General features: G+C 38.9%; 5 protein-coding genes and 1 pseudogene across 5 annotated transcripts; 2 read left to right on the forward strand and 4 right to left on the reverse strand.

The window, feature by feature from the left end:
* Positions 1–10786: 10786 nt before the first annotated feature.
* Positions 10787–11790, forward strand: LOC102521990 (olfactory receptor 1013-like). Its single transcript, XM_032490448.1, is given in 3 exon segments — positions 10787–10942; positions 10944–11417; positions 11419–11790. Coding segments are annotated over 3 exon segments (918 nt in total). The 3' UTR covers positions 11707–11790.
* Positions 11791–21874: 10084 nt separating this feature from the next.
* On the forward strand, positions 21875–22803 carry LOC102523012 (annotated as a pseudogene).
* A 1768-nt stretch (positions 22804–24571) lies between these two features.
* On the reverse strand, positions 24572–25525 carry LOC102522758 (olfactory receptor 9G4). The gene has a single exon (XM_006188362.2). It carries the CDS (start codon positions 25508–25510, stop codon positions 24572–24574), a length of 939 nt encoding a protein of 312 aa, XP_006188424.2. The 5' UTR covers positions 25511–25525.
* Positions 25526–34065: 8540 nt separating this feature from the next.
* On the reverse strand, positions 34066–35225 carry LOC102522494 (olfactory receptor 1013-like). The gene has a single exon (XM_014562317.2). It carries the CDS (start codon positions 35223–35225, stop codon positions 34275–34277), a length of 951 nt encoding a protein of 316 aa, XP_014417803.2. The 3' UTR covers positions 34066–34274.
* Positions 35226–59137: 23912 nt separating this feature from the next.
* LOC102522242 (olfactory receptor 1009) lies at positions 59138–60160 on the reverse strand. The gene has a single exon (XM_006188361.1). The coding sequence runs from the start codon at positions 60158–60160 to the stop codon at positions 59138–59140; it is 1023 nt and encodes a 340-aa protein (XP_006188423.1).
* Positions 60161–70902: 10742 nt separating this feature from the next.
* On the reverse strand, positions 70903–71954 carry LOC102519908 (olfactory receptor 1009-like). Its single transcript, XM_014564124.2, is given in 2 exon segments — positions 70903–71480; positions 71482–71954. Coding segments are annotated over 2 exon segments (942 nt in total). The 5' UTR covers positions 71913–71954; the 3' UTR covers positions 70903–70969.
* Between the last annotated feature and the right edge of the window lie 135 nt (positions 71955–72089).

A 72089-nucleotide genomic window follows, 5' to 3' on the forward strand; every position in this document is an offset into this window, starting at 1 on the left:
CTGAGTTTTCTCATTTTAGGATGTTAGGCTGAATTTTAGATTCTTGAGGGACAATGTCCCAGACCAGTAATTAAAATGTAATCATTTGTTCTGAGGGATTCCTGGCTGATGTGGTTGTTACTTGCTCCCTCTCTTCTCCCTCCCCTGAGTGTGGACCTTCACCATGATTAAACCATGCCTTCCAAGTGTCCTCAGTGTTCTCATCCTTCCATATTGCCTAATACTGACAATCATGAAAATGGATGCGTTCATCACAAAAACAGCAAAACCTAAAATGCAGGCTTCACAGACCATATACAGAGCCATTTCCTGAAATCAACTGGAATTTAGAGATGGTTATGATCCTTGTATACTGTCAATTGTCCACATAGCAAATTTGAACCCTAAGGTCTCTTCTCTCTAATCATAGCAAACTCTGGAACCATCTTCAACGGCATAGCTAGCAAATGCAAACTTTTTATAAGGAAGCAGGAAGGCCAGAAGGGGCATTTACTGATTTGGTGAGCTCAAACATATCATTTCACTTTCATAAGCCTTGGTTTATTCATTTTTCAAATGGGTGTTAAAATATCTAGACCACTGCATTGCTCCCCTGCCGTGGAGCTCAAGGGAAGAAAAGGAGGAAGAAAGGAAGGGAGTAAAAAGCAAATGGTTAATATTAATTAAGTCTTTTCCATGTACAAAGAGGCAGCTGAGTCAAATAATGTCTCCAAATAACAATATAAATTAATCTCAATTATTTTCAAGTACTGGATGCAGTAGAGTTGGCTGCTGTCATTTGTTTATTTGTTTGGTTTTAATACCAAGCCCAGGCCTTAAGAATCTCTGCTGGTCGGACTCAGATATGGGTATTTTTCCAAAGCTCCCCAGAGGAGCCCTTGAAAACTTATTTTCCCAATATTTCTACTGGAAAAGGATACAATTGTGGATTTGTGGATTTAGACAAACCTAAGCCCCCAATATGCATTCTCTTAAGGAGTTCCATGTTACTTCCACTTTTTTCCCTACTGTATTCCAACTTTTAAGAACTGTTGCATGAAAACAATCTAAAATGTACAACATCTGCCTAAGCCTTTTTGGAACGTCCAATTCCACTTTGCCTTCTTCATGAAGCTGGGGACTCCAAGACTGGATCCCCACTGGGTGTCATCCCCCTGAGATTTCACTGTGGTAGAAGCTGCTCAGCGGGCAAAGGAGAAACAGCACACGGCAGACGTGGTGTCCTTTAGCAGATGCTTCCTCGTGTGAGTCTCACGACTCTGGGAAACAGAGAGGGCTCTGCTAGGATGAGATCTGAAAGGGTCAGATCACTTGGCCTGTTCTGTGTCATTCATAAGAGATCTGAAAAGCACATAAACACTGGTGAGATTGCCTTAAACTAAGAAAACGTCTGCACGTCTCAGACTACCCTTCTTCTGTGCCAAACGGAGACGACCCATTGCACTCCATGACGTGCTGCGAGTGCAGACTTGGGTCCTTAATCTGTATCCCTAACACTCCCCACCTACAAGCATAAAACATTCTTGGAGGACAGCTCAGTCTGTGTTTTAGAGTGAGAGAATAAATCGTATGTGCCTAAATATTCTGTTGTGTTTAGGAAACGTGGATGCTTCTATAAATGATAAGAGTCAGGAACAAAAGAAACTAACTTCAAGAGTCCGGTGCTGATGACGTTGTGACGTCCTGGATATATACATATTTTTTAAATCATGATAATAACTAAAATAATATTTTTAGTTGTAATATATTGACCCAAAAAAAGCCAAGGATGTCTAGGATTCTCAAAAGATGAAAAATGTACATAGAGAATATAAGAAGAATAAATATAATAGATTATTCCATTTTGATTGAATTTTAAAAGTGTGATTTGACTAAATATATAGTGCATAGAAACAGAAATTCAGATAAATATAGATATGTTCATTTTTATTGGTATAAGCAGCAAATCATACATTTAAAGACCCATTTTCCAAGAAGTTCCAGTAAAATTGGAAGCTCTACAAAAACCAAGAATAGTCAGCATTGATGAATGCTACTACTAATAATAATCAGTGACAGCTGTCACACAGAAGAGCCAAGTTGAGACAAAGTTATTAGATAACAGTTCCTAAATGAAAGCTAATTATGCGGACTCAATTTCTGATATAATAGATGAATATTGAGTGCATTTATTAATTAGAATAATTAATAAATTATTAGAATAAAGTTCTACAATTAGAATAAAGTTATTACAAGATTAAATTATTCATGAGTAATTCTCATGTATTAAATTAACACAAAATAGTAACATAAAACAGGTTTTTTAATGTTGGCTGAGAATTAAAAAATAATTTTAATGGGAGAAATCATTTTACAAAAAAAAAAGCAAAATTTTGTTTAAAATGGTGGATATAAAAGTCAGATTGACTTTAAAATTTTATTTAAAAAAATTAACCATTTGATACATTGCTCCTGCTTTATTTACTTTAGGAAAACTGTTTGATTTTCCAAATAAGAAATCACTGCTAGCCTGTGAAAATTTTTACTCATTTTTATCTTGTAAGTTTACCTCAACTACAGGGAAGGTCCAAATAATATTACTAAAACACAAAAAGATTACAAATAAGCATATAAATAAACTTAGTAAGCTACAACACTAAATAGAGACATAATGAAGAAATTAATTAAGCCTATGGTACTGATGTTATCCACATGCTTTGACGTCATTGCATCGGGGATATTTTTCTCTTCAGTAAGTATTAAAGAGTTCAAAAGAATCAGTCAGACTGAATGCTTAATTATAGTATAAATTCCTGTGTTCTTGAGGACACACTGTGAATTCCTGAATCTCATATGGGTGCACCTATGTTGATAACTTTGGTTTGAATAATCCCTATATTTCATTCTCCTTGGTTAACCACTTTTAGAAGCCAATCGCATGCTTTCTAGATTCTTACTAATGGAGATCAGTGAAGTCTCATAACCTTTTTTAGTGTGTATTTGCTCTAAGAGCAAGTATTTGATTTCATCATCTGGGCTAAGCAATATTCACTACAGAGGCAATGTGGAGGGGTGAGGGTGGCTGTTGAGGAGAATCACATGAGTTCATAAGGCAACTCCCTGAGTACAGTCATTAGAAGAGTTTTGTACAGGGAAAAGCTGACTCTCTGAAGTGGGGGAAGTTAGGAACTGCCTCTTCAGGCAAAGATTTTTGTTTTTAGCTCCATTCTTGTCTGCCCCATGTCCGTATCACCATCATTTTATGATCTCAATTCCCCCCTCCATCAGGTCCTTTCCCTTACCATAAAACATCTGGTGATGTTTGAAATTTAATTGGTATTGCTTGTCTGCAGTCCTTATAATCAAGCCGTGGCTTGGACCTCAACCATATCTTTCCTAAGGGACTAAAGGAGATGAGAAGCTCCTTCAAACCTACTGCTGAGGCTCTCCAAGTGCCCTTGCATGTTCACGGAAGGATAGTCGCAGTTTTCAATTTAGAAGACCCCATGATTTCTACAGCCAATATCATGGACACCATCAGTGCTACGACGAACTCATCTTTCAGTGCTTTGCTCTCCAATAGCAGACATGCTATGACGTTACTAATGATCATTTAAATTATCACGATGCCACCACATGCCAGGGCTCACCAGTGTCCCACTTCTCTGGCAAGTGATATATTTGCTCATGCTTTAAATACATGAGCAAACTAATCCCAGAGACCCGGCTTAAAGGTTTGATTCCAGGGCTACAGCTAATGTTAATTATGTGACCAGTCAGAGACCAAATGGCCCACTCAGATTGGGCAACTTGGGAATTTAATAAAGGGAATATCTATAAATATGTGAACAGAATATGAGAAAATGACAAAGGATAGACTAGTCCTTTGACACATCGTACTACATCTAGGCCTGAAGGGAGAAGGGGAAACAGCAGTTACCAGAGCCCAGAGACAGAAGGAGAGTCTGCAGTGAGAGAAACCAGATAAAAGCCGGGACGTCGGTCTAGGGATTAATGAGGCCATCACCACCTGTGCGGGGATAGAGTCTGGAAATAAGTGTTCCAAACCCAGCGTTTTCTCTCATTTTGGTTCCTCCCTCCATTGGCCATCTTAAGTAATACAGTTCATTCAGGTTGGTTTCCTGGAGACCAGAGAACAGGATGGCAAAGGATGGCAGCTTATCTAGAAGGACAAATGGAAGATATCTAAGCACCTCACAGATATATTGATACCTATGTGTTTATTAATATTCAGTTGTACATAGTGAATACATGCCTTCTATATACATATTTGGATTCGGCAAAACTCAATACAGAACGTGAAGGAAAATTATGGTTGAATATATCTATCACTGGGGAAATCTCAGTCTCCAAACAAAACCTGTCTAAGTCGTATTAAGTAAAATTGACCTGACTTTGTCAATGCATAGTTTTGCTTTAATTGCCTTGTTTGCCATTCCCTCAAGCTACAAAACCATGAGGAATGCCATAGATGTAAAACCCTTGGGATCGACTGTTATCAAAGATTCTGGAACTTGCTGATTTGAATATTAGAATGTCGGGATGAGGTCTTGCTACAGAGGTCGGTAAGTTGTGTGATTCAGACTTACTGTTGGCACAGAAATCTTATTTTATTCCCATAACAACTCAACAGTCATTTCCATTCTTTTATGACAGAAGCCTCAACGCTTCGTTTTTATACCTCACTATAATCTATGGCAGTTTCTGAAACTGAGTAAAAAGGGAGACTGGGCTTTCCCAACTATTTGTGGTGAGAAATGACAATTTACGTTAAGGGGAGGAATGAAAAAATAAAACTATAATTGACACAAACATGCAAAAACAAAATTGCCATTGAGAACTATTTACCACAGGAATAAGCTTTGTGGCAAGAGCCCTAGGGGACAGCAAACTAAAAAGGGCCATCTATACTCAGGCTCAAAATAATGAAAAGTCCAATTAAAAAAAAAATTTATCCCGGGGATAGGAAGACAAAAGATGCATTTAAAATGAATGTTGGACAGCAGCTTAGCATTACTGCCAAGTGGTCATAGCCTTCCGGTTGAGACCAACTGGGAGAGAACTCCTTTCTTAAGGTAAAACTTTTAACCTGTGACTTAGCATCCATGTTTAAGCCTAAAGGGAAACACGGTGAAAATGTGTGCACTGTTTCGTTTGTGTGTGTTTGTGTTGTGGACTCAATTGAGCATTTTCAGCTGAGAAGGTCCACAGAATTCAGGCTTAGGGCCTGATGCTTAAGAAATCAAAGGTTATTTGCCCCTTTCTCTTCAAGAGGTGACTAACAGCAAAAATACCTAAAGAGAAGGAGGATTTATGTCATGGCAGGAGAAGGCTTTGGAGGAATTTGCTGTGGGAGAAAAAGCATAGAATGTGGAGTCAGAGGCACCAAGTCTCAGACTCAGCCATGCCACTGATTTGGTTTATAATCACTGGTGGTCACTTGGAGTCTCTTGGAGGGTGTCTCCTCATCCCCCTAATCCTGAGATTGGTAGGAATGGAGTAGAGTGTTTAGCATTCATTAATCAGCCTGGCTCTGCACATACTGATTCCGGCAGTGGTAGCTGCCTCCCTAACACCACCAAGCCTTTAGCCACAGCCCCTGACACTTCAAGCATCTTAATGTTGGTTCAAGTGAAGGCATTGTCTTTGAGAATTTTGTGAATGTGGCATGAAAATACCTCTGAACTCTCATCTAACGTCATGCCAACAAATACACTGTGTGCTCCCGATGGATCTGACGGACTTTGACAGTTCCTCCACCATCCATTCCATTTCCAGTTTCAGTGCCTTGGTGGCTGTGCCTTTTGCCAGAAATGTCTTCCTCAGGCATGGTAACTGTCCACACATCTTCAAACTCACAAGCATGTTTCTCCCTCCTGTGAAAAACCTCTGATCACACACACAGTGCTTCCTTCTTTGCTTCCTGGCAAGCTCTCCATTCTGGCCTGCCTCTCACTATCAGGTACAACAGGTAATTCCATCATAACTTGTTGTATTTGTCTGTTTGCAAAGATTTGGTGCCTCCCAGTAAAGTGCACCTTCTTGAGGCCACGCCCCATGCTTCAGGTTCTATCACCTTCCACAGTGCCTGGCAGAGTACTGGAACACAGTAAATGCTGGATAATTAGGGAGATTTGTGGACAATTGATTAGCACAGAGAGAAACAGCTTTAATCTTCCTTGTACAAGTCTTACGTTTTGTGACTTTGAACAATGCACATAGAATCATTTCTGTGCCTCATATAGCCCACCTCTAAAATGGGGATAATAATCATATTTATTTCACAAGATTACTGTGAAAGTTAAAATGCAATGACTTTAAAGCATTCAGTGTGGTGTCTGATGCATACTGAGTACTCAATAAATATTACTAAGATAAATAATGGGGAAACTTGACAAGTTGCTTTTAAGGACATTAGCCAATATGACAGGTTTCTTGTCACTTAAAAGTTGGGTAATGAGTTGATGAAAAGTGAGGCCAAATATGTTTGGTGCAAAACCTATGTTTATAAACACTCAGGATAAGTGCATTTCACTTTTGAAGCACTATTATGTTAGCTGAATAGAGACTCAAGTATTAAGTCTTTGAAGCACAATTGGTCTAAGGGTAAGACTATGAATTTTCTAATCAGATCGCCTTGGGTTCAAATCCTGACTGCACTTCGCCGGGCAAGTTAATTAACTGACATGATCTATTTCCTTGTCTGAAGTAGAAACGGCAATTCATACTCCATAGGTGTTTGCCAATTAAATAAAGACCTCAGGAAGATATTTTATAAAAAATAATTTCTAAAATATAGTAATTAGTGTCATTAATTTTTTAAATAATTCTCTTCTTTGGCACTGAGTTTAACACACTTTTTAGTTAATTGCCTTTCAGAGACTTTCAAAGCTATGAACCCCTGAGGTGCTTAAGGATCAAATACACTGGGGAACTTGAATAAAGATAAGTCATCTGGACCCATGGTGTCATCCTTTGTTGGCTGTGACTATGACAATTGCCAGTAAGTGTCCCGGTCCTGGGAAAGGTGAACAGAATGTTTCTGTACTTATAAACAGAATTGGCTGTAAACGGAAGAGACACAGGACTCTGACGGAAGACCATTTGGAAGCCATGAGTAAGTATTTATCTGATGCTACATGTGTGAGGTACTTACCTGTGACAGCATGAGTCTCTCAGAATTATCCTACTGGTTTTGAGTTAGGGTGTTGAAACCAAAAAGAGAAGGACCCATGAAGCCCACAAACAACTGTTAATCTAATATCAGATATTAAGTGAGGTGACTTACCAGGTCTCTGGAGTAAGACAACACCACTTACTAATTGTGTAATTACTAACTACTTATGAAATCTCAGTTTGGTCTTCTGTAAAATTGTTTCTGTTAATTCTTAAATTAAAATAATAGGAAATAAATAAAATAATGCCTATGAAACATTAAGCACAGTAGTTGACTCAGAGTAAAGTATTCAAAATGCTCAGATATTATTTTAATGTGTGATAAATTCTAGCACAATTATGAGAATCATAAAACAAATAGAAACAGAAGATATTAAGTTTAAGGTTCAGTACAAGAGTTTTCAACTTTTTCTCACAGGAAACCCCTTTTAGTTCTCCTGGATCCGTGTTTTTAAAGACTTTGCTCCGTCGCCAAACTTCTCAGTTTGTATTGACAGTACCCAACTTAGAATAAACAGCCCACAAAACGTCATAGTAAACATACAAATTTAAATGAGATAAATGTTGAACTGATATACATTTTGCATCAAAAGTAGGTGGGAAAGATGATATTCTATTGGAGGGGAAGGAGAATACGTTGAATAATGAGCAATATGTAATACTAGAGAGTGAGCAGCACTAGGGAGAGTAGTAAAGTAGAAAGGGGTATAAGAATGTCAGGGAAGTGGACTGCACCAAGGTGATCAGGGAACACCTGGAAAGGGGTAATGTGAGTGGCAACTGACCCCTGAGAAAAGGGAGAGGATTCTCTATAAATATACCCGAGGAAGGGCATTCTATCCACAGGGAAGAGTAACTGTCAAGGGCTCTGAGTGAAACCAGTTTATTCTAGGAGTTGAAAAGAGGGCAGCATTGCTACTAGGCTGGAGCGGAGTGAACCATGAAGGAGAGAACAGGAGGGGCCGGGAGCAGAAAGCTAAGAAGCTTGTACGTCTCTGTAAGGATTTGGACTTTTACTCTGAATAAACTGTGAAGTCATTGGAGTGTTTGAAGAAGAACAGTGATGTGATCTAACTGGTGTTCTCACAGGATCACTCTGGCTGAGAGACTCAGCAGGGTAAGGACAGAAGTGGGGAGGAAACAGGGAGACCATCAGGAAGCTCTGCAGTGATGCAGATGTGAGATAGCAGTGGTTCAGTGCAGGGCTGAACCACCGGAGGTGGGAAAGTGGGTCAGATTCTGGGTATATTTTGAAGGTAGAATCAAGAAGTCATTGATTAGTCAGCTACAGAGCAAAAGACAAACAAGAGTAAAAAATATCCAATGATTATCCTTAAACTGACACGATGCCATTTACTACAGTGGAGAAGTCTGAGAGCAAAGCAGCCTCGGATGGACTATTGGAAACTCATTTTTTCCTGACCTTCCCAGTGGACATCGTGTAAGAGATGTTAAGCAGGAATTTGGATCTGTGAATCTGGAGTTTAGAGAAGAGGCATGGTCAGGAGGAAACAGAGAGAGAGAGACATACACACACAACGGGGGGGCTCACATATGAACAGCACTTAAAGTCATTAGACTAGATGGTCCACCAGAGTGACTGTGGATGGAAAAGAGGAGAGATTCAAGGGTTGATTCTGGGGCATTCCAAAATTCAAACCTAGAGGCCATAACTCTAAAGCTACTGGAAAACAAGAAGCTTTAGAAGTAGAAGAAAACCCAGGCAAGTCTGATGACCTGGAAACCAAGTGAAAAGAGTGTTTCTAGCAGGAAGAATGGATAAAGTCTGTCAAAAACTACTGGTAGATCAAGTCAGATGAGAAGCAAAGCACCATCACTGAATTTAGCTGTGTGTGGGTTTGAACCAACACAGGGACCTTTAGAAGAGAAATGGTAGCAAAAGCCTCAGAGGGACAGTCAGATAGTGTCCTACATTTTACTCAGAAATAGGTTTTATTAACACTAATAAAACCTTGGACAAACAGTGTTTTTATAAGTTCCAAGATGGCGAGCATACACATAACTGTCATATTCACTGAAACTTTTGTTTATTTAGCTATAAAGCAACTTTAGTTGGTGGGAAGTTAGTGTGACTGGAACTGTTCCTTCAGTGCATGGATGCACAGACACTAGATATATTCCTGTCTATCCAGTTCAAGAGCACAGCTGGAGTCTACGTGCAGGGAATCCTGAAGAAAGTGAGCACATTTCTGTCATTGGATGGAATGCCAAGTCTTGTGGTCGTATTCTAAGATATGTAATTTTTTGCCTAATTGTTATTAAGATAAAAATTCTTGATAAAAACATTATAGTGCATTAAAAGTTCTATATAACTTGTAAGTTTATTCTCCTATACTGCTTACGTACTGTATATGAATTGCTTACATCTAAAACTGACTACATGCAAATAAAAATAGATTTTAAAAAAGTTTATTCTGTATAGCACAGGGAACTATATTCAATATCTTATAATAACTTTTAATGAAAAATATGAAAATGAATATACATATGTATATGCATGACTGGGACATTATGCTGTACACCAGAAATTGACACATTGTAACTGACTGCTTCAATAAATTTTTTTAATAAAATAAAATAAAATTGGCTATTTAGACTATTGCCAATTATATTTTTATTGATAGAATAAGGAAAAAATAGTTAATCCTTTGCCTTTTATAATCCCATCTTTCTATATTATTTTCCTGCATACATTTCCTCCCCAAAATTGTATATATTCACTTTTTATTCTTATAATCTGAGTATATTCTTATCCCTATAAGTATTATTATGATAAGAATTTATAGGGATTCAGGGTGTCACAATATATGGAAGTGCTAAAAGAAAAATGCTTGATTCTTCACAAAATATATTAAAAATAAGTGATGTTCAGAGTTCCAGTTACAAACAAGTAACACTTTAAGCTAAGAAATCACACATTTAGCAGTAAAGCAGACTGGCATGATGAAGAAGGCTAAACTACAAGAAAACAGAAATTATAAGTACATCCTTTATTTGAACAATCATTCCTAAGGTGGAGGGGGGGACAGTACCCAACTTCAGACTTTTGGAACTGCATTTCTAAAGTCATTAAACAAGTGAGCCATTAGACTGCGGTGGCTCTTATTTATACCCTGATAACTATTGTAAGCAAAATAAAACGTTAAGCCAGAGTTAATGCCCTTGAATCCCAGAAAATGAAACTTAAGAAGCACCAATCACAAACAGCCAGGTAGGCTTTCCCAGATTTGTCAACTGCTTAATCTATTGCCAATCAAATGATTGTCTTGCTTTGATCTGTGCCTTTTTCTATAAAAATATCTCTCCTAGCTTTCCTCCTTGGGGTACTCATAATTCATTTGATAGCTGTGTGATTCAAATAGTGTTTGCTCAAATAAACTATTGAAAAGACTAATGTACCCAAATTTATCATTTGATAATATATATAATTGTAAAGTCTAAGTGGTTTATTACAAAATGAAAATACTTTCTAAAATGAAAACTTACATTGTTGGATCATAGATTATTTCACATATTTTCTATGTATTCAGGCCAGTGATTAAAACTGAATTCTCATTTTTTTCTCTTCTTAGGTAAGATTCCAATAACCATGGACAAGAGCAATCACACAGTGACTGAGTTCATCCTGCTGGGCTTCACAGCAGACCCTGTGATGCAGGTGGTCCTCTTTGTCATGTTCTTTGGTGTCTATTCTATGACTGTGTTAGGAAATACCACCCTCATAGTGTTGATCTTTAATGACTCCCAGGCTGCACACACCCATGTATTTTTTCATTTGGAATCTGTCTTTTTTGGATTTCTGGTATCCATCTGTCTACATCCCAAAGATCCTAATGATCTGCATCTCTGAGGATAAGAGCATCTCCTTTGCTGGCTGTGTAGCTCAGTTCTTCTTCTCTGCTGGGCTCGGGTACAGTGAATGTTACCTGTTGGCTGCCATGGCTTATGACCGCTATGTGGCCATCTCAAAGCCACTGCTTTACTCTCAGGCCATGCCCATTAAGCTATGTGCATTTTTGGTAGCAGCCTCATACCTCGGTGGCTTTATTAACTCTTCCATCATTACCAAAAAAACTTTTACCATGAACTTCTGTAATGACAACACTATTGATGACTTTTTTTGTGATCTGCTTCCCCTGGTGAAGCTGGCTTGTGGCAGGAAGGATGGCTACCAGGCTCTGATGTACTTCCTCCTGACCTCCAATGTCATCACACCCTCTGCTGCTCATACTGGCTTCCTACCTCTTCATCATCGCCACCATCTTGAAGATCCGCTCCACCCAGGGTCGCTTCAAAGCCTTCTCCACCTGCTTCTCCCACCTGATCTCTGTCACCTTGTACTATGGCTCCATTCTCTACATCTATGCTCGTCCACGATCGAGCTATTCTTTGGACAGGGACAAAATAGTTTCTACGTTTTACACTGTGGTGTTTCCCATGTTGAATCCCATGATCTATAGCCTGAGGAATAAGGATGTGAAGGAGGCTCTGAGTAAACTCTTCAAATAAATGAAGATTCACTCCTTTTAATGAGATGCAAAGACAATTTTTCATCAGGTAATTATATTTCAAGAAGTGCAGCCATGATGTTCCATCATGATCAAGAATTCTCACCAGTGACTGTTAAAGAATTTGCACTCTTGATACCTGGCCATTCAAGACACCCAAATGAGGAAATTAAGGCAATTTGGAGGATAAAATTTAAATATAATAATAGAAGGATTTTCATTAAATTTCATGTAACTCTAGATTAGACACAAAGAACTTGAAACCAAAACCTCCCTTCTATCTTATTACAGTGAGATAACAGCACACTCCTTTAGCATATGAAGGTTTTTGACTGGCTGATAATCATAGAATAGTATCTAGATAGTTTTTCCTAGGAATAGAAAAAGAATGCTGAATTAATTTTTCAGTTTTTTTCTATGAATATTAAGTAGTGGAAATCATCAGTTTCCATACCCATAACCAAATTTCTTAAGCATTTTATACATATTTTTCCCCCAAAATCATTAAGACAAATATCCAGAGACATCCATGAAATAATCAGTACAACTAGACTTAGCAAGCATGACCTCTTCAATCTACATCTCTTACCTATGTTATGCAATTAGGGAAAAAATTCAGTCAAGTTCCCATAGATATGATTTTTGTGAATCATTGTATAACCCACTGGGCTATTCTTGCATTTTATAGTAGTGAATTTCCATGGACTTCTGCTTCCAAATTGTGACTTTTTGAGCATCAAAACACAATCACTTTAATAAATAATAATAATAACTACAATGAGGTGAAACAACTTGAGAAATAAAACTCTATGGGTGCACATTATTCTAAAGAGAAAAATTTTATAGGGCAATATATAAAGGGAGTGATTAGGCAAGTGAGGAAATATGATGAGATGCATAAAATTTTGATTTTTAAAACTGAAACAATGTTAATGTAATTAATTTCAATAATCCTGAATACGTCCTTATTTCTATAGGTATAAGCAATTTAAAAAATGCAAGAAAGTAAAATGTCAGCAAGTAGTTCCCCAAAATGCAGCAACTCCACTCAGAGCAGGAAAGACTAATCAGCACAGGCAGGGATATATATTAACCTGAAATTTAAATCCAGCATATATCATCACTACTTGTTGTAACACGAAGTAACCCAACAGAAGCTAGGCCCAACTGTATGACCCTAAGATGCTTGATTTAGACAACGTTCTAAGACCAAAAGCTATTTATGCCAATGCAGACTCTCATTTTCTAAAAGATATCTATTACCCATTAATAATAAAATATTTTCTATAAAATATATTCTAACTGTATCATTCTATGGGGAAATGTCAGTAACAAAAAGTTACGCTGGTGTAATAAACCTATTCTTGAAACATCCTAGCATTGTAAATCTTGATATTTAACTACAATAAAGATACTCAAACTGCTTGTCAAGATCTCCTACTTAAATCCTTTCAACAGAAGTGAACAAGTCCCATTCTCCAAATAATTTTCAATATACCCAGATACGGTAAATTTCACTGACCTAAGTGTATAGCCATAATATTTTGTGTATGAAAAAGTAATCTCAACTCCAAAACCAAGTCTAAATAACGTTACCAGACTCCAGTAAGATGGTAAGATACAGATAATGATGATCCTAGGAAGACATTAAAAAAACAGTAATAAAACTTTAATTAAATATATGGCATTAGTATTTTAGAGAATGTTTTAGAATATGTTTAAGTGTAAATTTGGCAGTCAGTGTTTTTACTCACTGTTGGGAATGTTCCGTCTGCAGCTTATGGTTGTAAAGCATTCAGAAGAATCTTCAACATTAATTTGAAATTACAGCATGTATTTCTTAGGGAATTTTATTACTCAAAATACAAATGAAGTTTAAAGTCTTAAAAGAAAGTAGTTTCTAAACTGTGTCTTTTAGATATATGAGCTTTAATACAAATTTTTGTAAGTACAAATGTTTGTGAGTGTACTTCTGCACGCAAAAATTTCCTTGGATTTACACATGCTATTTTAAAAAAATGATACTTACTGGTCTTTCACAGCATGTGATGGACAGTGGACATTTCTGGAGAGCAGGACTTTTGGGATCCCCAAAATCACACTATATGGGGTTTTTTATTCACATTCAGTGTTGTATCTGGTAAAAAAAAAAAAAAATAAAATAAAGGAGGTGGGCAATAGGATCGATATAGCTGAAATTTACTGTAACTTCCCATTGTTATAATCACAAAACAAACCTCTCTCTCTACCTCCCTTCTTGCATGGCTCTGGTCCCTTCACACTTTCTCAGCACTTCAGTTGAATGAAAGTTACCTGGTAAGTTGTCCAAATTATCTTACTGTTAGAACTGGGTCTTTGATTATCTTGTTTTTATTTGTTTGTGGTACCTTTCCTTTGACAGAGAAGGCTAAGAGGATGCTAGGAAATACACTGCTAAATCCCCTGGGTTCCAGCCATGATACTTCTTGATCGCATTTTACAGCCTCCAGTAATTTTTCTCTGGTGATTGGCATCAATCGCCCTGCCCAGCAGAGTGGTCCCTATCAGTTCGATGCAGGAGGAGCCCAGCATGACCAGGGTACTTCCTGGATTCCAACCGGTCAGAGCACCTGAGGGTGTTTCTCTGGGGAAGCATTCTGCCCTGGTTCACTCATGACCTCCCCTTTGAAGACCCTCAGTCCTTTCCCCTCAGACAAAGAGAGGGGTTCAACTTGATGGACTGAGATCCCCAACCTGGCATCTTCAAGTTTTGATGAAAGCACTAATCTCAGCACTTGCCCCCAGGGACGCAACACTGCATTTTGTACACTGTCTTAGCTGAGGGGGTGTAGGGGAAGCAGTTACAGAAATTTCTACCTGAACTCCCAACAACAGTAAGCCTCATTCCATGGGTCAGGGACAGGGAGCTAAAATGAGGGGTTTGTTTTATTGAATGTAGCTATACCCAATACGATGTCTGGGTCTGGGTTTAAAAATAATCATCTACATATCTATTCTGACTGGGCTCAATGAGAGATGCATGCAAGCCAAAACTATCTTTAAATTATTTTTACGAGACCCACTGTCAAGTGTGTACCCCTGATGTTTTTCCATCACTGGAGATTAGTGTTAATTCAGAGTCAGTATCCAATAACCCACAGAAGATCTAGATATTTACCTTTTCCCAATATAAGATTACTCTCATAAATGGTTGCTAGCCATTCATAAGAAGCCTTGGAAGAAGATGTACAGTGTACACATTGGCTAAGTTTCAAGATTCTTCCTCAAAGGGTCCATGTTTCCCCATCGGTCCAAGTTTTCAGTGGCTGTAAAGTAGCTCACGTTGGAGAATTACCCAGGAGTGTCATTTCCCTACTAGATCATCTTGAGGTAGTTTTTATCCAAGTAAAGACAGATGTTTTTTCCTTACAAGGAAAATATCACCTTGGTTGTTTTCTTACCTACTTCATTCCATAAGAATCACCTAATCCATGAGACATTGCCACAAATATCTGAACAACAAAATATTTGGTTATGATCTAGGGTTTGTGGCACATTGGGAAATTGCTCCCTTCTTGTCTCTGGGAGTTGAATATTGCAATACAGCTTTCTGCCTGCCTGTTTCTTTTCTTCCATTGGATAGTCCAGATTTAAATTTCAGCAAAAGCCAACTTACCACAAGATATGTATAATTTCTACTTGTATCCCAAGAAATAGTGTACTACCCCTAGAACTAATAACTTCAGAGCGTGTTACTTCTCTATTCTTGATGGTGTAAGAACAGAGTGAGGTTATACGCTCTGGAGAGAGAGCTTGGAAATGGGTCACTTGGCAGGAGGTACGGTCTAGGTCCAGGAATGCAGACATCTGTGGTATCTTTGCAAAAAAAGAGGACAGGGAAAAATCACTCTGACCTCACTTCTTTCCCTGCCAGTGACAACCACTGGCTAAACCCATTAAGCAGACAGAGCACAAAGGAACCTACTGATACAGTTAAGACAGCTGAGCATCCTGAAGCAAAGAGCAGGTTAAAAGTGTAGAGAATGGATTTGGAAGGACAAAAGGTATTCAGCAGATAATAAAGATATCAGCATTACTGAGCGTATATGCTTTAATATGCAAATATCTGGATATAAATGTATAGTATACACAAGCATGTACACACATGTTTATTTTGCCTTCTACATAACTAGAGAGAATGACAATGGAAATTTTGACGTTACATTTCACCAGGGAATTGTAGTCTCAAAAAAAAAATTCCCCATCATTGAATAATACCCAATTTGTCAACACGCAATGCTATTTAATTGTTCTGTTAGTTATTAGCAAAGCCTAGGAACTCCTAAGGGGCTGCAGGAAGTACAACCCTGGGGATTCAGAAACTGGCATAAAAGATTCTGGGACAGGCAGATTTGAACTCTGTTGAGGTGATGATGTTGCTGAGAATTTTAGGTAAGTTGACTAATTCAGATGCTACAGTTAGACGGAAAATGTTACCTGTTCCTCACAACCAGTCTTAAGATCATTCACATACTAAGATACAATATGTGCTAATGAAGGGGCCTCTTTTGAAATATCTTCACCATCTTCCTACTGAAGTTTCTGAAACTTCTGAGAGTTCACAAGAAGAAGTAGCACTTTTCATTATTAGAGACAAAAATATCCATTAATATTGCAGAAAAAGACAAGGGATGAAAGAAAAAAATAATAATAACCTAAATACACCAGAAAAACAAACAAGCAAGCTACTATCAGGAACCACTTACGAAAGAAACAGCAGTGTTAATATCTCACGGGCAACTGAGGTAACAGAATGAAGCAGCAGTGATTACTAGAGATTATTTTTCTAAAGAGCAAAAGACATCCAAAAAAGTACAAATTTTTTTGTTTAATATTCTTTAAGACAGCGCAAAGGCATATGGCATTTTTGAGAAGAATTCCAGCTAAGAGAAGCTTCTCTCTAAATATAAAAGGTTATATTTTAACAGTTTTGAAAGAAAAGTGCATTATTTAATTTAACACAAAAATATGTCCTTAGTTAGGAAGGACAACCTGTCAGCTAGTTAGCAAACACAGCTGGATTGTCACAGTGTTCTGACTGTGATTAACAAACACAGAACTCAGTTCTTCAAGTCAGTCCCTGCCCAGGGAAATGTGTGCCCCATCTTCTTCCGTTGGTGTTAGGATTCAAAGTAGATCTGTCTGTAGCTTCTCTTTTAAAATGTAAACATGCAACACATCTTTGTATTTGTTAACCCTTTGAGTCTTCACAACATTATAATGGAGGCAGGACTCCTGATATAAAGAAAAATAAGGAAACAAATGATATTTATTTCAGCATCTCTCAGACTTGATCCACAGACAAGCCGTTGGGCTGCTTCAGTGAAAGCTGGTTCCTGGGCCCCACCGCTAGCCTGCTGAATTAGGAGCTCTGGGCTGGGCCAGGTGAATGTTATGGGCATGACATTTGAGAACCACTGGTTACCTGAGTGTCTATGATGTGCCAGGCACTGTGGTTAGTCCTCCTTTGAGTTATCTCAGTAACAACACACCATAGGAGGGATAAGTTATCCTTGCTTTACATATAAAGAATTTGAGCCTTTGCAGTGTCGCCTCTGGGTGGAGAAGTGGAATCCTTGTTAATTGCCTGAAAGTCATTTTTTTTTTCATGGTATCCAAGCTGTCTCTGGTTTAAACAGTCAGCTCTGATTTCTAAAGCAGGCTTCCTATATCCACCGTGGCATTCTGTGACAGAAAGTCTGTTGCTGACCTGAAAAGCTTCTCTGACACTGTCGACTGAAATAAAAAAGCACAATGTGAGAGCCGTGAGTTTCAGTTTTATTTGGGGACTTAGGACTATTGCCTGAGAGACACGAGGGACGCCCTCTTAGATGCCTCAGAGGAGCTGCTCTGAAGACACAAGAGGGGAGGTCAGCACATAAGTGGTTTTAGAGGCGTCGTGCAATCGAGCACACGGCTTGGTAGAAGGTTGCTGCTGGTCAGAAGACACAGACATCTTAGTGATCTTAGTGCTCCTCTTCCTATGGGAAGATGCAAGAAATTGCATTCATAGAATTTTCTCCCAGAAATATCTATTTGAAGGCCTGTCCTGCCAGTTTTCCCAGAGCACAGTATCTCATTCTTCATCCTCACCCTGAACTCTTTTCAGGGTGTGTTGAAGGATGGGAAAATTCAGTGGCTAATGACTCAACCCTCGTAGGGCCAGATGGTGGCATTCTTTAGCTGACAATACAGACTCGGTCCATTTGGACAAACAAATATTTGGTAAGGATATTTTGTAGGCAGATTTGTTTGTTTCTTTCTATTCCTTTCTGCAGGCAATACAACTGGCCAAGGGTTACTCGTGCCAGAAAACACATATGAGATCTCAAACAATTCTGCTGATAGTCGAAGGATAAAATGCCATCATTAGAAGCCACCCAGAAAATTGATACTATCGACTTGTTTCTCTTGCAACTCATTCATTCATTTGTTCATTCATCCATTCATTCATTAAATATGTATGTGTGTCTACTATATGCCTGGTAAAATTCTAGGTACTGGTTGTATAGCAATGAACAAAACAGACAAAAATTTCTACTCTCATGGAGTTTATTTCCTGATGGGCTCATATCTCTGCATGACCCCAGAGACCCAGTAGACTCATGAAAAGGTGAACTGGGCACAATATCATTGCAAGTAATCTTACCCCTCAGGGATATTCTCCAGCTGTCTTTTTATTCCTTCACATAACTCCTAGATAAAATGTTTCTCTGAGTTCTGTGAGTTGCTCTGGGAACTAATCAAACCCAAGGTGGGGCTCCTGGAAACCTCTGATTTATAGCAAGTTGTTCAGAAGTACAGGTAACAACCTGGGCTTGCAACTGGTATCTGAAGTTGGGAGAAGGAGCAGTCTTGTGGGACTGAGCCTTTTCCTGTAAAATCCAATGCTATCTCAGGGTAGATAATGTTAAAATTCTGTTGAATTCTTGGACACCTTGCTGGTGTCCAGAGTATTGCTTGTTTTATGTGTGGGAGAACAACCCCCAGATTGGATTTTGGGTCTCAGAGAACCAAAATGTTACATTAACTATAAATTTCATTTTAGGACTATAAAAGAAGCATTAAAAAATGCTTGTTGTAAAGTGGAAATTTGTGACTGTGATAGAACTGAGAACTACCACTACAGATGGTATCAAATTGGGATATGTCTTTTTTAGAATTGTACATGGCTAGTTATAAAAACTGGAAAGCAGTGCTAAATCCTGGGCTTTGGGACTCCAAAAGACCTACAATAACTTATTTCTTTTTACTTGCCATAACCAGATGGATTAATTTGCAGGTCTCCACTGTGACAGTTCACTCTAATGCTCAGTTTGATTCTCTCTCTGGGATTTATGATAAATGTGTCAAAGGCTCCTGCAGAATAACTGAGGAGAGAATTTCCTCTATGATTGTGGAGGAAAACTGTGCAGAGGAGGCAAATTTTTACTTTAGGGTCTGGGCCTGAAAATTAGACTGACGTAAGACAAGAGAAAAGCATACAAATTTATGTAATATAAGTTTTATATCACAGGGAAGCCCTCATGAAGAAATAAAGACCCAAAGAAGTGGCAAAATCTAAATGATTTCTACAAGTTGAACAAAGAGAAGCAATTGTGAAACAGTAACTAAGAATATATGTGTAGGCGAAAGGAAGGTAAGAATTGTTTTAAAAGGAAGGACAAAGCTGAAGGGTTCACACATCTCAATTTCAAAACTTACTACAAGCTACAGTAAGAGGCATTGATATAAGGACAGACATAAAGATCAGTGGAGTAGAATGGAGAGTCCAGGAAAAACAAAAAAACAAAAAACTGCTACATTTGTGGTTTTGGTAGGTAGGATAATGCCTTCCAAAATGTTCACATTCTAATCCCTGGAACATGTGAATATATTTGGTTACAAGGGAAGTGGAAAATAAGGTTGCTAATCAAGTGACTTTAAAATAGATTATACTGGACTATAGGCTGGACCTAACATAATCACAAGGATCCTTAAAAGTTGAAAAGGAGGCAGAAGGAGTCAGAGGGAGATGTGACTGTTAAAGAATGGTCATAGAGACATGCTGGTGCTGACTTTAAAGATGGAGGAGAGGGATCACGATCCATGGAATGTGGGCAGTGTCTAGAAGCTGAAAGTCAAGGAAAGGGTTCTCCCTGAGAGTCTCCAGATAGGAACACAGCCCTGCTGACATCTTGATATCAGCCCTGTTGGACCCAGGTTGAGTCCAAATTCTAATCCTAAAGAACTATAAGGTAACATATTTGTATTATTTTGAGCCACTGAGTATGAAGTAACTTGTTACAGGGACAACAAGAAACCAAAACAATAATCAACTGATTTTTGACAAGGGTGCCAAGACAATTCAGTTGGGAAAGAATAGTCTTTTCAACAAACGGTGTTGAAACAACTAGATATTTACACTCAGAATAATGAGGTTGATTCCCAACCTCACACCATATACAGGAAATAACTCAAAATGGATCATAGGTCTACATTTAAGAACTAAAACTATAAAAATCTCAGAAGAAAAAGAGCAAATCTTTGTGACCACAGGTTTAGGCTATTGGGCTAGATTATTTCTTAGATAAGACACCAAAAGCAAGCAAGGAAAAAAATACATAGATTGGACTTTATCAAATTTAAAACCCTTTGTTCATGAAAGTACATCACCAAGAAATAAAAAGATAATCCAAAGAATGGGAGATAATATTTGCAAGTCATATGTCTGATAAGAGACTTGTCTCCAGAATATATAAGAACTCTTACAATTTAACAATAAAAAGACAAAAAACCTAATTAAAAATGGGTCAAAGATTTGAATAGATATTATTCCAAAGAAGAAAAACAAATAGCCAATAAACATATGAAAAAATGATCAACATTACTAGTCATTAGGAAAATGTAAATCAAAATCACAGTATTTTAACACTTCAGACACACTTGCGTTGCTAATATTATAAAGGCAGACAACTGGTTTTGGTGAAAATTAAGAAAAAATTAGAACCCTCACACCAAGCTGGTGGGATTGAAAAATGGTACAGCTAATGTGAAAGACAGTCTGGCAGTTCTTAAAAATGTTAAATACAGATTTACCATGTGACTATGCAATTCTGCTCCTGGATGTCTACTCAAGATTCGTTCATAGCAGCATTGTTCATCATTGCCAGAAAGTAGAAAAAATTAAATACCTATCAATTGATGAATGGGTAAACAAAATATAGTGTATCTACATAGAGGAATATTGTTAGGCAATAAAAAAGAATTAAATAATGATACATGCTACAACATGGATGAAAAAGAAAAAAAGAATTATTTTAACAAAAACTCTTTGTGCAGAATTCTTTTGGTCTCAGCTTCCTGTCTTTGATAATGAGAATGTTTCTCTTCTCCTGGTATTAGGAGGGCAGCTCTCACGTAAAAGTTTTATTTCTTATTTTCAGAAAGCAAAAGGGAGATCACACTGTACTTGGGTATCTACTGTTTAATTTTTTTTAATGCCATTAGCTTAAAATAATTCTTATGCCAAAGTGGCATATTGGGATGGCATATTCTACCACCCTTCATGTGTCACCACCTTCTAAACCACGGGTCCTCTCCCACATCTCATGGGCTTTGAACTACTTGTTCATTTGTAGCTTGGAAATGGGAAATAGACATTTTTCCCTCAGTATTTGAATTTAATTAGCTCCACTCCCAGTTCCTCTTCACTTCATGAGCCAGTTTTACTTTCTTAATATCATCTAACATTAACTAAAAATATTTCTATACTTTCTTGTTTATTTATTATGTATCTCTCCCTTCCAAATGAAGACTCAGTAAGGGTCAACCTTATCAACCTCACTTCTGTATTCCAATGCCTAGACAGCACCAAGGGCTCAAGAAATGTTTTTAAATACAAGAATAAATGGCCAAACAGCCTTAAGGCCTCCTACTACTAAACGCATTTTAATAACATAAATAAATTGTGGCTCAGAAAGCTTCCATCACTTGCCTAACCCAGCCAAGATTCCTGCTCAGATCTTCCTTACTCCAATAACCAAGGCCTTGACCATATCTCACAGGTTTGTAACAGAGAATGACCTCCTTTGGTACTGGTTGCGGTAAACATCTCACTCTTTCATTTGTAGGTGAGGTCTCTTTAAACCATGGAGAGAAGCAATCACACGGTCACTGAGTTCATCCTGGTGGGCTTCACAACAAACCCTGTGATGCAGGTGGTCCTCTCTGTGGTGTTCCTTGCTGTCTACTCTGTGACCCTGGTAGGAAATACCACTCTCATGGTGTTGATCTGTAATGACTCACGGCTGCACACACCCATGTACTTTTTCATTGGGAATCTGTCTTTTTTAGATTTCTGGTATTCCTCTGTCTACACTCCAAAGATCCTGATGACCTGCAACTCTGAAGACAAGAGCATCTCCTTTGCAGGGTGTGCAGCTCAGTTCTTCTTCTCTGCCGGGCTGGCATACAGTGAGTGTTACCTGTTGGCTGCCATGGCTTATGACCGCTATGTGGCCATCTCCAACCCCCTGCTCTATGCTCAGGCCATGTCAAGGAGACGGTGCCTCTGCTTGCTTGTCTACTCCTACACTGGAGGTTTTGTCAATGCAATACTACTCACCAGCAACACATTCACTTTGAGTTTTTGTGGTGACAATGTTATTGATGACTTTTTCTGTGATGTCCCACCCCTGGTGAAGTTAGCATGTGATGTGAAGGAGACCTTCCAGGATGTGCTGTACTTCCTCCTGGCCTCCAACGTCATCACCCCCGCTGTGCTCATCCTGGCCTCCTATCTCTTCATCATCGCTGCCATCCTGAGGATCCGCTCCACCCAGGGCCGCCTCAAAGCCTTCTCCACCTGCTCCTCCCACCTGGTCTCTTGTACTATGGCTTGTACTATGGCTCCATTCTCTACATCTACTCTCGCCCAAGTTCCAGCTATTCCCTCGAGAGGGACAAATTGGTGTCCACATTTTACACTGTGCTCTTCCCCACGCTGAACCCCATGATCTACAGTCTGAGGAATAAAGACGTGAAATAAGCTCTGAAGAAACTCTTCAGGGTAACATAATGCAAAGTCTAAGCTACGGATATTTCCCAAACCAGTGCTCAGTGCAAATAGACTGCTTCAGGAGAGGCCTGGGGAGAGGCATTAATAAAACACCTGTTTGAAAAAGATTTTGTTTTTATTAGTTTTTGCTTTAGTGACAATTATAATCTATAATATACTGATTCATTTTAATATTAATATAGTTTTTTTTTAATGTAGTATTAGGTTCAATGCAAAATAGAAGTGTATATATTCTATCTGGGATCCCAAAAAATTAAATTTTACTTTTCTTTTTCTAAGTGGATCCCAATTTATTTTCTCTACTTTATTGGATTTATGAGAATATGAAAAAAAAGTTAAGTTGATTCTGGAGATTTGAGGAATACATCCCTAATCCTTCTTGTCCAGTACTTACAGAACTTCTGTGGAAGTCGAAGAAAAAGGAATGTTAATAATGTTGTGCTGAAAACAGAGACGGCAGTGATGTGTTATTTAATGAATGCAAATGAAAGATCAGAAACATCAGAGCTAGTGCAAAGAGTGGAGTGGGCACAATTTTTTGCTTTGTACTTTTAATTTAAATGAGTTCTATGTATGTGATCATTACAACAATGACTATAATATTTCAATAACAAAGTTTTGACTTCTTAGGCACCAGCTAGTCATTCATCATGTGTAACTAATAATCTCTAATTAGCAGTGTTATAAAAAGTATGGGAAAAAATCCCAACTAGACTTGCCATATACTGAATATGGAGCTTTAGGTTTCTTTGTACTTAAAATCTTCTGGTAGGAGGTGGTAGGATATAGCTGAGTGGTGAGTACATGGTTAACATGCACGAGGTCCTAGGTTCAAGCCCCAGTACCTCCATTAAAATAATAAGTAAATAAATAAACCTAATTGCCTCTCCTCATCCCCCAACAAACACAAAAATAACCCCAAAAAACAAGCAAATAAAAAATAAGTAAATAGATATAATATTAAATATACATATATATTTAATCTTCTGGTAGGACAAAAAAGCACTGAGTTTAGAATATAGTGGGGGTTTTGTTGGTGGGTGGGTTGGTAGGTTGGCTTCTGTTAGTTCCACCTGATGTTACTTTCCTTCATGGAGAACACGTGGTGTATGAAATGAGGAAGAAGTGTGGCATACCCCTTCTCTGTGACAAATCCTGCTTGCAGGGTGATACACCATCCTAGAGACACGTCCCTCCATAGATTTAGAAAGGTGTTTAATTGTTTGTTTGTTTTCAATTTAAACAACTCAAATATTTTTGCCTAATGTTAAACTGATACAGAAGATACAAATTTACAAAGGCATTTTCTACATACTCAGTTAGAGTTTTATGAAAGAATATAGAGGGATTCCTTGCTGAAAATAAATATGCAGAAAATCTTGAAAATTTCCTGACATTTAGCCATTCCAATCTTTTCCCCACACAACAAAGTCTGCTAAGATTGAAAGTCAAACTATATGCACAAAACCCAACCAATTCCTCTTTTTCTCTTTCTAAAACCTCTCACAGATAATCAAGCTGATAATTTTTATGAAAATCTAGTACTGCCAAGAAGCAAAACACAATACTGTAGAACATCAAACAGCTCGATATTATGGATTTAAAATAGTTTAATCACAACAAAATAATAATAAATAATTAAAAATGGTTTGATCAATGTTTCATCTTTTAAGTATAACCTGTTGCATTTACTTGAAATGTTGCGACACTTACAAACATGTTTGTAACATGGAAAGTGCAATGAGAGCGTGCTGCCAAAAGATAACCTTCATCTCTGGCGACTTCTGATCTGTGTTGCTTTCCAGAAGGCCTCCTTGACATCTTTGTTTCTCAGGCTATAGATGAGAGGGTTGAGCAGTGGGTTGACCACAGTGTAGAACAGGGCAGCCACTTTGTCCTTCCCCAGGGAGTAGGTGGAACTTGGCCTTGAATACATGAAGAGCAAGGATCCATAGAAGAGCATGACCGAGATGAGGTGTGACGCACAGGTGGAGAAGGCTTTGCGCCTTCCTGAGGCCGTGCGGATCCTCAGAATAGCCAGGAGGATGTTGAAATAGGAAATCAGGATGGCAAGAATGTTGGAGAGGACAGTGAAGCCCACCACTCCCAGGAGGACCTTTTCATAGACCTGGGTATCTGTACAGGACATTTTCACCAATGGCGGTGCATCACAGAAGAAGTGGTCGATGATATTTTTGCCACAGAAACTCAGGCGAAAGGTGTTGGCGGCATGGGCGATGGCATTCAAGAAGCCTCCTGTGTAGGAGCCAGCAACGAGTCTGGTACAGAGAGAGCTGGACATAGTGCTTGAGTAGAGTAGCGGGTTACAGATGGCTGCGTGGCGGTCATAGGCCATGGCCGCTAGGAGATGGCACTCAGTGTAAGCCACAACACAGGAAAAGAACAACTGGGCTCCACACCCAGCCAGGGAAATGCGCTTATCTTCTGAGACACAATTGGCCAGGATTTTGGGAGTATACACAGATGTGTACCAGAAATCCAAAAAAGACAGATTGCCGATGAAAAAATACATAGGTGTGTGCAGGCGGGAATTGACACAGATCAAGATAACTAGGGTCATGTTCCCTGACAAGGTGATCAAGTAGAGCACCAGGAATATTCCAAATAGAATCAGCTGCCACTGGGGGTCTGAAGAGAGACCCAGTAAGATGAACTCAGTCAGGATGGTGCGATTTCCTATTTCCATGTCCACAGAGGGGAAGGCCTGATAACAGTCATGAAAAAAAAATTTAGTGATTTTTGTTTTGAAAGAAATAAAGGTATATGGCTCAAGTCAACAATTCATGAACCCCTTCCTATCTAGATAAAAAGATAAAAAAATTCAGTCTGTGACTTGGAAAGACCACCGGAATGGGAGTTGGGATCTGATTTTGGAATTAGGGCTTTTACTTACTAATTGTTTCTTACTAATTGTTTCATGCAGGACAAGTCCCTTAGTTTCGTCCAGCAGGTGAGAAAAATGATGAGCTATGACAGGTTGTCTGATGGAGTTAAGGAGACATAAAGGAAAGCATCCAGCCAAACGTCAGGCCCACGGTGAGCACCCAAACATGTGAGTGTCCCGTGTGTGTCAGCGAGTGTTGACATGTCAGGCACGTGCTGGTACTTCACAAATGCCAGTTTACTGTTCCACCCCTGCCACCGTTAATACAAACAGACTAGTACAGACATGACTCACTGTGCTCAGAGAGTATCCTCAGTTCTATACTTAACCACTTAATTCTTTCCACAACGTATATGGTAAGTATTATTATAATCCTCACAGTAATTTAAGAAACATTTCCAAGTTCCCAGTACTAGTCAACAGCAGAGCCGGTATTTGGACCCAGAACTTTCTTTATCAAAAATATGTGCTCTCAACTGTTAAGCCGCTTGCCTCTCTTATTTGTAAATGTATTTTTTCTCCTGTTCCCCAATTAAGGCAATCCTATAATCCTCTGACAACCTGAATTTCTTCACCTATGAAAATAGCTTTTTTTTTAAACTGTTTTTATTCCATATTTTCTCTAGTTGACATGAGATTTATATATGTATACATATATATTGTATATATGGTTTAAGCATTTTTTGATATAGTAGGTGGTGAACATTAGGAAGAACCAAATTTTTGGTGTTAAAGATAAATTGAGAAACCATGAATCCTTCAAAATTTATATCTTGAACTTGCAGGGCTCTCAGAGAGAAGCTAAGAGAAGGTATCTAATGTCAAACACTATAGAATTAGTGCTAATGCCCCAGTGACCAGCTTACTTCCCCCCAGGTAGAGATGCAGCGAGGGCAAACTAAAATTAAGAAGATTATGATTTATTTAAATATTAAAACACTTCTCTTTGAGCTAAGCTAGAAACAATGTTATAACTAGAATGCAAATCCAAGTTTCCTACCTCAAGGTCTATTGTCTTCACTTGTTACTTCGTGAGATATCTTTCAAAGATTGGGTATCCTAACCTTTCAAATGTAGCTAATAGGTTCAGAGAGGATGTGACTTGATTGATGACACTGTGGTTAAAGAGGACCATTCCGTTTCTTTATAGTATCTGATGGATCTTGTCTCATGAACGCACGAAGCACAGATGCTCTAGTCATACATCCAAGGTTCTAGAAATGGCTTTAATGTAAACCTTTACAAACGCCCTCCTCACCACTTTTTTTCACCTACTAGAACTTCCACCAAACTATATCACTCACATGATTGGTTCCCACACACACCCTGGGAGCTCCCCAGTTATAGTACTATGTTGTTATTTATTTGTACAACTTCCTTCTGAATATGCTCAAGCTTGAGTAGAATTATCTTGGCAGGAATTTTTGGTTATTATATTGGTAGCAGATAAAATGGTGGGTCATGGACACCACCTCAATGGTTACTATAAACCATCTCTGCTACGTTATCACTTGTCTAAGGAATTTTTTAAAAATCTAGAACTTATGAAGCTCATTTTTAATGCAATATAATTTGGGGGGGGGAATCTAAAGTAGCTGGACAGAGCCAATTATTACTGTATTAGTAGTAGACTACTGACTTAAAGAGACAAAGAACTGAAAAAAATTAATGTTCTGGGTTTTTGTGCATATATATCTAAGCTTAAAGTCTTCTCAGAAGAAAAGATGTATAAATTTGATCTGAAAAATGAGTGCAATACAGCCCATTGTTGGGGATAATGAGAAGGGAGAGCATTTCCATGAGAAGGAAAAGCATGTATCAGGTCCCTCACATGAGAGAGTCTGGAGAGTTGAAGATGCTGACAGGGGCTAAATAAAGATGGCACAGAGAGAGGAACCAGAATAAAGCCATAGAGTTATCAGCTCACAAAATTCACTGGAAGCCAGATTAGGGATTTTGGCCTTTAAACCAGCACAAACGGTAGTCACCACCATTATGAGAAAGGAACACAAGCTCATTAACATTTTCAAGGTTTACTCTTACCTCAGATCAGAGAATGGATTAAAAGAGAGGAAAATTGGTGGGAATGTAGTTTGGTGCAGCCATTATGGAAAACAGTATGGAGATTTCTTTAAAAACTAGAAATAGATTTACCATGTGATCCAGCAATCCCACTCCTGTGTGTATATCCAGAGGGAACTCTAATTTGATAAGACACATGCACCCCAAAGTTCATAGCAGCACTAGTCACAATAGCCAAGACATGGAAACAGCCTAAGTGTCCATCAGCAGATGACTGGATAAAGAAGTTGTGGTATATTTACATAATGGAATACTAGTCAGCCATAAAAAATGAAATAATGCCATTTGCAGCAACATGGATGGATCTGGAGATCATCATTCTAAGTGAAGTAAGCCAGAAAGAGAAAGAAAAATACCATATGATATCACTCATATGTGGAATCTTTAAAAAAAAAAAAAGACACAAATTAATTTATTTATAAAACAGAAACAGACTCACAGACATAATAAACAAACTTATGGTTACTATGGGGGTGGGGAGGGATAAACTGGGAATTTGGGATTTGTAGATACTAACTACTATATAAAACAACTATATGTAAAATAAACAACAAGTTTATACTGTATAGCACTGGGAACTACATTCAATATCTTATAGTAACTTATAATGAAAAATAATGAAAATGAATATATGTATGTACATGTATGACTGAAACATTTTGCTGTACATCAGAAATTGACACAACATTGTAAATTGACTACATTTCAACTAAATTTTTTAAAATTAAAAAAATAGCTAAATTAAGAAAAAAATAAAAGAGAAGAAAAATTCCCTCTTACATATAGAACTTCTCCGAAATCCTTCATTCTCTATGACCTGTTGAGGCCAGTTTCTGATAAAGGTAGGAAAGAGGTATTCAAACTCACTGAATTACAAGGAATTATGTAAACCAGGAACTTATCCTGATAAAAAAGACTCAAAGATTCTCAATCTCAATTTCTCTTCTAACCAGGAATGTGTATTTATACAGTAATTTAACCTTATACTAGAAAAATATTAAAGACAAGATCCTTTCAAAGGATTGGTTGGTAATGAAAGCATCCCCTGTGTACTTTGGTAAGAAAACTACAAGACACTACAAAATCTTGAAGAGTGGATAAATAAAACTGATATGTCTTAGAACATTCTATTAAAAGCCTGAATCGTAGTCATCATTCTGACTTCTGTGTGAAACTTAATTGTATCACAAATTAATCACATTATATTTGGTACCAAACCTCTAATATTTAAAAGAAAAAGTGATAAATTAACCACAAACCAATGATCTACATAATACGTACTTCTTAAGTGACCGCAATTCTTCAGTGATTTCATGATATCAAGGGTACATTCTGTTAGGCTACTTTTCCATCTGGAATGACCTTGTGGCTTGTTTTGGCCACCAGTTTACAACATAGGCAGCACCATGCAGATGCCAGGCCTGGATCTCAAAAGACACTGCAAGCTTCTCTTCTCACTTTTGGAATTCTGCTACCACGATGTAAATAAGCCTCAGTTTGCTTGCTGAATGATGACACTTGTGGCTGCATCCTTTTTGAGACCCCAGCTAACAGCAAGCTGGACCTCTGACATGGGAGTGGGGCCATTCCATTCTTCATAATCCAGCCCTCACTGACCTTATGGCTAAACACAGACATAGCAGCAACCCTAGCTGAGAGCTGACGGGGCTGGGATACGCAGCCTCGCATTACCGCACAATTGAAAGGGCACCTGAGTTCAAATCCTGATCCCATCCCTTGGTAGATCTGTCACCTTGGGAAAGTCCTTAACAGCCCCCAACCCACACTTCTTCACCTTTAAAAAAAAGTAAGAGAACTATCAGAGCTGTGGACGTAACATGCTTGGCCCTGTGTGTCACCAGAAAGTATATCTAACTTATGGCAGTTATTTTTATTCTGAGAAATATGAATTACACTTGATTTATTTTTAAAATCTGAGCTCAAGAAAAAACAAAGCCAAGTTTCCACCAAGAGACCATTTAAGCCAGAATAACAGTGTCCTTCATAATCTTTCTACAATCCTGAAAGTTAAATTTTTTTTTTTTGATCACCTACTTACATGCATTTCACAAAAAATTGACAGGCTTGGAAGTGCAAATTTGATTTGCCTTGGACTGAGGAGTCCTGTGATAGGGACAGAGTTAATCACCTGTGTGTGTGTGTGTGTGTGTGTGTGTGTGTGTGTGTGTTTTCTTTTTTATTGAAGTGTAGTTGCTTTACAGTATTGTTTTCAGGTGTACAGCATAGAGATTTAGTGATTTTTTTCTGATTAGATTCCATTATAGGTTATTACAAGATATTCATTGTAATTTCCTCTGCTATACAGTAAATCCTTATTGCTTATCTGTTAGAAGTATGGGATTAGCAGCTACAAACCTGTATGCTTTTAAGAGTGCCACCTGTCTTCCCTGGAACACAGTCTCACCCACATGCCAAAGCGATTGATCCCTTTCCAGCACTCACCTTCTATGACTTCAGTTTGTTAAAGCCTCTTAGAGAATCTACCATAAATATAAGAATAGATAACCTCACCTCCAACAATACAGTGTGCGGAAGAGATTAACGACCCTCATACATGCATATATCTTTGGAGACATCAGGCATCTTGGTTGAAGTGAGAGAGGAAGTGTATCTTATTTTAACACCATGATTTGCATTGTCATCCTTGTTTCCATAAAAATCAATCATCTGAGCTGTGTCCATACCTTAACCTATTTGCCAGGAAAATCATTAATTGTTCTGAAATTTTTCTACTGCTGGATCTCTTTGAAAACCTCACAAAAGCAATACATCTTCTCCCCGACATCCAAAACTGCACATAGGCTTAAACACAACAAAATTTTAGATGGTTCAACAAATCCCCAAAAATCTATCCATAAAATTTGTGGTTATGATTTGCAATTAAAATTTCTACCACTATAAGATGCCCAAGTTTTTCAGGGCTTACATTCTATAACTATAAGAGATAAGTAATAAATACTTCTAACTTGACACATTTACATCTGAACTCCTAATCTTCAGTCCCCCAAATTGATCTATCTGCTCATTTCTCATATTAAGTATGAAATTTTACTCTTCTTGTTTCTCAAGCCACAAATTGGGAATGAATCAACTCTCTTTTTCTCCCATCTTCTCTTCAAACTTCCAAGAAATCCTGGTGCCCCTTACCTTCAGAACATATCCTGAATCTTAGCACTTTTCATCATCTCCACTGATACAACCGTGGTCCAAACTACCACCATTTTTGCCAAGAATATTGCAAAATCCTACTAGCTGGTCTGTATGCTCATTCCTCTGTAGTCTATTTTCAATAGTCCATGCAGTCCTTTACAAACACACAAACAAAAAGTAAGTCATGTCACTCCTGCTCTTAAAACAACCCTACAAATCTATTAATTTATTCTAAGTTAAAGTCAAATTCCATACAGTGGCCTCAAGTTCCTCTATGAACAAACCCTCTATTACCTACAAGTCCTTCTCTTCCAGCCTTGCTGACTTTCTGTTTCTCAAAAACAGCAGCTCTGCCCCAGCATCAAAGATATTTGAACTGTCTGTTCCCCTGAGACACTCTTCCCCGGATATTTGCCAGGCTCACACTCTCAGCTCTTGTAAGTCCCAATCAAATGTCATTTTCTGACATTTCTGCCCATTCTTATCACTCTATTTTAAATTCCATATCCTCTTCCCACCAACCATCCCCATCTTTATTATTCTGCTCAGACCCTGCTCTATTTTCCACAAGACCTACAGTCATCTTCTAACTCTTGTTTATTAAGTTGTATGTTTTTCCCCACTAGAATGCATTAACTACAGAGCAAAAAGATTTCTTTGCTTTGCTGACTGCTGAATCCCAAAGTATAAAACTGTTCCTAACATCCAATTGGCACTTAATTAATATTTCTAAAGTTAATTAATGGTCAATTACTTTTATCATTTGAGGCTGGTTTTCCCCGAAGTATCATCTACTTCTATCCTAGCTCCAACTGTTCAGGACAAACCTTCTGTCAAGTGGACGCTCCTGGTCAGTGTATGACATCGCCAATACACTAATAAGAAAGGAGAGTAAATAACAGAGAGGACTCATAACCACTAAGATGGGAAGATGGGCTAAAATAATTCCTGAATTTGAAATGAATTGGAATTAAAAAGTGAATAAAATAAATGACAAAGAAGATGTCAGAGCCAGTCATGCTAAAGCATCTCGTATAGAATGACGTCTCAAGTTGTGTGTCCCCTGCAGGAACTCTGCTCCTTGCTCCCTTCACTGGAGCACTTAAAATTCTAGGGAAGAGCGTGTCCCTCTAGTACCAGAAAATCAGTACCAAGAAGTGAAGATATGACACTCTAGCAGCTTGGACAGCTCAGAGGACCAGAACCACTAGTCAAAAAGCACGTCACCATTTTTGTCCTCTTGTTTTCTCCACTGTGTAAGGAAGTATATGATGTCCTGGGGTTAACTACCGGACTGAATTTGAATTCTAGGTGAGGGTTATATATATCATTAATGGAATTCTCTTTAGAAGACTCTGTGTGTGTGTGTGTGTGCGCGTGTGTGTGCGTGTGTGTGTGTGTGTGTGTGTTTGGCATAAGAATAACCCTTTGAGAGCCAGGTCAGACTGTCTGAGGTCACAACTCAGATCGCAGAGAAGCCAAACCACTTAGCTGCCCCAGAGCCCAGCTGCTTACCCTTGGTCAGGAAGGACACTCTGGGAAGTGACACCCTCTGCCCTCTCCTCTGATGTCTTGGGCTGCCCTGTTGGACCCAATATATGTATTTCCTCAGCAGCCCCTTGGGACCCCTCCCACAGAACAGCCCAGAAACAGACATCTCAGTCTCTAAAGACACAATTAAAGTTCATTTGGATTATGGGGATAATATAGTAATTAGGCTATGATGAAATGAGGAGTATTTCATTAAAAGTGGACTCGCAACATGGACGTAAGTCACAGTGTAATCATACATGTAGTCACATGTATCTGACAATAGAAACTCCAAATTGTGCTAATTAGACTTTCCTAGGAATTACCTGGTGATCTACAAGGTTTTTCCCTGCCATATGTGCCTCTCTCTGTCCAGGCTATGCTTCCCTGTCTCACTTTTCAGGAAACTCCTATCAACCCTTGGTGCTACAGCCTCAATTGCAACCCTCCAAAATCCTCATGTCAAAGCCCTAACCTCCAGTGCCTTGGGAGGTGACTGCATCTGGGGACAGAGCCTTTACAATGGTAACTGACTTAAAACGAAGTGGTTAGGATGAGCCCTAATCCAATCTGAGTGGTGTCTTTACAAAAACAAAAATCGGAAATTTGGACACACAGAGAAATACCAGGGATGCTTGTGTACAGAAAACAGACCCTGTGAGGATCAAGCCAGTAGGTGGCCGTGTGCGTGCAACGGGGAGAGGCATCAAAACAGATCAGCTCTGATGGCACCCGGATCTTGGTCATTTAGCCTCCAGAACCGTGAGGAGATTTCCTCTGTTTACGACACCAGGCTGTGGCGTTTTGTTATGGCCACCTTAGCAAAATGATGTACAGCTTATCAGCACCAGGGCGTTTATGTTGGTAAACTCCACATTTTATATGTATAGAGACTACTCGAATTAGGAAATGTGACCCATGAACATATTCTTTAATTTTTCATTCAGTCATACATAAAACTGAACAAAGGAATCCAAACATTCATATGGCCTTGTATCAATGATTGGTTTAACTCATAGAGAGTTTCACTCTGAATCCTCTCTTTGATGTAAAGCTTTTCGAAGTCTGTCCCTCTGCTCATCTATCTCTATCTATATGTCCATTTCTGTCTGTTTCATAAAGCAGTTCTTCTTTTACCCTTGGTTCTTTTAATTCTTGGTGAAAATATTATTTTATTGGAATCCTGCAGTGACTCTAAAGACGTTTGTTCTTCCCTACATACATTGTCAAGGAAATCTCTGCATTATAGCAAGCAAAAATGTGAAAATAAGAAAAGAGAAAATAAATGTATTTTGCAGGGCATTTTACAGTAGGTAGTTCACTTATGACCTCTTAAGTAGCTCTCCCTCCTAACAAATAACTACATGCCTCTGGAGCCAGAAGCCCTGGGTTTGCATCCTTGTCTTCTCACCCATGAATTGCTTGATTAGAAGCAAGCCATTTCATCCATCTAAACATGAGCGTGATTCCATAACCAGAATTAGTATTCCATATTAGAGATTAAAATGTTGTACTTACAAGCAGCTTACAAACGGTCAAGTAATTTTAAAAATTGAAGAAAAAAAAAAAACACCTTCAACTTTTCAACTTTCTCAGAATCACAGCATTACAATAGAATCTATTCCCAGCTAGTATGCATAGCAGTTTTCCAGCTTTTCTTTTTTATTTATTTCTGAGACCACAATCTCTTATCAATGACATAAAGACTATCTGTAAAAAAAATAAAATAAAATAAAATGATAATAATAATAGTTAATAATAATAATAATAATACAGCCTTTGTTTACCAAAGCCTCTGTCTGGGAAACGTGGCTCTATCTAACATTTTCCTCAGGGCACCTTTAACGTCTTTATTTCTTAAGCTATAGATCAAGGGATTCAACATGGGAATCACCACCGTGTAGAACACCGACACCACTTTATCCCTTTCCAGGGCATAGCTAGTACTTGGCCGGGAGTAAATGAAGAGAATGGAACCGTAGTACAAGGTGACAGCTGTCAGGTGAGAGCCACAGGTGGAGAAGGCCTTGAGGCGGCCTTGGGTGGAGCGGATCTTCAGGACGGCAGCAATGATGAAGAGATAGGAGGCCAGGATGAGCACAGAGGGAGTGATGACATTGGAGGCAAGTATAAAATACAGCACCGCCTGGTAACTCTCCTCCACATCACAAGCCAACTTGACAAGCGGAGGCAGATCACAGAAGAAATCATCAATGAGGCTGTCCCCACAGAAGCTCAGGGTAAATGTTTCACTGGTGATGATGGCTGAGTTCAGAAAGCCACCGAAGTATGAAGCTGCAATGAGACTGGCACATAACCGTGGGGACATCACCTGGGAATAAAGCAAGGGGTTGGAGGTGGCCACATAGCGGTCATAAGCCATGGCGGCCAACAGATAACACTCACTGTAGGCCAGTCCAGCTGAGAAGAAGAACTGAGCTGCACAGCCAGCAAAGGAGATGCTTTTGTCATCAGAAATGCAGGTTATCAGGATTTGGGGGGCATAGACAGAAGCATACCAGAGATCCAGGAACGAAAGGTTTCCAATGAAGAAATACATGGGCGTATGGAGCTGAGAATCAGCACAGATCAGAGAAATCAGGGTGATGTTCCCCAGGAGACTGAAGATATAAATGATGAGGAAGATGCAAAAGAGAGCTCTCTGTAACCATGGATCTGTCGTGAACCCTAAAAGTATGAACTCCTTCACTGTGGTGGAATTTCTCCCGTCCATCGATTTTGGGTCTCTTTGGTTCCTTTCTGTGGAAAAATTAGTCAGCATGTCATGACTTAAGATACAGGTATGTCAGCTCCCCATCATTTGCCATTTTAGATCATTGAAGAACTCAACTGATGCAGAAACATTGTTCATTATAGCACACGTTAATACTGAGCTGCGTATCATTTTTGTTGGATAACTGGGGATTATTCTATGCTGTCCTGAAAGATATAGTCATTATGCACAGAACATAGTATGTGTCAAGCATGTATTTTTAATCTAATTGTCTTCCTTTTGAGAGATGGTGACTTGTTCATCTTTTCTTCTGTTTGCACTTAGGGTGATCGGGGACCACGTGGAAAATATGAAAAAGGGACTTTGTTTTCTCTTCACATCCTTGAATCTTTTGTCTTCACTAGAGAATTACATGGAGAAGCATACTTTTATTATTCTAACCATATTCTGGAATATCCTTGGAAGTACATTTACTATAATTTCCTTGAAGGCAACACTTATATTTTATTCAGTATTTTCTCCACAAAGTCAAGAAGACATCTATACATAAAGTCAAAAGAATGTGTAACTTGATAATAGATTTTCTTAGATTATAGGAATTTGAGACCATAGCCACCAGTATGACACTCAAATGTATGCTGAAAGGAAGCAAAAATATTAATCCGTGGATAATTGTGTTCAAAATGTGGTTGAATTGCTTATAGAATCAAAGTTTAAAATAAAATAAAATAAAATAAAATAAAATAAATAAATAAAATAAAATAAAACTGGCCAAACTGAATGACTTAGGGGAATATGATAGGCTGTATATGATCCATAAAGATATTCAAGTTCTTTTTTTAAATTGAAGTACAATTGATTTACAATGTTATATTAATTTAAGATGTATAGTATAGTGACTCAGTACTTTTACAGTTTATACTCTATTAAAAGTCATTACAAGACATTTGCTATAATTCTCTGTGCTGTATAATATATCCTTGTTGATAATCTATTTTATACGTAGTAGTTTGTGTCTCAATCTCATAACCCTAATTTGCCCCTTCTCCTTCCTTTTCCCTGTTGGTAACCACCAGCTTTTTTCCCTGTACCTGTGAGTCTATTTCTGTTTTGCATATATATTCACTTGTATTATTTTTTAAATTCCACATATAAGTGACCTCATACAGTATTTGTATCTCTCTGTCTGACTTAGTTCACCAAGTATAATATCCTCTAGGTCCATCTACATTGCCACAAATGGTAGAATTTCATTCTTTTTTATGGTTGAGTAGTATTCCATTGTGTGTGTGTGTGTGTGTGTGTGTGTGTGTACGCACGTGAGCATGTGTACACATCTTTATCAATTCATCTTTTGATGGGCACTTGGGGTGTTTCCATATCATGGCTAAACAGTACTGCTGTGAACACTAGGGTGCAAGTATCTTTTCAAGTCGGTATTTTCCTAATTCCTGGAACCTGGGGCTGTTACTTAATGGAGAAAGAGTTATTAAGTTAAAAAATAAGAGTTTTGAGATAGGAAGATTATCAGCATGAGCCCTAAATACAACTGTAAATATCCCTGTAAGAAGAAGGGAGAGGGAGTTCTGACTTCAGACACCAGAGAAGGAAGCAGTGTGACCACAGACACAGAGACTAGGTGACACAACCACAAGGAATGCCAGCCCCCACAGAAAGCTTGAGAGGGAAGAAAAGGATTCTCCTGTAGAGCCTCTGGGTAGAGTGTGATCCTGCCAACAACTTGGTTTTAGCCCAGTGATACTGAGTTCTGACTTCCAGAACTGTAAGAGAATAAATTTTTGTTGCTTTAAGCCACCAAGTTTATGGCAGTTTGTTAATACACAATGTATGGAATTCAACCTCTAATCATCTTCTTTCCTTCAAAATTAGAAGCAGGAGACTGGAATGTTGCCTGCAATGGAGGAAGCACCATCTCTCCCTGTCTATGTTACAACCCACAGGGACCCAGCACAATCAAAAAAGGAGTAAATTATGATTGTCAGGGTTCCAAATATAATATTTCTGCTATTAGATCCAACGCTTTCAAAAGCTCTTATGCTTGAGGAGAAAAAAAAATATTCTTTTTAAGTGATAGACTTAAAATTAAGCTAGAAAAATAAAAAATTTCTCTCTTGGAACTTATCTTTTTAAAGGATGGAATCTATAACTTTTAGCTTTAAAATAAATACCAATGCTACATTTATTATCAAAGTAGAAGTGATTCATAATGAGCCAAAGAGGATTGGAAGAAGTAATGTTTCAAAACCTTAGACTTTCAAGGCTGTCAGGGGCTAAGATCTTTTTTAAATGAAGCACATTCCCAGAAGCAGCTTAAGATCAAGAATCAACAGACCCAGGTTCTGATCTGAGTCAGCTGCTGTCAATTTTAAATAAAATTATAACCTCTAAAACGTTATCTTCTCACCTACCTTGCTTAGTTCAGTGAGACTTTTATGAGATCACCAATGTGATTATGCACTTTGAAAACTGGAAGTTAAAACTATATATTGCATTCTCTGTAAATTCATGATGTTTTCACCTCTGTAACTTGTCATTCAGTTCTATGTACTTTATCTTCCAAGGATTTCCAATTGTATGGATGCTACGTCTCCCTAGTTTCACGTGGTCTCGTGCAGAAGACCCCCTCTTCTTTAATGCATGGCTTTTATGCAAGCTGGGAAAATGCCGAGCTCACTTGCAGAATTACAATTGGGAATGTAAACTGCAAAAGACATTTCTTCCCTAATCTCTCTCATTTTCCTCTACAGGTATTAAAATATGAAATGACATACATGTGAATGTTTACCTGTACTGCATATCTATCAATGCTTTTACAAGTAAAAAAGGGTTGAAGATGTCTTAATGCAAGACACAGGGCACAGATAAATAGGGTAAATCTTAAAAATGGAAAAAGAAAAACAAGCTCCAGACATAGTGTGGAGGCAAGGATAAAACTTACTGCACACCATCAGGTCCTACTCACAGCTCTGCGCAAGACACATATCTGATTCGAAACTTTCTAGTAGCCCATATACACAATTAGTAGCATTCAAAAGACAAGCAGATCAACCAAAAGGTTGCTGTTCTTGATACCAACTTTGGAATCATTTCTCCCAAGGATCCTTTTAAAGAGAATGATTAAAATGTAATGAATAATATAATATATTGAATAGTAGTCTTACATACGTAGACACCAAAAAGAGTTTTTCTGAGCTACCTTATACTTGCCATTCATTCATAGACTGTCTGCATGCCTTGTTAGATTCAAGAGACACCCAGAGACCTTCTCCCTACAAAAGATCTCTCCTCTTCATCTCTCAAACATCTCCCTTCAACGGGAGAACTTTTTAAGAGGTAGATGCTTCTAGGAGTGGTCATCCAAAAGGAGCTGATCTCTTAGTGATCTCTCAATCCTCTCCAGGCTTGAAGCACTTGCCGTCTGAGTCATTCTGTTTGATACTTTAATCAGATACTTAATTGAGTTATATATTAATTATAATAGTACAGTATGACCCCAAGGACACAGCTATATATAAAATCTACCTATCTATCTATATCTATATTTTATATGCAAATCTTAGGTGTTAAAAAAGTGACCTATATAGATAGAAATATAACTACAGAGATATATTATATATTGAAATAGATATGGATAGATAAATATATAGAGATAGAGACATAGAGATAAATAGATATAGATTAATGGAGATAAAATTGTACTCCTTCTCTTAAAGAGCTCCTATCCCAAGCACTTCTTAACATAGAAAAAGAAATATTTCAGAGTCATGAAAATATTGACCCATACCAGTATTTCCATACTCTGACCAACTCTAAGGACAACTAAGTTTGCGGCAAGATAACAAGAGGGGAAGCAGTGGGCCACAGAGAGAGCTACACGTAACTACAGAGAGTTTATGAGACTGAAAACATCTATCAAGTACACATCTAATTGTCTGTTTCACTGAAAAGGAGGATAAGAACGGAATAAAAGACATTTGGAAACATTTCAGCTTTCTCCACCAAATATAATCACAGGAGAGAAAACCTTATTGTATTTCATGAAGTAGAATTATGTTATGGTTGGGTTATATTGAGAAGTGTTTTGGTTTTGTCCATATGGTGATCTATTGACCTTTTAGACCTGGTTAATTATTAACATAGTACTTACCACATGAACATAGAGAGTTACTTCATTTGAATTTCAACTCAATTCCAGATTTTCTCACATTAACTTAGAATAAAGGTGCCTTCTATTCATGCCACAAAAATCCTATTTCCAAAGGCAACAACACTGGGAGAAAATATAAACCTGAGCACCCCGCTGGGATATGCTGCTGAAAGCAAAGATCTCCATGAGCTACTCTGGTGCCAAGTGACCAATTATAATGCTCACTTATCTTTCTGGACTGAAGTAGGGAGAGATCATTCATCATGAATATAATTGGTCCAATTAACCTGTAAAGTCCCTTGGCTTTGTGAGTTTCATTCATGCATTTGTGATAAAATGAGAATTCGGCAGAAGGGAATAACCCACAGAACAGTCAGCACGCAAGAGATGCTCAAGAATTATTCGCAGCCCATAAGGATAATGATAGTGATAATGATAAAGACCACACCACATCTCTCCCTGCTTCTCAGTCCACAGACAGTTCTATCCAAGCAGGACCCAGGTGGAGAGCACAAGGGCTGCCCTGGGAGGGCAGTGCACACACCTGAGGCGCGGTGGGACTGTGTGAAATTCTGGGAAGTTTGCCAGGAAGGCAGACTAAGGAAGTTGAATAAAGATGGATAAACCAGGAAATAATAGCAACAGAAGTCCACAATCAATACATCTGAGATGCAAGACCGTCCTTTACACACTGTAAAGGAAGGAATCTAAAGCTTGGGGAGGCAGGAATGGTGATGTAGTTTAAACATGTGCAAACTATTCAACCATCAGCTAAAACTGTGATTCTCAAAACTTTTGACCTAAGCAATCCTTTACACTCAAAAAAATTATTGAGGACCCCAAAGAGATTTTGTTTATGTAGGTTTTATCAAACAATATTTACCATTTCAGATATAAAAAATAAGAAATGTTTTTATTAATTCATTTAAAATAAAGAATATACCCATTGCATGTTAACATAAAATAGATTAATAAATACAGATAACTATATTCCCATACCAAAAAAGGTATGGTGAGCAGAGTTTTATACTTTTGATCTTTTTATAAATGTCTGGCTTTAACAAGACAGCTGAATTCTTATATATGTTCTCAATTCAGTGTACAGTTGATCCTAGAACAACGCAGATGTTATGGACATCCACCCTCCATGGAGTCAAAAATCCATATGTAATTTATAGTCAGCCCTCCACATACATGGTGCCTTTGTGTCTGCAGTTTCGCGTTGTGGATTCAAACAGGGGAGTGGACTGTAGTATTTACTGTTGAAAACAATCCACATAGAAGTGGACCCATGCAGTTCAAACACCTGCTGTTCAAGGGTCAACTGTCTCAAGATACGTTGTTTGGGTTGAAGCGTATGAAGAAAATTCAGCCTTAAACACACAGGCAATTAGAAAAGGGGAGAATATTTAAATTGTCTCCAGACAATTGTGATACTCTTCTGACACAATAACAAAACTCAAATAGTATTCTTTAAGTTAACTTCAATGTAAAATATAAAGCCAGTATCTGTAAAATCCTGGGCTATGATGAAAATACTGAGCGTACGGAATCCATGAAAGTGTCCAGACCCCCCCCCCACCCCAGCAAGATCCCTGATCTGCGCTCTGAGAACCCGTCATGAAATAAGCACAGGAAAATGCGTAAGAGATGTAATTATAGATTTATGTAAAAGGTACAGTGAGAGGAAGGTGAGAGAGTGAGCATTTATAAGGGAAATAAAATAGTGTAATGGTCTGACAAGGTTTGAACAAAGGAAGAGAGATTAATTTGTGTTGAAACGTCGTAAACACTGATTGACTAGTAAGCTATTGCTTCTCAGCTTCAAACCCACTCGTATACTGTGCTTCAGGATGCTTTGACAGGGACATTGCAAACCACAAGGCAGAGGGAGGCTGGAGGCTGGGAGAGGAGGAGCAGACTTGCTCCTTTCTGCTATCCCTTCCTGTTCCGTCAGTGTCACCCTAGAGATGCTTCTTCACCTCAATATAGCAATGTTGTTCCTGCAGTAGCATTTGATGCCAGCTTGCACTCTTTCCAACACTTGGTTACAGCACCTCAAAGACACAAACCTCAAATATATGGGACTCAAGATCATGTGATAGGGGAGGAGGGGAGGGCCTCTGAACTTCCCTGAAGAGCTACAATTTCTCTGAGGTGGGAGTTTTAGCTTTTCAGGCTCTTCAAATTGCTAAGTTTTAATAATCTCAACCTTTTCCCCTTTTTTTGCCCCAGCCCTAAATGCTGTAGCTGCTTCTTAAAGTTGCTACTTCTTTCTTACTCAGGTTTTGCTCTTGGTCTTTTCAATGTTTCAATAATTAAAATAGCAATTCTTTTTATTTAAATTTTCTCTGTCAATATAATTGCTGTGGTTTCTGTCTCCTGGTGAGACCCTCACTGATACAAAAAAAAAAAATCTTAACAAGAAAACCATAAATGCAAAGACTTGGAAGTATGCAAAAAATTAACTCATGAATGAATGAATTATAATACATTGAGTCCTTTTAATACATGAGTCCTTTTCCTCAAAACCCTTAAAGTTTATTGGAGAGAAGACCTGTTTTAAAATATGCTCTCTTTTGGAAAAGTTTTTAGCACATTCTGTCTTTTATTCCCCTGATTGGCTCCTGCACAAAATAAATCCATGAAGCCCTAACTTGAGGCAGGCACGGTCATAACCATTCCTAATCTCATTTATCCTCCCTGGAATCCCGTATCTACCACTATCTCCAGTGTATAGGTGAGGAAACTTTGGTTTAGGAAGCTTAAATCACTTACCTGAGTCACCCAGACAGCAGGAGCCAGAACTGGGCATTTAAATTAGGCCCTCTGTCTGCAGACACTCCGAATAAAGGAAAACAAAATCTTCCTTGGAGATTGCTTTCATCACTGCAATGTTTGTAATAAAATATGAAAAATTTTAAAAATGGAACTACATTTACTTTCACTCCCCCAGCTAAGAAGGGTGCTGCTGGCAGGCTGATCCAGTATCCCACTTCACACACACCAGACAGACTATTCACATGAAGACAGCAGGTCTTGTCTGATTTTTCCCCAGAAATTTATCTCGGATTTACCAGTTTTCAGTTTCTGTAACCCTTGCTGAACCTGCTGCTATGCATTATCTTGAAAACGTCAGCCCCATCTGGCTGTCACCCTTCCGTGTTTAGACTCCTGTGCCGTCACTGGACTTCTGGCCACTGATTCCTCCTGCTTTCCATCCTGCCTCCACACAGCTGCTCTGATGATTCTCCAAGAACTTATACCATATTTTTACTTCAGTGTCTTAAAATCTATCCTATTGGTTCCCCATTTTCTACAAAATTGAAACAGTTCTGTATATGGGTGAGCTTAAGCTGTGTGCCTGTTTTAATTCAAGTTATTTCAGGGACCATAAGGAGAGACACAAGTGTGGGTGCATAAATGTAAATTTACACACAGAACCAAGGAGCTTCCTTGGGCAGCGCTCAGCCTTGGGGAAAAAAGGAGTCCAGTTGTGCAGACTTCATCCAAGAGCTTGGGGGCAGAGGTGATTTGTGGAACATCGTGGACTAAGTCGTTATTCAGCCATCAAAGAGAAGGAAATCCTGCTACTTTGTGAAAACATGGATAAACTTGGAGGGCACATTGCTAAATAGAAAGATTCAGAGACAGAAAGAAAAATACTGCAGGAACTCACCTATGTGTTAAGTCAAAAAAGTCAAACTCCTGGAAGCAGAGAGTAGGAAGGATGGTGGTTGCTGAGGCTGGGCAGTGGGAGAAATGGGGAAATGTTGGTCAAGGGTATAAACTTTCAGTTTTAAGATTACGTTCTGGGGGTATAACCTACAATGTGGTGACTGTAGTAAATAATAATGTATTGTACACTTGAAATTTGCTAAGTGCTCTTACACAGAAATATGGTAACTACCTGAAGTGATGGATGTGCTAATTAGCTTAATGGTGACAATCATTTCACAATGCATATTAAAATAACACGTTGTACTTCTTAAATATATAAAATGTTTTGTTTGTAAATTTTAAAAGCATTGCCTTTTGATGGAGCACTCAAGGATTCGTATCTGAGCCTTGGAAAGAAAAGAAAGAAATGATACTATGTCGGTCAAAGTGCTGTATCTTAAGAGTCTGTAAAATCTACAAATCGCTCCTGCACCATGACCTCGAGTCTTTTGTCACTACGGGTGGGATAGGAGAGCACGAAATACAATTAATGACACTGTGCATGAATGATATGTTTACAGTTTTTACTTTTCTATATAATTATTTATGTCCACATGTGCACAGTCAAAAAATACATTCTGACATCATCCTAGCAAGGAAAGACACTTTCCTTGGAGAACTTTTGCCACCTTGTGGTGTGTAAAAAGAATGCCACGTGCAGAGTATCTGTACAAGAGGCACTTTCCACCGGCCAGGCTCTGCCGCTCTAAATACTCTTGGAATCCATGTCCTTCCAAGTGTCCACGACCAAGAACCCCAACCTCGTAGCCCTTGTCATGCTGAACAATTTACAAGTATTTGCAGCTATCTGTTTCCCTGCCTCTTCCCTAAACCACAACCCCCAAGAAAGCTGGGTCCAGATTTATCTTTGCTCACCAGTGTATTATATCCCTGCCTTGGCCCGGCCCCCTGCACAGCACCCAGCATGGGAGCACGTGATAAATTCATGCTGAGTGAGTTAGTTAATATGCTGAAACATATTCATTTTAGAGTTATTTTTTAAGTTAAAAAAAAAAAGCAATGCCACAGTGTGTACAGTATCTTCCCATTTGCCAGGATATGCAAAGATATATCCATACATATTCCTGTAAATGGATAAATATCCTCTGGAAGGAAACACAGAACTGTTTATACTGACCCATGTCAGACAGGGAAGTGGGAGGTCTGGGCTTCAACCATCACTTCTTCTCATGTACTCATTTGCATAGCTTATTGGAATTTTTACCATGTGCATGTATTATTTTTACTATAAATGCATAAACAATAAATAGTGTAGTGACTGCTGAATGTAGACAGCAAATTACTCGTACTTTTTTATGATGTGAAAGGGAGAAACTAAACCTCCACATGCTTCTTTTATTTTTTAACTGTATATATTTAAGGTGTATAACGTGATGTGTGGTATACATATACACAGTGAGATAATTATTACAGTCCAGCTAATGAACATATCCATCTCTTCACATTATTATCATTTTTGGGGTATGGTGAGAACCCCTGAGATCCATTCTCTTTGCAAATTTCCAGTATAATATGAAATAATTATTAACTAGAGTCACCATGCTGTACGTTCGATTTCTAGGACCCATTCATCCTTACACAACTGAAACCTTGCACCCTCTGACTAACATCCCCCTCTTTCCCCCATATCTCTGCCCCTGGTAACCTCTGTTCTACGCTCTACCACTATGGATTTGACCTTTTTAGACTTCACATGTAAGTGAGATCATGCAGTATTTGTCTATGTCCGGCTTATTTCACTTAAAATAATATTCTCCAGATTCGTCCATGTTATTGCAAAACACAAGATCTCCCTCGTTTTTAAAGCAAATTATATACACATAGACATATAGATAGAATCATAATTTCTTTACCCATTTATCCATCAAGGACCTTTAGATTATTCAAGGTACTGATTTTATTTTCTTTGGCTGTGTACTGAGGAGTAGGATTGCTGGATCACATGGTAGCTCTATTTTTAGAGGAACCCGCATACTCTTCCATAGTGCCTGTAACAATTTGCATTCCCATCAAAAGTGCACAAGGGTTCTCTCTTATCCACATTTTTGACTACACTTATCTTTTGTCGTTTTGGTAATAAGTCATCCTAGCAGGTTTGAGGTGATATCTCACTGTGGGTTTAATTTGCATTTTCCTGATGACTGGTGATGCTGAGCATATTTTTATACACCTATTGGTCATCTGTATGTCTTCTCTGGGAAAAAATGTCTATTCAAGTCTTTTGTCCATTTTTCAGTCAGGTTATTTGTTTTTTGTTGTTGTTTATTTTGGGGTGTTTTTACTATTAAGATGTTTGAGTTCCTTACCTATTTTGAATACTAACTCCTTATCAGGTCTATGATTTGTAAATATTTTCTTCCAACACATATGCTTCCTTTACATTATGTTGATTGTTTTCTTTGCTGTGCAGAAGCATCTTAATTTGCTATAGTCCACATGTTTATTTTAGCTTTTGTTTTCTGGGCTCCGGTGCCATATTCAAAAAGCCATTGCCAACACCAATGTCAAGGATCTTTTCCCCTACATTTTCTTCTAGTTTTTACAGTTTCAAGTCTTACATTTAAGTCTTTAATCCATTTTGAGTTGATTAGTGCATATGCTGTAAGACCAGGGTCCCCTCTCTCTCTTTTGCATAATGACACATGCCTTTTTATTGCAACCTTCTCATTTTTATCTTAAACTTTAGTACTGTAATGTCTATTTGGACTTAAGTCATCATTTCAGGACCCCTCTCCAAGCTAGTTTAGGGTTTCCTCGGTCACATATTTGCTCTATTGAGTGTGTTATGTGTGTGCATAGTATGTATGTGTATATATATATATACGTCTACATATGCCTTGCATTGGCTAAACTACATTTTCTGCATTTTTTTAACTTTCGAGTCAGAAGCATCTGACCAATAAGTATAAATGTCATATATATCATTATGAAAATAATATTGCTGTGAGATAATAAGCCATATATGAATGTTGTATTCAGCTTTAGGGTTTGCATTTAATTTTAAAGCGTTCACCTCCTTTCACATTTATTTACACTATATTCCTATTTACTAAGTGGGGAGGGGGCTATTTTATATAGTACTTCATTGTTAATAAGTCAATACCTGTTCTGATTCTGGGTCGTTCTTTTTGTGAATTAATATTTTTTTATTTTGAAAGGCATATATATTACATATATTAAAAAAATAAAATATATTTGCATAGCTATATCCATTAAGAATATTATATCAATCAAATATATTACATAGGAAGGATTCATTTAAAAAATTCGGGCAGAAAAGAGAACAAAGTAGATTTAATAGAGAACAAGTGTCATTATGTCATTATTTCCTTGAGTGCTCAAAACTATTTTCTTCCCTTTATTGGCTTCATCAGAAAGGACCAGGAAGCACCGACTTTCTTTTCAAAAATTCTTCTTAAATGCTCTATCATAAATTTCTAAAATTCCACGAAGACATGATTTTATCTTTTTTTTTTTCAAATAGAAGGTCCTTTGGGAATAGTCATGAGTTAATCATAAAATCTTTAATATTCCCTTTCAGTGTGATTAGCTATTTGAGATTTCCTTCCTTCTTTCCTTCCTTCCTTCCCTCCTTCCCTCCTTCCTTCTTTCTTTCCTCAATTGTTTTATGAGCAGGTACCAGGTAACCTACAAGGAATGATTGCCCTAAATATCAGGAGGACCAGGTTCTTAACCAGACTGAGCTTCCAACTGACCCCATGACTCTGAGTAAATCAATATTTTACTTCTTAGCAGATCATCTCTAAGGTAGTTTTCACGTCTAACATTTCTGTGACTCCAAAAAAACAAAAACAAACCCTATACATGAGATTGGAACCTGAGCATTCAGTAGTTAACTCTTCAGAGAAATAATTAGAGCAAAAAGCTAAAGTAAAATATGCCAGTGCGAGACTAAAGCTGCAAGACCCAACATTTTTACTGATCTTTCTAACAAGACGCCTTGGGCATTATTAAGACTGATTGGGTGCTCAGAGATGGGCAATTACTAAACTTGAAAGAAATTATTTGCCTCACTCCTAAACAAGTTTCAGAGGAACTAATTAATGAAGGCACTTCTAAGTAAGAAAACTTCTTGGGTGATGATTGCTGTTCAGCATCAAAGTTAGCTCCTGGGGCCTGACACAAGTCAGATAACAAAGCACTGGCCCTGGGGATAGACAATGCCTTTGTAAATTGACGGAAGTCAGGAGGGCAGCTTTCTAACATTATCAGCTCATTGATTGCTATCCTGGCTTCTTGGATTAGATCTTTTGCCCTACAAAACAAACAGAAGAAAATTTCATTCCAATTTAGAAAAAAGTGGCAAACCCAGAAGATTAAAATAATTGATAAAAATCAGAAGGTGTAGGCAAGGCTGTAATTCAAAATCTTCCTATGTTGAAGAACATGTGTCTTCATCTGAAAAGGCTATATATTTTATTATTTCCATTACATGACATTTCAGGAAAGGCAAAACTAGAGAGACAGAAAAAGATCAGTGATTGCCACGGGTTCAGAGGACAATGGATATGTTGAGCAGGTGAAGCACAAGAGATGTTACCATGGAAAATTAGGTAAAGGATATATACGATCTCTCTGTATTATTTCTTACTGTTGCATGTGAGTCTACAATTATCTCCAAATAAAAAGCTTAATTAAAACAGAACAAAACGAAGTAACGTGTGTCTAAATTGGAATGCCAGCTCTTGATCTTGAGCAAGCTATTTAAACCTGTTGAGCTTCAGTTTCTTCAACTGTAGCCAACAGGTTAAATAACGGTGCCCGCAATTAAGAATTTAAAGGAGGCAGTGCGTACAGTGTGCCTGTATCACAGTAAGAACTCAATAAATATTCATCGTCGTTTTATCATTTAATCATCACTCTTATTGTCACCCAGGCTGTTGCACTAGTTCCTTCCAGGTCCGCTCCCCTCTACCCACTCTTCATCCCTGACCATCCTACACAAAGCCACCTCTCCAACTGGGTAGCCCTGAAGGTTAGAAATGTTGACCTCTTCCTGGAAAAGGAAGAATGTCCCAACTCCCCAAGCTAATTAGACCATATTCTGACTCCATCCTTTTTTCCTTTCACACACCACCCTTTACGTCACAGTTCTTATAATCCCAGAGACCCCTTACTTGTCATCATTATGCCCTTCCGTGTGCCATTCCTCCTACCTGGTACTCTCCTCACCTTTGCCAGATGTCCACATCCTACCTTCACTGCCAATCTCAAGGGTCACCTCCTCCATGGTGGTTAGTACCCTGCCTAATCTGATATGAAGTTTCCTTGTTTCCTTCCCTCCTTACTTCCTTTGAATCTTCATCAAACACTGTATTTCCTTCTTATGACACTTACACTCCATCATGAATTTCAGTTGTTCTGTACATTAGCTGTTGGGAATTTACTAAGGATAGAGACTATCTTTTTGGTTATTTTTATTAATAGTAAAACCAAATGCCAACACACCATATAGTATTTTAGCCTTCATAAATGATCCTTAGTTTGTTCCTCAGAAATGGTTGTAATTCTGTTCTATAAATGAGAAAATGAGGCCGTCCTAGGAGCAAGGTAGCTTCTGGAGATCACAGATAAAATGAGTGACAAAGTTAAGTCTTAAACTCTAGCTCTTGGACTTCCTATGCAGTTGTCTTCCCAAGCCAGTATTTCTTAATCTTATGTGTACAAGGTCAAGGGTCCTGTATCAGTGTTGTCATTGGTCTTATGCCCTCAGGCTTCCCACATAAACACATATCTGCCAGGGTATTAGCTGGATCTCAACTTTACAGAACAAAATTATGCAAAAATTATAGGCATTTAGCTTCCCCAGTCCTCTCCTCTCTCCACGCTTTCTGCTCCTTCCCTCTCCCCCACCACAGTCCTTCCTACCAGAGGGTCCACAGGCCCAGAACCTCCTAAGAGCCTTTAGAAGCACCTCATCAAGGGTAAAATCCATGGCGCAAGGGCTTCAAGTTTAAAATCAGGTAAATCAAAATATGGAGCAGAGTAGTGAATGCGCCATTTATACCAAGAAATAATAGTAAATATTTGAAATCTGTACTCTGGCAAGACAACGTTTAAAACAGTTATGGACTGATAATGAGTAATAACTAGATTAACCAGGCTTCTTCTCAAATTTCAGCCTCAATTAAAACTAAATAAAAGGAGAGTTACTATCCTTGAAAAGGACAGTGGTGAATTAAGTAGACATTCTGAAGAGAATTTCAGGGTCCTTTTAAAGTAGATATTTTTAAAATGCACTCATTCTAGAAAGCTTAAAAAATACAGAAACAGAGAGAAAAAATTTTAAAGTCATATATGATCGCATTATACAAATATGACTGCTACTAATTTAGGTGGATCATTTCTTTTCTTTTTTTTAATCTTTCTTCCTTGTTTAGTGTTTTGAAAACAGGTATATGACATTTTATTTTTACTTCTTATTAACCAGGTAACAAATAATACCTTCATGGTTTTATAGACACTTGGTTGAGACTGGTAATAGCTGAATAATATTTCTTTACGAAGGACATACTGCTCCAGTTCATAGGACTTAAATGTTCAACAGAGGGAAAGTAATTATTTCAGTAGTTCATTGTCCCATCTGTCGCTAGGAGCATCTGGCCCACAACTTTTACTTTCAAGGATGAAAGCCATAAAAAGATATTTTCAAATCATTATGAAGCTCCCTTTTTTTTTTTTTTTTACGAAACAATAGAGACTTGGATACTTGTTTAAGGCAGAGTATGTTCCCTTAGTCTATATAAATCCTGTCAGTTTTTTTTAATCATCATAAAATATGTACAACATAAAATTTATCATTTTAACCATTCAGGTGTATAATTCGGTGACACTAAGTAAATTCACACTGTCCCACAACCATCACCAACATCCATCTCCAGAATTACTTTTTCATCATCCCAAACTGAAACGCTGCACCTGTCATCAATAACTCCACACTATCCCTTCCCCTGCCCCTGGTGACCACAGCTCTACTTGCTGTCTTTGTGAACTTGACTACTCTTGGTACCTCTTCTAAGTGGAATCTCACAGTATTCGTCCTGGCTTATTTCACTTAGCTTAATGTCTTAAACTCCATCCATGTTGTAGCACATACCAGAACTGCATTCCTGTTAAGGTTGAATCATATTCCATTGTGTGGATGTACCACATTTGATTATCCATTTATTTGTCAATGGGTGTTTGGGTTGTTTCCACATTTTTGACTACAATGAATAGTATTGCTATTAGTATCAGTCGCCTTTTTAGACATGCAAAGACAAAGCAAGGATTTTCTGCTGAGATAAGGATGAATATGATTACATAAATATTAGTCATTTATAAACATTCATTCAAAAATATTGTTAAGCATCTACTCTGTAGCATGGGAACGAAGGTGAACAAAAAGAGCTTTTCAGTAAATGGACAAAGTACCAATGTGCCTACAAATGTGGGGACAGAGATGGGGGAGCTTCCACCCTGAGCTGGTTGGCTCTGACCATGTCTCCTCAGGCACATTTCAGAAGGCAGCCCACACAGGGTGCTCTGATGGAGTGCCTCCTCGGACCCCGTAGAGACTAACCCAGCAGCCACTGCTCTGCTCTCTGCTTGGCTGCAGTATGCTAGTCTGGCTAATTTAGGCATCTGCACAACTGCCTTATCAGCCCCACTGTGGATAAGGACCATGGTGCTGCAGGACGGGTACACGTTCCAGGGGTCTACAGGGATGCAGTCAGGCAGGAGCTGGTGAATAAATGGTGAGGTCTCCTGGCAAATGCAGTTTTACGTGGGCTTTCAAATATGTCTTCGTATTTATCCAATATGTCTGAATCTTTAAGCTGATTTGTCGTTTTACTGATATCTAGGCTTCAACTCATGAATATTCAGCAAAGTAGAGATTCATCTGATTTTGAAATACGTTATACATAAACATCAGATTGGATTTGAGATCCATTTTCATTATAATGAGAAATCTCAGCATTCCATTTGTCAAAAAGAGAAAATGAACAGCTTTAACATCATGTCTTTCAATTTAATGTCAGGTCCTTTAAATATTTAAATGATGTAAAAATTAAATTTTAAATTATTACTAAAAATTATTCTTCATGCTGTACACCAGAAATTAACACAACATTGGAATTCTATTATACTTCAATTTAAAAAAAAATTTTAATTATTCCTCAGACATTGTTCACACTCATTTCAACCAAAAACCTAAGGTAAAACTATTGGAAGCAAACTCAAGTTTTCCATTCAAAATTTTGGAAAAAAATTATTTATAGCTATTATATAAATTCAAAACATCTTGCCCATCATTTTGTATATTATTATTATATATTTTAAAATAATAAAATAGCTGAACAAGTCCCATTTAGATACCCCAGTCCTCTACCAATGTCCTCAGGGTGCTGAAGAGTTATCATTTTTCTTTCTTTTACTGTGACATGGGCTATGTTGAGCACTGCAATGATTAATGTTATGTTAATGTGGCTGGAACACAGTGCCCACATATGTAGTCAAACATTTTTCTGGATGCTTCTGTGAGGGTGTTTTTGGATGAGATTAACATTTAAGTGAACTTGGAGTAAAATTAATCACCCTCCCTCATGTGGGTAGGACTCATCCAATCAGGTGAAGGCTTGAATAGAATAAAAGAAAGATCTTTCCTGAGCAAGACGGAATCTTGCCGCAGATGTCTTCTTTCAGATCTGAACTACAACAGCGGCTCTTCCTGGGTCTTTAGCCCGATGGTCAGACTTGAACTGTCACATGGAGTTTTCCCTGCACCTCCAGTCTGCCATCCACACTGCGGCTCCTCCAGCATCTCGAGTTAATTCCTTAAAGTAAATCTCATTCTACCTTCACACCCACCTCCTACTGGTTCTGTTTCTCTAGAGGACCGTGACAAACACAAACGTCAATGCTAGTAGCAAACAACTAGTGCTCATTACCTACCAAGGCACCATTCTGGTCGTTTTACAAAAATAACTATGTAACTATGATTATCATCATCCCCACTCTATGTATGTGGTTACAGAAGCTCGGAGAGGCTAAGTAGCTTGCTCAGGTTCACAGAGCTATTAGGTGCCACAGACAAAATATGAACCCACGTTTGGCTCTTATCCAATATTTAATATACTGCCTCTCTAAAGCTAAATAAGAATACCATTTTTCAAACTGCAATTGATGCCCTATTAATGGGAATATTCATAAAATCAGTTTAGTCGGTCATGACCAACATTGTTTAAACGAACAGAATGGAATAAAGCAAGAGTCGTCAGAGTTTTCCTATAAAGGGCTGTTAGTAAATATTTTAGGACTTGCTGGCATGCTGTCTCTGTGACAGCACTCAACTCTGCCCTCGTCACCCCAAAGCAGCCATGGACAAGCCGTAAAGCCACTGGGCTCTGGTTTACATATTTTTGTCCCACAGAGGACGTCCAGATACATTTTTGTTGTAATGACCGGGGTGGAGGATGCTATAGGCGTCTAAAAACTAGAGGCTAGGTTGTGATTAAACATCTTACAATGCAAAGAATGGTGCCCACAGCCAGTTATCCCGCCCAAAATGTCAATAATGGTGCTGCTGAGAAACTCTAATGTAAAGATGGCTGTCTCCTAATTGAACTTTATTTATGGACACCCAAATTTGAACTACAAATAATGTTCCTAGGTGACTGTTCTGCTGTTGATTTCCATTTAAAAATGTAAAGACCATTCTTAGCTTGCACGCTGTACACACGCAGGTGGCGGGCTGGATTTGTCCCACCAGCCAGTCTGCCAGTCCCTGAATTGTTTTCAGCACAGTTTTATATCTTGTCAAAGCAAAGAACATTAAACATGACAGGAGTACATTCCATCAAGATTTCAAAGATGGCAGATCAGCTCATACACAGCGAATCAGTAAGGCCTTGGTGCCTGGGAAGGGAGTCTCATCATCAAAGGAGTATAGCACTGGCATCCCAGGACGGGAGGCATTTCATCTTTATGCTTAAAAACCAGAAGGTTTTTACTACTGGTCAGTGCACCCTTTTCTTTAATGTTTAACACAAATGTACAGCGTATGTTTAACAGGCCACAATGCAAGCTATTCTAATTAGCATAACGTTTAAGTTAAATCATGTATAAGTCAGAACAACTTCTCCAAATCTCAATATATGAAAATTTATTCCATCAGAATATAATCTATAAAAATATGAAATTATTATGCTGTGCATCTGAAACTAATATAATACTGTAAGTCAACTATACTCAAAAAACAATTTGAAAAAATTCCTTCCTCATGCCTTTCTCTTTTCTATTTCTAAGAAACAAAGAAAAAATTAATAGACACAAGTGAAAAATATTGGCTAATCTTCTCTCTGTCACTCCTCAAAGTGCAATTAATTCTACCTCAAGGGGAAGGAAATATCTGTATCCCTACCACATCTTCCCTTTCCCTACGAGACAATGGTTTTCAAACTGTGACCTGGAACAGTATTTCCACTGAGTGCATGTTACTAAGAGTTCTTCACAAAAGGCTCTACGTCCAAACAACTTTGGGAAACACTAACTTCATCAAATATAAACAAGTTTACTTGGTATCAGATTTCTATAAACATTTTGTATGAGTCACCAATGGGTGGGATGGTGAAGCATATAAAATGCAGTCGTCCTCAATTTATTTCATTATGATCTTTTTCTATATCTATTAATTACTCACAGAATTTGGGGGGCATGCTACTTTGGGAAGATTCATTAGTCCATGTGGTATCTTCTGCTCCCTCCATCCCAGGCACACAAGAGGCCAAAGAATGAAGAAGACTGACATATGACAGGCATTGATTATTGATTCTTGATTATCAGTGCCTATCATAGGCATGATATTGCCTGTGATTAAGGCACTGACTACAGTGGAGATCTGCCTATGAATGAAGGTAGCCCCCACAGCTCACTGGATTCCTTAGAAGACACAATCCCCATAACATTTAAGCAGTTACGAACTCACTTGGCAGGCTGAGTTTCATTAAAGTCTATTTGGAGTATGTGACAGTGTCACAAGAAGCCATCTCTGCCCCAAAATAAGTAAATAAATAAAAGGGGAACAGTAGACATGCAGATGTGGGTCTCTAGGTTGCAATGTCTGAGGGCAGCACGAGGCAGTAACGAGATCAATATAAATCCGTGTATTCAGTGATTGTTATGTTCCAGACTGTTGTAAAGTGCTTAATAATGCATTGCCTTCTGCAGTGTTTCAGAGAATCTCATCCCAAATGTGGCTCTATCGTGGTACGTTGTTCTTTGTTTCGAAAGAGTCTTTTATTGAACATCTTATTCTGAAACTCTGTCCCGTTATCCAAAAAGTAAATAAAATAAAATAAAAAATACTTCTCAGAAACACTACTATAGGATAAATATTGTCCTTGGTTTACATGCAGAAAAACCACTTAAAGTTAAAAGCGCCCAGATAATTCATGAGGGGTCCCATATTCCTATTCTCATCCCCTCATCCAAGATACAGCTGAGAAGGGAGTTTCCATGCCTCTCTGGATCTCACTGTTTTCCCTACAAGCTGAGAGCACTATAATTATAGGACACAAACAGTACTTAAAACCCAGAGCAGAGACAGAAAAATATCATATGATATCTCTTATATTTGGAATCTAAAAAAAAGAAAAAAGACGAACTTGTTTACAAAATAGAAACAGACTCACAGACACAGAAAACAAACTCATGTTACCAGAGGGGAAGGGGGTGGGAAGGGAAAAATTAGGAGTTCGAGATTTGCAGATACTAACTAATATATACAAAATAGATAAACAAGAAGTTCATACTGTATAGCACAGGGAACCATATTCAATATCTTGTAGTAACTTACGGTGAAAAAGAATTTGAAAACGAATATATGTATGTTCCTATATGACTGAAGCATTGTGTTGTACACCAGAAATTGACAGAACATGGTAAACTGACTCTACTTCAATAAAAATTTTTAAAAAAGAAACCCAGTGCAGAATTATGGGATAAATTAACTAAGCTATTATTTCTAACAGTTTCATTATTTATACAAAACAAACATAAAGATCTTTATTCTGAAACCATTACTACAGAAATACAAAAAATAACTCTGTGATTATGTACATTTTCTCAGTTAATGGAAATCTCACAGTGTTGAAAAGCTGTAAGATATTCGTAAAGTACTGGTAATGAAGCATCAGGTAATAATACAGAAACCAATTTTTTTTTTTACATGCAGCAATGTTTAGGGACTGTCACAGGTGGGGAAAAAATGCTTTAGTCAATGTCACCATGGTAAAATAGCTTCTATTTATTGAGAATTTATTATAACAAGACACAAAACTAGGTATCTGCTGTTTATTACCTAATTTAAATTAAAACAGGATGCTCAGATGCTGTCTCGGAGTTTTTAGCAGAGGCCCCTGAATCATGGACAAAATACTCTGTGGCTGAACTTGCTGAATTTTCACACAGAGCATGTGGACGCCCCTCCCTAAGGCTGTGGGAACGTCTCACCCTGGAGCCTCCAGGGTTGGCAGATCAGATCAGATCATTCACCTCTGATCTCTCTAACCCTGGGGAAAAGGAAGTTGTGGAGAGGAGGCGAAGACAATTTGGGGAGGATTTCTTTGGAGAGAATTGTCAATAGGCTACTCTTTTCCCTTTACAAGTCAGGGGACAGAGCCTGCTCTTCCAGACTTTGGAAGGACCAGAAGTGCCTGCAGTCCCTGTGAGTCAGATACGGGCCTCATGAAGAGGGAACATTCTGGGTCATCTTAAAAAGGGACTCCCTCAAGTCAACCTCCTGGAGGGGTGGGATAATCACAGCCCAGAGTCGAGGTCAGAAGCCAGAGATCTGCAGGACTGTCCAGCCAGAGGAGGACCTGGCCTCACAAAGAACAAAAAGGATGAATTTGGGGGTCACAGGTAGTGGGGATGAGGGGTGCCCTGGCTCTGAGGAACCCGCCAAAGCATCCTCCAAGAGAAAGAGCCAGTAATCGGGCATCCATCATTAAAGGATGTTGACACCAGACTCCAACTAGTCCGGTCAACTTCTCCTGCTCTCTGTCCCCTCTTCCTTCCACCCTGACCTTTGATCCGGGACCGGCCACACACAGCAGTGAGAGTGGGAAAGGAGGTGCCGCGATGAAGTGAGAATTGGATTTGCCCCCTGTCACCACTCAGGCTCCAGAGCCCAGGATGAAGGAAGGAAGATGTTTTAATTTGGAAAAGGGTATGTCGCTGGACATTACAGTGGACTTGACATTTTGATACTTGGAAAAGGAGATCATTTGTTTCTTCTGAGTGAAAGGAAAAACTCTTAGACCTGTCTGTGATGGCAGGGAGCAGTAGGAAAGGCTGGCATAACACAGCAGCATTTTGAAGGGGCAATAATGAAACTGAGTAAGGCTGCCTCCTGCTTCTCTCCTGTGAACATCAGCTCCTTTATGAAACTGGTTACAAAGCTTCAGTAGCTTTGTCATTATTCTCCCTGGCTTATCAGTTGAGTTAAAAGACAACCCTAAACAACCAGGACCTACTGTCAGGCACAGGGAACTAGATCCAATTTCCTTTAAGAACCTGTAATGGAAAAGAATCTGAAATGTGTGTACGTGTGTGTGTGTGTGTGTGTGTGTGTGTGTGTGTGTATGTTAGTTTATATGTAACTGAATCGCTTTGCTGTACACCTGAAACTAACACTCTAAATCAACTACATTTCAATAAAAAATAAAATTAAAAGACAACCCTAAAATCACAAAACTCGAGTGAGAGATCTAGGATTCTTAATCCAGGATTAGAACGTGGGTGACTTCTCCACAACTCCAGCTCCTTCCTGCTCCATGCTGCCTCCACTCCCCTTCCCATTACCACATTGCAAAGTCCTGGAAAGGAAGAAATATTGAGCAATCTGAAACACTATACACTTACCCTATAACACCTTGGTTTGAAAATGTTGCTGTTTCCACTGAGTGGTTTTTGCCTAAGCTGTTGTCTTTATTTTTATGTCTCTGTTAGGTTGGTTACTTTTCCCAACTTTGGAGAAGTTGCCATTTGTAGGAGCTTGTCCCATGTGTCCCAGCAGAGCACACCCCTCTCATCACCAGGCTCTATGCCCGAGGGTTACCCCCCGAGGGCTGTGAGGGTCTGTCTATTGTGGTGGGCTGACTGCCTGGGCAGCCTGGTGGGCTTGGTTGACCCCCAGTCCGGTTAGTTACCAAATCACTGGTTGGTGGAACACGGTCAGGAGGTGGTTGACTGTGGAATCCTTGGGGACCCCGGGAATAGTGCTGGGTTACTGGTGGGTGGAGTCAGGGTCCAGGAGACCCCAGGGCTGTTGCCCACACACTGGTAGTCCTGGGCTCATGGCAGAGCTGGGTCTTGGGCTCTGGTTGCAGGGCCCAGAGGTCCCAGAGGTCCCTGAGCTGGTTTGGGATCCCTGGTGGGTGGGGTTGGCTCCTTACACAGTTGGCTGCAGGGGTCCAAGTGTCTTGAAGCTTGTGTTAGCCTTCTAGTGGGTGGGGTCAGGGACCCGCTGGTCCCCGGGCAAGGTCTGGCTTGCTAATGGGTGGGCTGGGTCCAAAGGCTATGAAGCTACAGTTTTTTCACAGCTGATGTCTGCCCACTGGTGGGTGAAGCTGGGCCCTAGGCTAGAGCAGGCTGACTGGTAAGTGGGGCCAGCCCAGCCAGTCCCAGGGCAGAATCATTCACTGAATAGTTTTTATGAGGAGGCAGCAAAATATGTTTACAGTTTATGAAGTAATTCCACATGCCTTCTCTAGTTTAATCTTTACAGTGGTCTTATGATAAGGTAGACATTATCACTGCTTCCATTTATCTTGTTATGGGCTTGACTGATACACCAAAAGGGTGGTGAACATTAGTGCATCTTAGACCTGCTATCCTATAAACCCTGAGGACATGTCTATAGCCATGACACTGCAATGCCATCTACAAATGCTGATGCCTTTCCTCAGTGAAACGCTCTTTTTTTTCAGTCTCTTCAATCCAAAGGGAAAAGCCACAGCCAGACCGAGAGAGGTAAGATAGAAGTGGGCACCCTTCCTGGGTCTCTAAGAGGATGGGGAGACCCTGGCAGGGGTGACCGCTCTCCACGTTCAGTGGTGGTCCGTCACTGCACTCAGACCTGAAGGCTGCCCAGCACTCAACACACACAGGAGTCAAAACCATCCAACTGAGCTGCATGGATGTACTTCCTCGTGATGCTACAAATGTACTGACCTTACTAAGAACAGGTAGATCTAGACTGTGACCCGCCTCCAACCACGGCATTTCCCTGTGCAGTCCTGACTGGGGAAGGACTTCATTGTCAGGGTTTAGAAGTCGCTGTCCTATGTACAACCAAGCCCCAAACCAGAGACGTTTAGTTAATCCTCTGAACGTCTACCAGAAAGTTGAATCCTGAGAAAATATTGTCTTACCTCATTCGGTCAGAAGCACTTTCAGGTGTGAAATGCATCAGAGATAAACACTAGGACCTTTATTACTGTAAACAGGGCCCATCTCTCGGAGTTGATCACAGGTCTGTCTACAGTCCCTGACACACACGCAGTCCCTTGTGTCAAGGCCATCCCCAGAACTGGTGTGCACAGCCAAGAGCTTCATCCCATTTAGAAGGTTAGACATAAAGCCCCACATCATTTTGTTGTACAGACGCCTATTGATGGGAGCTAGATGTGCATGTAAAACCCAGCACAAAAATTTTTAACTTCCCATTTTTGGGAATTGGAATTTTTGCCAAGGAGTCAGCAGAAAATGTATTAGCAGAATGATTTAAACAATTAGTAACTGATATTAAATAATAACATCATTTGGAAAATAATTGGACTGTGAGGTGTCTGAGAGAAACAAAATTAAGTGGCGTGTGGGTTTGAATGGTAATAAAAGATCACATGCAGGGCTTAATGAATCCACATCGAGTGACTAAATGAATGAGTAATTGGATGGATGAATGGGTAAAGGGGTGCCACCAAGCCCCCAAACACTCTCAGGTGGCCTGGAATCTTAGGAATCTACACAATTGGTCTGTTCTCTTTGATTCCTCCCCCAGTGTCCTTTGGAGATAGGAGTCTAGGCTCCAGAACTTCCTCTTTGTGACCGTCCTGTGGATGGCATCTTTGACCTCCTTGTTCCTCAAACTGTAGATAAGTGGGTTCAACATGGGGATGACTGCGGTGTAAAACACCGACACCACTTTATTGAGATCCAGAGAGAAACTTGCACTAGGCCGCACATAAATGAAGAAGAGAGTACCATACAGGATGGAGACGGCCGTCAGGTGAGACGAGCAGGTGGAAAAGGCTTTGCGTCTCCCCTCGGCAGAGCGGATCTTCAGGATGGCGATGAGGATGCAGATGTAGGAGACCAGGATGGTCAGGCCGCTGAAGACTCCCACGGCTCCCGCCACCACAAAGATGACTAACTTGTTGAGCCTGGTGTCAGCGCACACGAGGGAAAGCAGGGGGGACATATCACAGAAGAAATGATTGATGACATTAGGGCCACAAAAAGGGAGGCGAAATGCATTTGTTGTGTGCGTCACGGTGTTCACGAACCCGATGGCATAGGGACCAGCCACCAGCTGGATACAGAGTCTCCGGGACATGGCAACTGAATACAATAATGGGTTGCAGATGGCGACATAGCGGTCATAGGCCATGGATGCCAGGAGAAAACACTCTGCCGCCACAAAGAACCCAAAGAACCACTGCTGCAAAGCACAGCCCAGGAAGGAGATGGCTTTCCTCTTCGCAAAGAAGTCGGCGAGCATCTTGGGGCTCACGGCTGAGGAGAAGCAGATGTCCACAAAGGACAGGTGGCTGAGGAAAAAGTACATGGGCGTGTGAAGGCGGACATCGATCTGTATCAGAGCAACCATCCCCAAGTTTCCGGTTAGGTTGATGACGTAGAAACTCAGAAGGAGCAGGAAGAGAAGCACCTGCAGGCAGGGGTTGTAAGTCAAACCTCTGAAAACGAACTCAGTGACCCGCGTGTAGTTTTCACTGGCCATGACCGATGCTGGTTTCCACTGCGGAGGGCAGAGGCCTCACAACAGATTGGGTGGACGGATCTTCAAAAGGAGGACACAGGAGAGCATTGGAGAGGATATGACTTAGCTACACACAACGGCTAAGGAAATACAGGCAAGATAGAAGCCAGCGCAAAAGATCAGACCTGAAGCTACAATATTTTAAGACTCTACAGAACCCTGTCAGTATATGGATGAGAAAACGTCAGCCTAGAAGCTCGAGTTCCTGTAACTAACCGATAGCAGAGGTGGTTCCAGAATAAACCCAGTGACTGCAGCTTCAGTGAGTTCACCAGGTGGACGCACACCTGGTGAAGGGACGCAGGAGAGTGGAAAGGAGGCAAGCTGGAGAAGAAGGAGCAGCCACTCCGTTTCAGGCTGAATGCTGTGCACTTGGTGATGATACAACCCAAGGCTAAGTGTATGTTCTCCAGTGGCCCTGGAATCTACCCGACTGGCCCTGGGAACCCTGACTTTTCTTCATCTGTGAGGCAGGATTACACCTATGTTGTAAATTGTTGTGAGGATTAAATGAGATAATGCACGCAAAGCAGCATCTTATTAAGAACCAAGATAAGTGCAGGATAATTGTTGGTATTTTTGCCTTATGTACTCCCTTTAATAAGGCTGAAAACTAAATATCATTATTTCACCTTGTTTTTTAATGGTATCTTTGATTTTTAATTATATTATTTTTTTATTTATTTTTCTTTGACAGGAGGGAGGTAATTAAGTTAATTAATTAATTAATTAACGAAGGTACTGAGGATTGAGCCCAGGACCTCGTGCATGCTGAGCACACACTCTACCACTGAGCTCTACCCTCCCCCCATTATTTCACTTTACATAAGAGGAAGACTGAAGATCAAGGCGTGCTCATAACGCTAGCAACTGGCAGAAATGGGCTTAGAACATGTATCGGTCAAAACAGACTGTGCTCTTTCCTTCTTCACACTGTGGAAATGTTTCCTGTGTCTTCACAGTTCCTTTCACCTCAATGAACATCAAAATTCATTGCAATATGAGTACAGGATAATGCATTTTTGGCTTCCGACTCCTGGTGTTAGGTTCTAGCCAATGGCCATTGGTAGGAAGGCCACTGGATAATAGAGTGTCAAGCTTAATATCCCCTTTATGGAAACAGTATAGGGAAGAAGCCGGGAAAAGAGCCTAACTTGTATCACCTCTGTATCATCCATATATCCTTTTTCACCCACTTATAAGGGTAACCTTGGTTACATCAGCTGATCTCTTTCAACCTAAGTTGCTTCATTCATTCAGTGTGGCTAAAACCCTTGATCTCCCAGAATTCTCATCCACTTAGAATGAGAGGGTCGATGAGCGCTCAGAAAACTTCTTATACTTTACTTTTAACTTTTCTTTTTTACCAGCCCATGAACACTGGAATTCAACAGCAGCCTTATGCTGGACAATTTCCTTCACTTCTCTAACTTGAAATTGATCATTCGACTTTCGCAAGGCCTCCTCTGAGGGCAAATACTACAGCTAACGTGACACCCTTCACTACAGGGGAATTAAAGAAAAAGATGGATTAGCCAGTGAAGCTGTCCACCCATCACACTCACCTCTTGCTCAAGTCTCTTCAAAAGTCTAACAGCTCCTCCAGGATCAGTCACTATCGTCAGTGCTAACTCTCAGTCTTCCACTTGACAATTGCCCAGAAGTCCTCAACGCTTCCTTGTTAGTCTCGGTTCCTAAGCCTGCCCAAGCCTTCTCTGCACATTTTAATGTCTCGGTTTTTCTTTGTGGCTTGGTGCTTAGGATAGAATGCAGTGCTCCATACGGGGTGGGGACACAATCAGATCTCAGGTTCAGAGCCCAAGGATAATATCAACACAGCCCATGACAGCCTTGTCTGAGCAAGGAAATCACCCCGGTGGTTTAGACCAGGTTGTGAGCTGAATTCAGTGCTACTTTTCCCCTGATCCTGCTGCTGCAGTGTCTCTGTCCCATTTCATACTTACTGGTTATAGTTTGACCCAGTTGCAGAACCTAAACGTATCTCCCCATGTCACCCTTTCTGAGACCTTCCTCAGTCATCAAACAAGGATGAGGATCATGCTGATCTTGGCCAGGAACCACATATATCGCTTACTTTGATCCCACTTTCATTTGTGTTCTCCTAACTTGCTAAAAGTCAGGTAGAAAGAAGAACAGATAATGATGCAGAAGGTCGCAACTTACGTTTTAATGGGCTCCCTCTTCTTTAAAGATGACAGGAAGAACTAAAGCAAAAATGAGCCAAGTTTCCCAGGGTTCATCTCTTCCCTTAACGTGGCTACATCCACACACACAAAAATGGGTCAGAATTTTCAATCGTCATTTAATTTTATTCTGTATTTTCTTCCAAAAAGAAAACATGGAAGACTCCACTGTAACACACATTCAGCAGCTTCATCAATTAGCTAAAATCTCCCTGGACCAATTGCATCATTTTGTCTTTCTTGTTGCTATGGAAGATCCTCGCTCCCCAAAGTGTACCATATCCTGGGAATGAGCTGCTAAGGGAAAGATCAATTAAAGTTTTGCTTCATAGCATAAGGAAGCCCCATGAGATGTATTTTCTGGTGATTTTATGTTTGTTTCTAACTGAATATAGGCTCTCCATTTTCTCTAGTTCCAAGCTAAGCAAGGAGACACTATGGAATCCTTTGTAAATGAAAGTAGCAGAGACGATGGTGCCACTGGAGGATGTAGCTTTCCCCATCCTTCTTTCTTATGCATTAATGTTTTGGGAGCAAGGGCAAAGAATGTGGGAAATGGACTTTCCTCAAACACAGTATTCACCACACATTGCCAAAGAAGTTCATCCTCCTGAGACTTTGTCCAAAACACGTAAAGAGTTTTAGATGCATCAGGTAGTCTGTCAATTTCATTTGCTTAAAGAAATGTCACCTGAAGCTCTCTGCTCTGTTTCCACATCTAGTGCACAGTTATCATCTTGGGATGTCCTTTAAACATAATTCTTCATGTGTGCATCATGGGTGAAAACATGCGTAAAAGAGATGGGTGTGCCTGTGCCTGAGAGCGAGGAACGCGTGCTGTTAGGCAGCCTGAGCGCTCAGAGAATGTAAGCCATCAGTAACCAATCACGAAATCGCCCCCTAAGCCAGGATATAAAAACAGGAAACACAAAGGATATAAAAACAGGAAACACAAAGGAGTGGCGCCATTTTTTTCCTCTCTTGGATTGGCCTGCTCCCATTTCTCAGGGTGTACTATATTTCACTACCTTTTTACTTCACTAATAAAATCTTCTGTTTATATAACACTATTTATCTCTTGTTAGAAATTCATTATTTGGGGGGGGGGTGACTAAGAACCCAGGTAACTTTTATTCCCCTACTTTTACTAACAGAAGGGCCAGGCAAGGATTAACTTAAATTCAAGGGCTCACAGCTGGAAACTCAGATGTTGCAGATCATTTAGAATGATTAACCACATTGGTAGAAATGACACTTGGCAGCAGACAGTAGGGGAGTCATCTGTGGAAGGAAATCTGCTTAGTGAAGTTGATGCGTTTATATTGTTTAGTCTTTTATTATCTTAATACTGATCACTGCTTCTCAAAATGTTTATCTGTATTTATACAGGCACCATCCAGATGAAAATATAAGTATTTTTTTCTTGTACCATAGGAGAGAATTACAGTGGACACCCAGGGATTTATGGAAACACAGTTTAAGAAATAAGAACTTAACCAATAAAGTGCTATGAAGTATATTACTCAATTGGGAACTGTCAGAGTGAGGAATGTCAGGGAAAAGAAACCACAGATTGAATGAAGTGACTCCCGTTGGCAATTTATATAGAAAATTTCCATTGACAAATTACCAGATTTTTATAAGGATTTTTTTCAAATTTACATTTCATTGAAAAAATAGATTATCAATGTATATAAAACATTTCATTAATAAATATACCAAGAAAAATTCAAAAAGTGGTAAATGGGACATAAAAGTCCAGGCATAGTGACCTACTAAGAAGATATTGTAGAACAGTAAGAGTTAGAACCAGGTGATTCTGGGACCAAAGCAGAAGACTGAATAAAACAGATGTCAGTAAGACTTCATACATATGACATGGGGGACAGTTGGATGAAGGGAAAAGAGAGCTTGAGAACGAAGAAGAATTTATCTGACATCTGTGTCTGCCATTTCCTGCGAGGCATCAGGAAAGTCACTGCCCTCTTAGGACCCTCAGTTTTCCTTGTCTCTTGAATGAGGACAATTCCTACCTTACAGAATTTTCTTAAAATAATCTCTACAGGACTTACAACACCACTCGCTACTTAAGAATTTTACATCACCTCTTCTTAAAGAGTGTTTTAGTAGCTCAACAGACAGTAGCATTTTACAATTACCATTATTATTAATAGTCAAGTATTATTTCATGAAGAAAAAAATGATTACTCTTTAGGTACTTTTTAATTCCTGAATAATCAGATCAAAATACAAGTATACAAAAACATAAAACATAAAAATAAATATTTGCCAAACACTCCAATCTATGGTCAATATGTATTTAAAGATGAATATAGTAATAAAAAAGTTTTAAAAATACATAATTTTATTTTTTAAAGTTGTAATGGATAGACTAGACAATATTTGCAGCTAATGTTAAAAAGTCTTTTATTATCATTATGGTGACGTAAGGAATTATAAGAACGTCGATGGAGTAAAAAATCTGTGAACCATGTGTTTCCAGAACAAGAGTGCCATAATTCTGTTATGTATAATAAGAAAATCATTTTCCCCCTTTATGCTTTAGTATCACAAAATAAGAAAATGAAAATAAGAATGTTAGAAGAGATGAGAGATTTTAAATTTTTATGTGTCATGAACTTTAAAGAATCTGTAAGACATTTCTTTTCCTGTACGGAGGTTCAAACACAAAACTTGTATACAGTTTCACAGCCTTTCAAAATTAGCTCTTAGATTTTCAAAAGCTTTTTTCAAAGCCTACTATGTTCACAATGCTTTTGATTATGAAAAGAAACGTTAGTGGACAATTTTACTGTGATTGACACGCTGATGCTGCCACCTAGTGGCACAGTTTAACAACATCTTAAGAAGGAACCACGTCAGTCATTGCACAAGAAATGGTGCCTACTCCTTATTTGAACAAGCCTATACTCACAGAGACCGTGCTAATCGGAGATGAATAAAGAGCAGAAGGGAGAGGGGTTCATTAAGAATGTGAAATAGTGCATCTCATAGTGCTGAAAGTATAACAACTTTGACAAACTTTGACCCTCGTGTTCAAAAATAATACTAAATATTTTAAACTAGGTTTAAGAATTTAGAGAATAAGGTCATTTTGAGGGAATCTTTATTAACATGAAATTGGAGCAGGACTAATATCAACCTTAAAAGTTAATAATGTTTTTCATTTAAAAGTCTACAAACAATCAATGCTGGAGCGGGTGTGGAGAAAAGGGAACCCTCTTACACTGTTGGTGAGAATGTAAATTGGTGCAGCCACTACAGAGGACAGTATGGAGGTTCCTTAAAAAAATAAAAATAGACTTACTATATGATCCAGCAATCCCACTCCTGGGCATATATGCAGAGAAAACTAATTCTAAAAGACACACGCATCCCAACATTCACAGCTATTTACAATAGTCAAGACATGGAAACAACCTGTATGTCCATCGACAGATGACTGGATAAAGGTGTGGTATGTATCTACAGTGTAATATTACTCATCCATAAAAAATAATGAAATAATGCATTTGCAGCAACATAGATGGCCTTAGAAATCACCATTCTAAGTGAAGTCAGTCAGACAGAGAAAGACAAATTTCATATGATGTTGCTTATATTTGGAATCTTAAAAAAAAGATACAAATTTTATTTACAAACCAAAAAAAGACTCATAAACATAGAAAACAAACTGGTTACCGGTGGGGGGGGAAGCAGGGGGAGGGACAGATTAGGAGTTTGGTATTAACATATATACATTACTATATATGAAATAGATAAACAACAAGGACCTACTGTATTTCTAGCACAGGGAACTATATTCAATCTCTCATAATGAGCCATAATAGAAAAGAAACTGAAAGAAATATATATGTATGTATGTATGTATATGTAAAACTGAATTGCTTTGCTGTATACCTAAAACTAACATTGTAAATTGGCTACACTTTCATAAAATTAGAATTAAAAAAAGTTAATGATGTTTTATCACATTGTCTCCAAAATGACCTCAGATAGATTTAACAAACTTCTAGTGAATAACCTCTTCAGTGTCACATATTGTCCTAGACTCCAAAGATAAAGAAGTAGTGTTTACCCAGGACATATGATAAGGGAGGATTCTTCTCTTTCTAGGCTACTAAAATTTTATCAAATTAATCAGGAGCAGATGATGTCTTACGCCTTCCTAAAATTTATAGAGATGATCATATGGAATTTTTGTTAGCCTCAAGAATATCAATAAGAAGAAGAATAGAAATATCACTCACAATCTTCTGAGCACTTATCTATAAAATCTTATTTAATTTTATATTAATATAGTGCCCTACATAATGTTGTCCCCATCTCATAAATGACTATAAGAAATTTTTTGTTTAAATTATCTGTAATATTAGATATTGATTCTTATTTTGAATTTTGCAATATGTAGTCTTACTTGCATAACCTGAACATAATTGTGACATTCCCATTTAAATTAATTCTCCTTCTCTCTCTCTCTCTCTCACACACACACACCCCCCTAAGCATATTAAAAATAAATGTTTTTTTTTTCATAGAGTGTTTCTCACATTGGTAGAGGATAGGAAAGTATGAAAATGGTCTCTTTCTTGTTTGAAATCATCTTCTTTAAACCTTTCTCTCTATTTCCTCAAAGTTCCATTTCAGTGTTTATCTGCCGGACCAGATCTCCCATTGCCCTTTGGCAACAGAACCACTCTTTATCATAGAAAACTTGTCCATCTCACAAGTTTGGTGGGGCTGTCAGTCATGAGACCCTGCCTCCCCCAAACCACAGAGGTAAGTACTTGGTCCAGTAGGGGAAGTCAGTGAGGGAACCCCAACACTCTGGACACAGCCACCAGATCAGTAAGCAAGGACTGAGCCAAACTCATAGCATTGGTTTCTCTTGAAGGGTGTCAAATGGAGAGGGAGAAAATGAACAGAAACATTTTCTCCCCTGTCTTTTGAATTTCATTATCTTTTAATGCACTAAACCTAACAATCAAGCCAAGAGTCAACCAAAGTGCAGTGTGGATGCTCCGTTCCCACACTCTGTCTCCATTTGTGTCCGTTTGAGTTAGGATTTCCTATTTCTATGATAGTAAACTCAAAATAACAGTGACTGTTAAAAAATATTTAAAGGGATTTATTTTCTCTGTCATAAAATATATCTAGAGGTAGCCAACATAGGGCTGATACGGCTGATATACAACATCAGGAACACAAAAGTTCCCTCGTGGTCCAAGATGACTGCTTAAGGTCCAGCTATTAAAGCTGCATTCCAGGCCATGCAGTACAGCTTGTCCTAGTGGAGTCTCCAGACATTATGAGATGAATAAAATCTAAGACTCTGAGACCCACATTGTTGCTGTCATCAGTTCAGCTCCCCAGGGCTGCAAGAGTCAAGTATTATGCGAGGAGGATGCTGGACTGTGCCTTGGATCAATTACGGAGCTGAGACTCAAGAGTAGCCACTGGTAAACCATAAATGAATTCCTTAGCATTACCATTATGTAACTGTCCTTCTCCCAGATTACTTCAGAAGTGTCCAGAATCACTCACTCATCCCAGGGGTTATGTGGGGCTACAAAGCTCCCTGTGGGCCCCAGGCTCAACCAGATCTACCTCGATCCCAAAAACTCAGGTGTAGTAGGATTTTGGTCTTTTATTTTTAATGTCGCCTATTTTTCCTAGTCCAAAATCATAGATAAAAGAGATCAGAATTGTGACTCTATCTTATAGCATCAAAGTTAGATATTAGAAGTTCAACTGCCAAAAAAAATTCACTGGGGGTTGAGGCAGGGAGAAACGAGGAAGTGCTCTAGAACTTCTCTTGGTGCAGAGATCTAATAACGAGGTTTTGAGGACATGTCTGGGGTTCAAAGTCAGGATGAAGTGCAGTCTCCTGGAAGCAGAATTTGACTTGCTGAGCATGAGGTTTGAACTTTGATTCTTTCCCTGGGAAAGGAGGGAACACGCTGGTACCCAGATGACAGAAACATTCTGATCAGGCAGCCACGCCTCTGCCCAGATACTGAGAAGCACAGCTAAGTGGCCTAGAAGCACAGGAACATCCCCAATCCATTTCACTTGCATAGTTCTTTTTTTTTTTTTTTTCCATTTCCTGGATATGAATTTATGTCTTAGCAAAAAAAAAAATCTTCTTTATAGTTACTCCTTTTGGTGGTAGGACTTCTGTGTTAGAGACCCCACTCTTTTAGAGAAAGCGAGGAAAACGTGAAAGACTGAGTCATAGAGAAGTGATTCCCATGCGGCATAGAGATCATTTATGATAAAAGCAAGAGTGGAGTAGAGGGCTGCGCCCTCTAGCAGCTCAGTGGAGTCTCACAATGGCAGCAAAGAAGCAGACAGAGATTATCCAGACGGTTAGACCACTGATGTGTGCGAGGACTCCAGACACAATCAGAGCAACAATCTGGATGCTGGGAACTCTGGATGAAGTGTTCATTGTAATATTTTATTATTCTATACATGTAAAAATTCTATAATAAGAATGTTTTTAAGTAAAAATATGCTGCATGAGGTGCCAGAATATTTGATGGTGAATAGTCGGGAGGTGTTTCATAAATGACCATGGAGAGTAACTGGAAATCAACAGGGGTCATGAAGTACGGTGGTGTTCACGAACACAAAAGCATAAACCCTGCCCCACCACCCTGACACAGCATCTGTGTCACATGGCAAGGAGACAGAGCTCTGGCTTCTAGAAGATATCCATATACCACGGGAGATAAGAGGAACCCCTCGCCAGCCACAAGAATCTACAGAACTTCTGCTCTAAGGCACAGATCAAAACACTGATAATTAACCTTCCAGCAAGAGAAAGAGAAGCCACTTTAGTTCACCACTAGCAGCAAACATATGTACATGTGAAACTGTTCATCCTCCATCTAATTAATTGCTTCCACAATAAATATTATAAATTAAATGGAGGAAAATTTTCAGTTAGCATCCGGATCCTTTTGATAGCATGCTATTGGCACTATTTCTGTCTCTCTGGTTATGTGGCAAGGGACTGATCCCTTCTGTCTGAGACAGTTGCTTCACTGAAACTATGATTATCACCAGCCTGTAAACCATTTCCACTTCTTGGTATCCAGTTCCCTGCATAGCCTGCTCACTTCCAGACTCAAGCCACTCCATGCCCAGACCCTGTAATGCACTGTTTTATAATGTAACTGCAATATTCAAAGCAAGTTCAACTAATTCTGGAGTGAGGAAGAGTGATCGTGACAGTCATCTCGTCAACACTGCCTAAGAGAGCATTTGCTTATCCAGAAACTCCATTAAGAAAGTTATTTGGACAGAAATCTACACCCGAGTTTTTCACTACTGTATCACTGTTTTTTGTTTGTTTGGTTTTTTTTTTTTTTTTTTTTTTGTCCTTTTCAGATGTAGCTCTTTCTATTAAATAGTGATAAATTTTACATTTTTAGAACATGCATAGCTATCAAGGCAAAAATGTCTGCAGAATCTAGTTTGTACCAAAAAGATGCTTTTCAAGAATCACTTATCTTCTTTGAAAATGATTATAATTCCTCTTGAATTCTTCAAAGTATCTTCAGAGTCAGGGCAGGGGAGAAACGTGTTAAACTTTTTGAACTTCATTCTATTGTACTGATTTTTTTTTAATTTGGAAACAACAACAAAAAAAGACTAACATGAAAATAAGATACACATTTTCTCCACTTTAGTTGACCCTTAACTTCTCAACACCTATTGTCTGATTTTTTTAGGATTTTTCTCATTTTCTCATTCACTTTTTTGCATCTTAGAATTTCTAACTTCTGTTGTAAGCTATCCCTGTTTATTTTTATTTAAAAGAACTAGGAAAACCTGAGTATCAATTAATGAAGTGATAATTAGAACAACTAAAGTCAAATAGTCAGAGAGGCATCTGGAAATTATTACCAGAACTTGTCACTTGGTGGAAGAATAAGAGTTAAGATCTTTTTTTTTTTGGTTAATGTTGTTCTTCATTTGCTTGTCTACATTTTCTTTTTCTTTCCTGTAATGTTAATGACATTGTATTTTTAGAAAGCAAGAATAAATCAAATAGGCATAAAATATATGAAAAAGAATATGATATGGGGACTCACTTGGTTACAAAAAGCATTTGTAAGCAAAGTAACTGCTCTGTTTACTCTTTTCAATTCTTTATTTAGGAATAGGGAATGTATATGCTGTTCCAAAGACTCTCACCCAATGTGGACATTTATGCTGGTCCAACTAGAGCAACAATATTAGTAGCTAAGTGGCCCCAACATTTTTAGATTTTATCATATTCCCAGTAGTGAAGGTGTCTGAGGAAGCAGAAATGCTCTGACTCTGTGGGTGACTGGGGAGTTTTATTATTTATAGGGACATGATGAAATGGAGCTTTTAAAAAGGTACCAAAATAAAAATCATACAGAGAATGGAAGTATGACATCCCCCTAAATTCTTCAAATTCTTTGGCCTCTTTGGATGATGATGGGTAATCTAGCCATGTTTGAAAAGAAGCTTTTCTCTTTTTTTTCTCTTCTGTATTTTAGATGGAAGTCTATCTTCTGATGCAAAACTTCCTCCTGGTGATGGTCCTACACATGGCAGCTTTCACTTCTTTATTTCTCAAGCTGTAGATGATAGGATTCAACATGGGGATGACTGCTGTGTAGAATATGGACACCACTTTATTGAGGTCCAGAGAGAAAACTGCCCCCTGCCTCACATAGATAAAGAAGAGAGTCCCGTACAAGATGGAAACAGCCGTGAGATGGGAAGAGCACGTGGAAAAGGCTTTGGGCCTCCCATCAGCAGAGCGGATCCTCAGGATGGCGAGGAGGATGTGAAAATAGGAGATGATAATGGTCAGGCTACTGACCACGAGGACAGCTCCAGCCACAACGAAAACTAACAACTTATTGACCCGGGTGTCCGCACACACGAGAGAAAGCAGCGGGGACATGTCACAGAAGAAATGATTGATTACGTTGGAGCGACAAAAGGGAAGTCGAAAAGCAGCTGTTGTGTGAGTCATGGTGTTCAGAAACCCCGCAGTGTAGGGTCCGACCAAGCTGGATGCAGAGCATCTGGGACATGGCAACGGAATACAGCAGCGGGTTACAGATGGCCACGTAGCGGTCGTAGGCCATGGACGCCAGGAGAAGGCACTCGATGGCCACAAAGAACCCAGAGAACCACTGCTGCAAGGCACAGCCCAGGAAGGAGATGGCTTTCCGCTCAGCGAAGAAGTCGGCGAGCACCTTGGGACCCACCACTGACGAGAAGCAGGTGTCCACAAAGGACAGGTGACTGAGAAAGGAGTACATCGGTGTGTGGAGGCGGGAATCGAGCCGGATGAGGATAATCATGCCCAAGTTTCCTGTCACAGTAACGAGGTAAAAAAGTAGGAAGAGCAAGAAAAGGAAGACTTGCAGCCGAGGATGGTACTGCAAGCCTAGGAAAATGAACTCTGTGATCTTCGTAGAGTTCTCATCAGCCATTGGTGGGTTTTGGTCTCTAGAGTGAGAAAAGGACAACTGGTAGCGCATACAACTTTACATTTCTTGAAAGTATAACGTGATACACAAGAAAAGAAATTACAGATTTTTGATTTAGGAGCACTGGTGTTTAAAAAACAAAAAAAGCCTGAATAAAGTGCTAGCAAGTCAAATACATGA

The sequence above is a fragment of the Camelus ferus genome, chromosome 10, assembly GCF_009834535.1.
Source record: "Camelus ferus isolate YT-003-E chromosome 10, BCGSAC_Cfer_1.0, whole genome shotgun sequence".
Classification (NCBI taxonomy): Eukaryota; Metazoa; Chordata; class Mammalia; order Artiodactyla; family Camelidae; genus Camelus; species Camelus ferus.

Excerpts from the sequence above, each read along its gene's own strand:
- LOC102522758 (XM_006188362.2), bottom strand. The coding sequence starts at position 25,510 with ATGGAAATAGGAAATCGCACCATCCTGACTGAGTTCATCTTACTGGGT.
- LOC102522494 (XM_014562317.2), bottom strand. The coding sequence starts at position 35,225 with ATGGACGGGAGAAATTCCACCACAGTGAAGGAGTTCATACTTTTAGGG.
- LOC102522242 (XM_006188361.1), bottom strand. The coding sequence starts at position 60,160 with ATGGCCAGTGAAAACTACACGCGGGTCACTGAGTTCGTTTTCAGAGGT.